The 72,089-nt window shown below is 49.5% G+C and overlaps 1 protein-coding gene across 1 annotated transcript; it reads left to right on the top strand.

Moving 5' to 3' along the window:
* Positions 1-36,282: 36,282 nt before the first annotated feature.
* On the top strand, positions 36,283-50,102 carry ndufaf1 (NADH:ubiquinone oxidoreductase complex assembly factor 1). The gene is made up of 4 exons (XM_086003814.1): positions 36,283-36,786; positions 38,010-38,195; positions 41,380-41,454; positions 49,729-50,102. The coding sequence occupies exons 1-4, from the start codon at positions 36,298-36,300 to the stop codon at positions 49,867-49,869; spliced, it is 891 nt and encodes a 296-aa protein (XP_085859940.1). The 5' UTR covers positions 36,283-36,297; the 3' UTR covers positions 49,870-50,102.
* Positions 50,103-72,089: the final 21,987 nt, after the last annotated feature.

Genomic DNA, 72,089 nt, shown 5'->3' with positions numbered 1-72,089 from the left:
ACTCTTGGGTCTTTCAGTTTCATCCTTGGTCGTTCCCACCGTTCATGGAGTACGACTGTTGCCCATTTTTTCCTTCCTAGGTGCAGCACTTTATATGTGTCTGCATTAAATTCCATTTGCCATTGCTCAGCCCACATAAATATTTTGTCCAATACATTCTGTCATTTCTCAGGTTCCTCTTCTCATAGGAACATAAGAATAAGAGTAGGCCATTGAGCCCCTCGAGCCTGTTCTGCCATTCAATGAGATCATGGCTGATCTGTGACCTAACTCCATATACCCGCCTTTGGCCCATATCCCTTAATACCTTTTTACATAGGATTACATAAGATATACGGCACAGAAACAGGCCATTCGGCCGAACCAGTCCATGCCGGCATTTATGCTCCACTCGAGCCTCTTCCCGTCTTTCCTCATCTAACTCTATCAGCATAACCCTCTATTCCCTTCTCCCTCAAATGCTTATCTTTGGTTAACAAAGAGCTATCAATCTCCGATTAAAAATTACCAATTGATCTAGCATCAATTGCCATTTGCAGAAGAGGGTTCCAAACTTCTACCACCCTTTGTGTGTAGAAGTGTTTCCTAATTGCACTCCCGAAAGGTCTGGCTCTCATTTTTAGACTATGCCCCCTAGTCCTAGAATCCCCAACCAGCAGAAATAGTTTATCTCTATTTACCCTATCTGTTCCCCTTAATATCTTGAAAACTTCGATCAGATCACTCCTTAACCTTCTAAATTCAAGGGAATACAAACCTAATTTGTGTAATCTCTCCTCGTAACTTAACCCTTGGAGTCCGGGTATCATTCTGGTAAACCTACGCTGCACTCCCTCCAAGGCCAATATATCATAGAAACATAGAAAAATAGGAGCAGGAGTAGGCTATTCGGCCCTTCGAGCCTGCTCCGCCATTCAATATGATCATGGCTGATCCACTATCTCAATACCATATTCCCGCTCTCTCCCCATACCCCTTGATGCCTTTTGTGTCTAGAAATCTAACTAGCTCCTTCTTAAATATATTCAGTGACTTGGCCTCCACAGCCTTCTGTGGTAGAGAATTCCACAGGTTCACCACCCTCTGAAGAAATTTCTCCTCATCTCAGTCCTAAATGTCCTACCCCATATCCTGAGACTGTGACCCCTCGTTCTAGACCCCCCAGCCAGGGGAAACATCTTCCCTGCATCCAGTCTGTCTAGCCCTGTCAGAATTTTATACATTTCAATGAGATCACCTCTCATTCTTCTAAACTCTAGTGAATACAGTCCTGCTATCCCAGGAATCAGTCTGGTGAACCTTTGCTGCACTCCCTCTATGGCAAGTATATCCTTTCTTAGGTAAGACCAAAACTGCACACAGGTCTCACCAAGGCCCTGTATAACTGTAGTAAGACATCCTTGTTCCTGTACTCAGATCCTCTTGCAATTAAAGCCAACATACCATTTGCCTTCTTAACTGCTTGCTGCACCTGCATGTTTGCTTTCAGTGACTGATGTACAAGGACACCCAGGTCCCCCTGTACATCAACATTTCCCAATCTATCACCATTTAAATAATATTCTGCCTTTCTGTTTTTCTATCGAAGTGGATAACTTCACATTTATCCACATTATACTGAATCTGCCATGTATTTGCCCACTCACTCAACTTGTCTAAATCACCTTGAAGCCTCTTTGCATCCTCCTCACAACCCCACCTAGCTTCGTGTCATCAGCAAACTTGGAAATATTACATTTGGTTCCCTCACCCAAATCATTGATATATATTGTGAATAGCTGGGGCCCAAGCACTGATCCCTGCGGGTACCCCACTAGTCCCCGCCTGTCACCCCGAAAAAGACCCATTTATTCCTACTCTGTTTCCTGTCTGTTAACAAATTTTCAATCCATGCCAGTATATTACCCCTAATCCCATGTGCTTTAATTTTGCACACTAACCTCTTATGTGGGACTTTATCAAAGGCCTTCTGAAAATCCAAATACACCACATCCACTGGCTCTCCCTTATCTATTCAGTTACATCCTCAAAAAACTCCAGTAGGTTTGTCAAACACTATTTCCCTTTCATAAATCCATGTTGATTTTGTCTAATCCCGTTGATATTTTCTAAGTGTCCTGTTATCACATCCTTTATAATAGACTCTAGCATTTTCCCTACTACTGATGTTAGGCTAACCGGTCTGTAGTTCCCTGTTTTCTCTCTCCTTTTTTAAATAGTGGGGTTACATTTGCCACCTTCCAATCTGCAGGAACTGTTCCATAATCTATAGAATTTTGGAAGATGACAACCAATGCATCCACTATTTCCATGGCTACCTCTTTTAGTACTCTGGGATGCAGATTATCAGGCCCTGGGGATTTATCGGCTTTCAGCCCCATTAATTTCTCCAGCACTATTTTTTTACTAATACTAATTTCCTTTAATTCCTCCTTCTTACTAGACCCTTGGTTTCTGGGAAGTTATTTGTGTCCTCTTCCGTGAAGACAGAACCAAAGTATTTGTTTAATTGCTCTGCCATTTCCTTGTTCCCCATTATAAATTCTCCCGTTTCTGACTGTAAGGGATCTACATTCATCTTCACGAATCTTTTTCTTTTTACATACTTGTAGAAGCTTTTGCAATCCGCTTTTATGTTCCTTGCAAGTTTACTCTCATACTCTATTTTTCCCCTCTTAATCAATCTCTTGGTCCTTTTTTGCTGAACTCTAAACTGCTCCCAATCCTCAGGCTTGCTACTTTTTCTGGCAACTTTATATGACTCCTCTTTGGATCGAATACTATCCTTAATTTCTTTTATTAGCCATGGTTGGGCCACTTTTCCTTTTGTGTTTTTGCGCCAGAAAGGAATGTATATCCTTCCTAAGGTGTGGTGCCCAGAACTGCTCACAGTGCTCCAGGTGTGGTCTAACCAGGGTTTCGTATAGCTGGAGCATAACTTCTACTCCCTTGTATTCTAGTCCTCTAGATATAAAGCTCAGCTCAGCATCCCATTAGCCTTTTTGATTATTTTCTGTACCTGTTCATGACATTTTAATGATCTATGTACCTGGAACCCTCCCCCCCCCCCCCCCCAAGTCTCTTTGGACCTCCACTGTTTTTAGCTTTTCACCATTTAGAAAGTACCCTGTTCTATCCTTATTAGGACCTCACATTTGCCTACATTGAAATCCATTTGCCACAGTTTTACCCATTCACTTAATCTGTCGATATCCCTTTGTAATTTTATGCTTTCATCTACACTGCCTACAATGCTGCCGATCTTTGTGTCACCAGCAAATTTGGATATATGACTTTCTATACCATCATCTAAGTCGTTAATAAATACTGTGAATAATTGAGGTCCCAGCATAGATCCATGCAGGACGCCACTAGTCACATCCTGCCAATTTGAGTACCTACCCATTATCCCTACTGCCTGTCTCTTGCCGCTCAACCAATTTCCTAACCAGGCTAATAGTTTGCTCTCAATTCTGTGATCCCTTGGCACTAGTTCAAAGAAGAGCAGGGGAGTTATCCCCGGTGTCCTGGCCAATATTTATCCCTCAATCAACATCACTAAAAACAGATTATCTGATCATTATCACATTGCTGTTTGTGAGAGCTTGCTGTGCGCAAATTGGCTGCCACATTTCCTACATTACAACAATGACTACACTTCAAAAGTACCTCATTGGCTGTAAAGCACTTTGGGACGTCTGGTGGTTGTGAAAAGCGCTATATAAATGCAAGTCTTTCTTTCTCAGTTCTGTGGGCTTTTACCTTAGTTAAGCATCTCTTATGTGGGACTTTATCAAATACCTTCTGAAAGTCCATATAAATAACATCCATAGACATTCCCCTGTCCACTACTTTAGTCATCTCCTCAAAAACTTCAATCAGGTTTGTCAGGCATGACCTACCTTTCACAAATCCATGCTGGCTCTCTCTGATCAAATGAAAATTTTCGAGGTGTACAGTCACCCTATCCTTAATTATAGACTCTAGCAATTTCCCGACAACAGATGTTAGGCTAACTGGTCTATAATTCCCTGGTTTCCCCTCTCTCGCCATTCTTAAATAGCTGAGTGAAATGCACAATTTTCCAATCTAAAGGAATGATTCCTGAATCGAGAGAACTTTGGAAGATTATAGTTAGGGAATCTGCAATGTGTTCACCTACTTCATTTTAAACCCTGGGATGGAAACCATCTGGTCCTGGGGATTTGTCACTCTTGTTGAGAGTTAGCCAATTAGTAGCTTTTCTCCAGTCTTTCAAATAATCAGGATTGACTGCAATATATGGTGGGTATATTGTGTTTAATCAGAATTTAAGACGGAATATAACATGCTAGTTATACGGCAAAAACATATGACCGTGACAAGCAGCTGGTACCGGTCCCAATCGGACAGACTGCTGGCGTGCGTGAACAGTTCTCTGGCTTCCGGCCTCTCTCTCTCTCTGGCCTTTGAGTTGGTGAGCGTGGGATCACTCTCAAGAGAGCGTTCGACCAGCCCAACTTCTGTCTGGCTCTCCCCTCCACCGTCTGTGTGGACAAGCACTCAGGGTGTCACTTTTATTCTCTTTTTAGGGGTGGGCCTGAGGCCAAGTTATTGACAAGACCATTTAACCTATAGAGGTTCCTCTAAAACTTCATTAACCAATGACAGCTCAAGTTCTTTGTCTTGGTTCTTGGATGAAAGCCCTCCCCAAAAGGGGGTCTCATTACCTCATTCAATTTGCCTTATTGTTTAATCTTTCTGAAGGTTCTTCCTTTGGAATTCGTGTCTTATCTCTCTTGTCCCTAGTTTGAAGTCGGACATGCCATTCTTGGCCATCAGATGTTCGTAACTGCTTGTTATCAGTTATTTAGGTTCATGCTGTTCATACAGTTTTAGCTATGCAAAACTAACTCTTTCAGTATCAGACTATTGTACCATGGAATGAATCATTAAATTACCAAAGATATCTTCTAGTCTATTCTCATACACCGGTTAACTTACGCATTTTAAAGCAGTTTTGTTAAACAAAGTCAGCATTAGCATTATAATATGGTTATTAGCAGTAATGGAAGAACTATAATGTTGGGCCTTGGTTGGTCAAATTAGAGAAACATAAACAAGGTTGAAATCCTAACTTGAAAACAAGATTATTTGTGACCGTCACACTGCAGAATGCTGTAACATCCGCAGGGAACCAAAACACAGGCAGATTCTACACATCTATCTAATTATTCTAAGACTAGTCTGAGAGACTTTCTGTCTCTAGTTCTAATACAATCAGGTAAATACAGCATTGCTCACATCACAGTTCTATCTGCAAAACTATATACATTTTGAATATCCCTGATTTCTAACACTCTTTAGAGCCATTATTTTCTTCATTACTGTTATTTTACTTACATTAATTTTATGGAGTCCCTGTCCCTGATTCAGTATTAATTTCCTTTTGATTTCTGGCATGCTATCCTCTTCGACTGTAAATACTTGATGGGCCTTCAATAACCACAAAACTAGAAGTTATAGACTTAAACAAGTTGGCTTTTAATCACTAAGATCAGAGCTAACATCTCAACACGCCGACTGGTTCACAGGAATGAGTCATACAGATCCTGGGATCTTTATGTAAGAGAAGTCAGGGGCGGAGCCAAGAGCCAAGACCTGGAACCTCCCAGGTTAGTCGGGAAAGAGGAAGTGAAACTATACACAGTGGGGGAGGGTAATATACATGAGTGCAAAACGAATACAGGATCAAGACAAACAGATTTCATTACATTCACCCCTTCTATAGATTTAGTCCATCGGGGTGATATTTCTTAAAAGTTGGTATAAGTGAGTCTGTCAGGAGGTTTTGCAGTTCTCAGTGATCGGCGCAAAGCCGGTTGGGGTGCCTCTAGGGGAGTGGATTCTGGTTCCTCCGCTGTCCGGGCCTCCGCAGTGTCTTCCAGGTTATCTGCAGTGTCCTCCAGGTTAAAGTTGGGTATTGATACCTCTGGGCGTCCTGTCTCTTTGTAGTGTAGGTCTTCATCGGGTAGTCTCCCATCGTTCTCTCCGCTCCCCGAGGGAGCGAGGTCTTTTATGGAAACAGTGTCCTCTCGCCCGTCAGAGTATTCGATATAGGCGTACTGAGGGTTTGCATGGAGGAGCTGTACCTTTTCCACAAGGGGGTCCGTTTTATGGCCTCTCACGTGCTTCCGCAATAGTACTGTCCCCGGAGACGTCAGCCACGCGGGGGAAAACGAACATCTTTTCGTGAGGGGTAGCGTTAGTGGCAGTACATAACAGAGACCTTATGGAGTGGAGCACGTCTGGGAGGACTTCCTGCCAGCGGGAGGTCGGAAGGCCTTTTGACTTTAAGGCTAACATGACAGCCTTCCAAACAGTAGCATTCTCCCTTTCCACTTGCCCATTACCCCGGGGGTTGTAGCTAGTGGTTCTGCTAGTGGCTATCCCCTTCGAAAGCAAGAACTGGCGCAGCTCGTCACTCATGAATGACGTCCCCCTATCGCTGTGTATGTAGTTCGGCATGCCAAACATGCAGAATAGATTACAGAGACACTTGATGACCGTGGCACTGCTCATGTCTGGGCAGGGAATGGTGAAGGGGAAGCGGGAATATTCATCGATGATATTGAGGAAGTATACGTTACGGTCGGCAGAGGGAAGGGGTCCCTTAGGCGCTCGAATGGCCGTGTGGCTTTGATAAGGTGTGCACGGTCAGGCCTGTAGAAACGAGGCTTGCATTCCGCACAGATGCGGCAGGCTCTGGTCATTGCCCTGACCTCCTTGATGGAGTGGGGCAGATTGCGGGACTTTATAAAATGGTATAGTCGGGTGACCCCTGGGTGACAGAGGTCGTTGTGGAGACCCTGTAATTTGTCCGTATGAATGCTGGCACACATTCCCCGCGATAGGGCGTCTGGGGGTTCATTAAGGGCTCCCGGCCTGTACATAATATCATAGTCGAACGTGGATAGTTCGATCCTCCACCTGAGTATTTTGTCATTCTTGATTTTCCCCTTTTGTTTGTTATTAAACATGAAAGCCACCGACCGCTGGTCGGTGAGCAGGGTGAAACGTTTGCCGGCTAGGTAGTGTCTCCAGTGCCGCACTGCCTCCACTATAGCCTGTGCCTCCTTCTCGACAGAAGAGTGCCTGATTTCAGGTCCCTGAAGGGTTCGGGAGAAGAAGGCCACAGGTCTCCCAGCCTGATTGAGGGTCGCAGCTAAGGCAAAGTCTGACGCATCGCTTTCGACTTGAAAGGGAATGCATTCGTCCACTGCACACACTGCAGCCCTTTCAATGTCCTGTTTAATACTGGTGAAAGCCTCCCGAGCTTCAGCTGATAGTGGGAAGGACGTCGATTTAATGAGGGGTCGGGTCTTATCAGAGTAATTGGGCACCCATTGGGCATAATACGAAAAAAATCCCAGGCACCTTTTTAAAGCTTTGGGATTGTGTGGCAGGGGCAGTTCCTTTAGGGGGCGTAATCGGTCAGGGTCCGGTCCAATTACCCCATCTTCCACCACACAGCCGAGGATACAGAGACGGGTTGTGTTGAAGACACATTTGTCTTCGTTGTAGGTTAGATTCAGCTTTAGGGCAGTTTTTAAAAATCTCGCAAGATTTAGATCGTGGTCTTGCTGGTTGTGCCCGCAGATAGTGACATTGTCCAGATAGGGGTAGGTAGCTTGTAGTTTATTCTCGTCAACCATGCGGTCCATCTCACGTTGGAAGACCGAGACCCCATTTGTTACCCCGAAGGGCACTCTGAGAAAATGGTAGAGGCGCCCGTTCGCCTCGAAGGCGGTGTATGGGCGGTCCTCCGTTCTAATGGGGAGCTGGTGATACGCGGATTTGAGGTCGATAGTCGAGAAGACTCGGTATTGCGCAATCTGGTTGACCATTTCTGATATGCGGGGTAAAGGGTAGGCGTCCAGCTGGGTATAAATATTAACAGTCTGGCTGTAGTCAATTACCATCCGTTTCTTTTTGCTATTTTTAACTATGACTACTTGGGCACGCCACGGGCTGGTACTGCATTCAATAATGCCTTCCCGCAGGAGTCTGTCCACTTTCACCTTGATAAAGTGTCTGTCTTCCAGACTGTACCGTCTACTTTTGGTCGCTATGGGCCTACAGTTCGGAGCGAGATTAGCGAATAAAGAGGGCGGGCTGATTTTTAAGGTTGATAGGCCACAGACTGTGAGTGGCGGCTGGGACCCGCCATATGCTAGCGTGACACTTTCGTGGTGGCACTGGAAGTCCAGGCCCAAGATTACATTAACACAGAGTTCTGGCATCACGAGGAGTTTAAAATCCTTGTAGTCCGTGCCTTTTACAGTCAGTGTTACCACACAGTAGCCCAAAATGTCCGAAGTGTGGGGCTTAGCAGCCATAGCAATTCTGCTCCGTGTAGGGGTTACCGTTAATGAGTGCTGCCGTACCAGGCTAGGGTGGATAAAACTCTCGGTACTCCCACGGTCAATTAAACATTTCGTTAAATTCCCGTTTACCTGTATGTCCATCATGGATTTTGTCAACGGGTGTGGCCTGGATTGATCCACCGTGATCGAAGCCACTGTTGGGCCCTGGGCGGCCGTTGAGTCGGGAAAAGATGGCAGATCCCAAGATGGCGGTCCGCACAGCACGCACGAGGCGGTGACGGAGTTGGAAATCGGATTCCCCCTGCAGACTTTGCTAAAATGCCCCTTTTTCTTACATTTGAAGCATGTAGCGTCCTTCGCTGGGCATCGTTGTCTGGGGTGCTTGGCCTGGCCGCAGAAGTAGCATTTCGGGCCTCGAGACATTGCCGCTGTAGTAGGACTCCTGGGTGAACTTCTGTGTGGGGACTCCGGCGGCGTAGAGCTGGTCTGAGACCTGGATGGGGAAGATGGCTGATTCCAAGATGGCGGCCCCCTCGGCGCGCACGAGGCGGTGAGGGCCGCATGACCGGAAGAATAAGAGTCAGAGTTTCTCTGGGCCACGTCCAGCGATCGCGCAGTGGCCACTGCCTTTTTTAAGTCCAGGACCTCCTTCTCCAGCAGTCTCTGCCGGATATAATTCAATTTGAGGCCCGTGATGAAGGAATTGCAGACCAATTCATCAGAGTACGCGTTGGCCGTCACGGCCTTGCAGTTACAGTCCCGGAGCAGGTCCTTTAGGCCCTGTAAGAAATCGTCCATTGATTCCTCTGGTCGCTGCCTGCGTGTAGCCAGCAGATGTCTGGCGTACACTTCGTTTGCCGGCCTCTGGTATTGGGCCTTCAGGATAGTGATGGCCTCCGTGTAAGAGGTGGCGTCCCGGATGAACGAATAAATCCGATGACTTACGCGAGTAGTCAGTAGACTCAGTTTATCTACCTCGCTAGCGGATGAGGCCCCCGCGAAGAGTTCGAAGCATTTGAGCCAGTGTCCAAATTGATTTGATGCTTCAGCAGAATGTGGATCCAAGTCCAGACGCTCTGGTTTTAGGAGTCGATCCATCCTAGTATTCTTCAGTGATTAAAATTGATGGGCCTTCAATAACCACAAAACTAGAAGTTATAGACTTAAACAAGTTGGCTTTTAATCACTAAGATCAGAGCTAACATCTCAACACGCCGACTGGTTCACAGGAATGAGTCATACAGATCCTGGGATCTTTATGTAAGAGAAGTCAGGGGCGGAGCCAAGAGCCAAGACCTGGAACCTCCCAGGTTAGTCGGGAAAGAGGAAGTGAAACTATACACAGTGGGGGAGGGTAATATACATGAGTGCAAAACGAATACAGGATCAAGACAAACAGATTTCATTACAATACTGATGCTAAATAATTACTTAACATGTCCGCCATTTCCTTATTATCATTGATAATATTACCGCTTTCAGTTTTTAAGGGGCCACCATTGCTCCTTGTTGTGTTTTGAGTTTTGCTTCAATTAAGTTTGTCCCAGTTTCCGGGTGTTACCTGAAGGGGGTGCTGGGGGGCTCAGTTTTACTTTGTCTTTCACTTTCAGTTTCGGGTTCTGCCATGCAGATAATGTGCTGTAATGTCCACCCATTTACTCAGTAAATAGTAAAAGGTACATTCTGTCTCCTCTATTCATTACTGTTCGGCCAAGATGCAATACTGGCGACGAGGCGGCTGTTGAACTCTCTAGAAGGACGGAGATAGACATGCGAACCTACAGCCGTGATATTGGAAATTGCGACGAGCGGGCCACTCAGCTAGCAACATCAACGGCATTTTGATAGTTGGCTAGCTGCGACCTAGACGGCGGACAGAGTATTGTGCGGGCCAGGCAACTACCGTGAGTGTAGCTACCGTAACTCTGGCCGGAGGAGAAAAAGAATTTTTTAAAAAAGAAAAAAGTCCGTGGATCTTAAAGGAACAGTGCACATTAAAACTATGACGACCTTGGGACGTATTGAAGAGTTCTCTGGGGATAAGGACAGTTCATGGGAGGAATACGCAGAAAGACTAGGGTGTTTCTTTGAGGCCAATAATATTGACAGAGAAGAAGCGCTCAGTGTTGCTAAGTGTATGCGGAGCTGCTACTTACTCCGTCCTGCGTTCATTGGTGGCTCCTTGTAAACCTAGTGAGGTGGATTATGCTGATTTGATTGAGAAGCTGCAGAAACATTTTAACCCAAAACCCTCAGAGATTGTGCAGCGTTTCCATTTTCACAATTGTAAACAACAGCCTGGACAATCTATTTCAAGTTACATTGCTGAGTTGAGGAAACGCTCATTACATTGTAATTTTGGTGACCAGTTAGACAATATGCTCCGTGATCGGATTGTGTGTGGAGTGCTGGACTCGGCACTGCAGAGACAGCTGTTAGCGGAGAAGGCCCTGACGTTCCGGCTGGCCGAGGAGAAGGCTTTAGCAGCAGAGGCTGCATCGATGAACACACGTATGCTCCGTACAGAGGCAGCACCATCTCAGGCCGCTGAGGAGGTGCACAAGACCACACACGCAGCTGCTGCTGCGAGAGACATGGAGGCAACTAAAGAGACAGGAAGAAAATGTTTCCGCTGTGGGGCTCTCCATGGTTCCACTACATGCAAATTTGTGTCAGCGGTATGTCATTTCTGTAAGAAAAGAGGACACATAGCTCGTGTCTGCATGAAGAAAGCTCAGGCTGCTGCAGCAGAGCCAACACAAGCATCGCAGACACACACCCTGACACTGGAGGACAACGATGAGTACACAGTGTATACCACGGAAGCTGAGCAGCTACCCCACAGACGGTGAGGATACACGGCAAATGTGATCATGAATGGGGCACCACTCTGCATGGAGGTGGATTCAGGCTCAGCGTGTTCGTTGATAAGTGAAGAGACTTACAATAGGCTGTGGCCAAGTGAACCCCCGGCGATGGCTCAGGTCAGTGGCGTGCTACGGCAGTGGTCCCAAGCACAACTCCAGGTGCTGGGTATGATTCATGTGGAAGTTAAGTATCAGGCAGTCAAGGACACACTTCCACTTTATGTGGTGGTAGGGCAGGGCACAAGCCTGCTGGGCAGAGATTGGTTTGAGCCCCTCGGCATTGAAGTGACAGGAGTACACACGGTACAGTGACAGCCCATAATGCCTATGTTGGAGAACTATGAAGAGGTTTTTGGTGAGTTCAGGGCCTGTCGGGGACCGCCAGTCTCAATCGAAGTGGACCCAGGGGTAGCGCCTAAGTTCTTCAAGGCGCGACCAATTCCTTTTGCGTTGCGCAAGAAGGTGGATGAGGCCCTGGATAAGCTGGTGAACCAAGGGGTTCTCTTGCCAGTGAAGAACTCCCGTTGGGCCACCCCTGTCGTGCCCATTGCAAAGAAGGATGGGGGCCTGCGAATCTGTGGAGATTACAGATGTACGGTTAATACTGCTGTGTTACCAGATGTGTATCCCTTACCAACAGTTACAGAGCTGTTTTCAACACTGGCTGGAGGCACTCTGTTCACCAAGCTGGATCTCAAGCAAGCATACCAGCAACTGGTCCTGGATGAAGAGTCAGCCGAGCTGTTGACAATCAACACCCACAGAGGACTTTTCCGAGCCACAAGGCTGCAGTTTGGGGTGTCTATGGCTGTGGCAATCTTTCAGAGGTTCATGGACACTCTGTTGGCTGGTGTTCCGGGAGTTCAGCCTTACTTGGATGACATACTGATTACAGGCAAGACACAGGAAGCCCATGATGAGCGGCTGCAGGAAGTACTACGCCGGCTGGCTGAGGTAGGACTACGCCTTCAGAAGGAGAAATGTGTGTTCGCTGCCAATGGGGTGGCGTTCTTGGGATTCCGAGTGGACAAAGACGGTGTGCATCTGACTACGGAGAAGGTGGAGGCTATCAGGAGCGCTCCCACCCCAAAGAACAAGACCGAACTGCAGGCATTCCTCGGACTGTTAAACTTCTACAGTTGTTTTCTCAAGGGCAAAGCCACAATCTTAGAGCCACTGCACAGGCTGTTAGACCAAGCAACAGTGTGGAACTGGACCTCAGCTCATGAAACAGCCTACAGACAGGCAAAGGAACTGCTACAAGCAGATAAGGTTCTGGCACACTATGATGAAAACAAGCCATTGGTGTTGGTGTGTGATGCCTCACCATACGGGCTGGGAGCTCTGTTGGGTCATACAGAGCCAGATGGCCGGGAAGCGCCTATCAGTTTTGCCTCAAGAACACTCTCAACAACAGAACGTAATTACGCCCAGATTGACAAGGAGGCCCTAGCCATCATATTTGGGGTAAAGAAGTTCAGCCAGTACCTGTTAGGGAGACAGTTCGTCATCTACACAGACCACAAGCCACTCTTGGGGCTCCTGCATCACTCAAAGCCCATGCCCCAGATCATATCACCGCGTATGCTTCGGTGGAGTCTGATGTTGGGGGCCTACAGTTATGAACTTTGCTACAGGCCTGGGAAGATGCTGGCTAATGCTGATGCTCTGAGTCGCTTGCCTTTGAACCGGCCGATGGCTGAGACGCCACCACCCCTGGAGGTGCTGCTACTGGAGGAGGTTCCGGAGGCCCCACTCCATGCCCAGCGGATTGGCAGCCTCACACAGAAAGATCCAGTCTTATCACGGGTGCTACGCTGGCTGCTGCATGGCTGGCCCTCCGAGGTCCAGGAGGAGCATTTCAAGCCCTTCATTCAGAGGTGCCATGAAATGTCTGCACACAAGAACTGCGTGCTCTGGGGAAGCCGTGTGGTGGTTCCTGCCGCCGCAAGAGAGGAGGTGCTGAAAATGCTGCATGACTCACGCCCTGGGATTGTGCACATGAAGGCGTTGGCGAGAAGCTACGTCTGGTGGCCGGGGTTGGACCGAGACGTGGAGGAGGTGGTAAAGAGCTGTGAGACATGTCAGCTGACTCGCCATAGCCCATCTAAGGCTCCCCTTCACCCCTGGGAGTGGACCACTCGTAAATGGTCAAGACTCCACATTGACTTTGCAGGGCCATTTCAGGGGAAGGTCTTTTTGATAGTGGTGGATTCTCATTCGAAATGGCTATCATGGGCTCCATGACATCCAGTGCAGTGATCAACGCATTGCGTTTGCTGTTTGCCACACATGGGGTCCCCGACGTGCTGGTTTCGGACAATGGAGCAGCCTTCACGTCAGCGGAGTTCAAGGCTTTTGCAGGCAGAAATTGGATCCGCCACGTGACCACAGCGCCCTATCACCCCTCCTCTAACGGGCAGGCAGAGAGGATGGTGCAAACCACAAAAGAGGCACTGGTGAGGATATCGGTGGGGGACTGGCAAACCAGATTGGCCAGGTTCCTGTTATCACAGCATACCACACCAAACTCAACAACGGTGAAGAGTCCTGCCAAGATGCTGATGGGTCGCCGGCTGGCGACTGCACTGGACCGGCTACACCCGGACTATAGGGATGAGATGCACACAAAGCAAGAAGAGCTGGCTAAGAAGCACCAGGGCACCGCCAGGCAGTTCGAGCCGTCAGAGACTGTGTTTGCCCGTTGCTATGCAGGAGGAGACAAATGGATGCCTGCCGTGGTGGAGCAGGCCACGGGTCCCCTGTCGTACAGCGTCCGTACAGCTGATGGCCAGCTACACAGATGCCACGTAGACCAGCTACGGGGTCGTACTCCGGTGAGAGTAACAGAGACGTCACAGGCTAGGCCATTGTCTCTGCCACCTCTGCCAGGCAGTGACGGCCTGCTTCCTGCAACAACGACGGAAGCCACATTGACAGAAGGTGTCACGGAGTCATCAGCCACGGAGGAAGGTTTTCCTGCGGCTAGCAGTGGCACCCCGACTATGCCTGTCCAGCGGCGCTCAAGTCGGGTTAGATTCCGTCCCAGACGCCTGGAGGACTAAGGGGTTTTACCTGGGGGAAACGAGTGTTGTGTTTTGAGTTTTGCTTCAATTAAGTTTGTCCCAGTTCCCGGGTGTTACCTGAAGGGGGTGCTGGGGGGCTCGGTTTTACTTTTTTTTCAGTTTCGGGTTCTGCCATGCAGACAATGTGCTGTAATGTCCACCCATTTACTCAGTAAATAGTAAAAGGTACATTTCGTCTCCTCTATTCATTACTGTTCGGTCAAGATGCAATACTACTGACCACCCTTTTTTTCCTAATATAATTGTAAAAATGCTTTGTGTTGATTTTGATATCCCTTGCCAGTTTCTTTTCATACTCCCTTTTTGTATCTCCCTCTAACATAGAAACATAGAAGATAGGAGCAGGAGTAGGCCATTCGGCCCCTTGAGCCTGCTCCGCCATTCAATGCGATCATGGCTGATCATCCAATTTCAGTACCCGGTCCCTGCTTTCTCCCCAAACCCCTTGATCCCTTTAGCCTTAAGAAATATAACTCCTTCTTGAATATATTTAATGAACTGGCCTCCACCGCCTCCTGTGGTAGAGAGTTCCACAGGTTCACCACTCTCTGGGTGAAGAAATTCCTCCTCATTTCTGTCCTAAATGGCCCACCCTTTATCCTTAGACTGTGTCCCCTGGTTCTGGACTCCCCGACCATCGGGAACATCCTTCCTGCATCTAGTCTGTCCAGTCCTGTCAGAATTTTATAAGTTTCAATGAGATCACCTCTCATTCTTCTAAACTCCAGCGAGTACAAGCCCAATCGACCCAATCTCTCCTCATACATCATTCCTGCCATCCCAGGTATCAGCCTGGTGAATCTTCGCTGAACTCCTTCCATGGCAAGCACATCCTTCCTCAGATAAGGCGACCAAAACTGCACACAATACTCAAGGTGTGGTCTCACCAAGGCCCTGTACAACTGCAGCAAGACATCCTTGTTCCTGTACTCAAACCCTCTCGCTACGAAGGCCAACATACCATTTGCCTTCTTAACCGCCTGCTGCACCTGCATGCTTACCTTCAGCGACTGGTGCACAAGGACACCCAGGTCTCGTTGCACTTCCCCTTCTCCCAATCTATTGCCATTTAGATAATAATCTGCCTTCCTGTTTTTGCCACCAAAGTGGATAACCTCACATTTATCCACGTTATATTGCGTCTGCCATGTTTCTGCCCAATCACCCAACATGTCCAAATCATCCTGTAGTTTCCCGACATCCTCCTCACAGCACACACGCTTTGTGTCGTCTGCAAATTTGGAGATATTACATCTAGTTCTCTTGTCTAGATTATTAATATAATTATTGTGAATAGCTGGGGTCCAAGGACCGATCCCTGCGGTACCCCACTAGTCACTGCCTGCCACTCGGAAAAGGACCCGTTTATTCCAACTCTTTGCTTTCTGTCTGCCAACCAGTTCTCTATCCAAGTCAATACCTTGCCCCCAATCCCATGTGCCTTAACTTTACACGCTAATCTCTTATGCGGGACCTTATCGAAGGCCTTCTGAAAGTCCAAATACACCACATCCACTGGTTCTCCCTTATCTATTTTACCAGTTACATCTTCTCTCTGTTTTGTGACCCTTTGCTGTTCTTTGTATCTTTCCCATTCGCCAGGAGCTGTGCTATTTTTTGCATTTTTGTATGCTTTTCCTTTTAGCTTTACGCTGTCCCTCGCCTCTTTAGATGTCCATGGCTGCTTTTTTGGCAAGTAGAGCTCTTGCCCCCAGGGGTATAACTGGTTCTGTATCATCTTGAATTCTTTTTTGAACATCTCCCGCTGATCTTCTGTCATTTTACCCATTAACAGGTTTGCCCAGTTTATTGTTGACAGTCTCTGTCTCATCCCGTTGAAGTCGGCCTTACCCAAATCTAGAATCTTAGTAGCTGTTTCGCGTTTCCCCCTTTCAAATGTTACGTTGAACTCGGTCATGTTGTGATCACTATTGGATAAATGTTCACGCACAGTTAGGCTGTTAACTAAATCTGGTTCATGACTCATTACTAAATCTAATATGGCTTGCCCCCTTGTTGCCTCTAGGACATATTGTTGCAGAAAACTATCCCGGACACACTCAACAAATTCACTACCTTTCTGACAGTCTGCTTATCCCAATCTATATGAAAGTTAAAATCCCCCATTAAACCCACTCTGCCTTTACTACACGCTTGTCTAATCTCTGCATTTATACAATCTAGCACTTCACAGGTACTATCAGGGGGCCTATACACAACTTCCACTACAGTCTTAAATCCATTTCTATTTCTTAATTCTACCCATAAAGTCACACACTACGACCACCCCCCCCGCCCGCATGCTACGAACGCTCCCGCCCGCACAGTACGGCCCCCACCCTGCCCACTCAGTACGGCCCCCCCCGCCCGCACAGTATGCTTCCTCCCCGCCCGTACAGTACGACCCCCCTCAATCCCCCCATCCACCACACCGCCCCCAACCACCACATCCCTCCCCAACCACCACCCCCCCAAACCACCACACCCCCCCATCCACCACACCTCCCCAACCACCACATCCCCCCCAACCACCACCACCCCCCCATCCACCACACCTCCCCAACCACCACCCCTCCCAAACCACCACACCCCCCCATCCACCACACCTCCCCAACCACCACATCCCCCCCAACCACCACCACCCCCGCAAACCACCACAACCCCCCCAAACCACCACCACCCCCCCAAACCACCACACCCCCCCAACCACCACCCCCCCAACCACCACCCCCCCAAACCACCACACACCCCAAACCACCACACCCCCCCATCCACCACACCTCCCCAACAACCACATCCCCCCAACCACCACCCTCCCAAACCACCACCCCCCAAACCACCACACCCCCCAAACCACCACACCCCCCCATCCACCACACCTCCCCAAAAACCACATCCCCCCAACCACCACCCTCCCAAACCACCACACCCCCCAAACCACCACAACCCCCCCAAACCACCACACCCCCCCATCCACCACACCTCCCCAACAACCACATCCCCCCAACCACCACCCCCCCAACCACCACCACCCCACCAAACCACCACCCCCCCAAACCACCACAACCCCCAACCACCACAACCCCCCCATCCACCACACCCCCCATCCACCACATCCCCCCCAAACCACCACAACCCCCCCAAACCACCACAACCCCCCATCCACCACACCTCCCCAACCACCACCCCCCCAAATCACCACAACCCCCCCAAACCACCACATCCCCCCCAACCACCACCCCCCCAAACCACCACAACCCCCCCAAACCACCATAACCCCCCCATCCACCACACCTCCCCAACCACCACATCCCCCCCAACCACCACCCCCCCAAACCACCACACCCCCCCATCCACCACACCTCCCCAACAACCACATCCCCCCAACCACCACCACCCCACCAAACCACCACCCCCCCAAACCACCACAACCCCCCCAAACCACCACACCCCCCCATCCACCACACCTCCCCAAACACCACCCCCCCAACCACCACCCCCCCAACCACCACCCCCCCAAACCACCACACCCCCCCATCCACCACACCTCCCCAACAACCACATCCCCCCCAACCACCCCCCATAAACCACCACCCCCCCAAACCACCACAACCCCCCCATCCACCACACCTCCCCAACCACCACCCCCCCAAACCACCACCCCCCCAAACCACCACACCCCCCCAACCACCACCCCCCCAAACCACCACACCCCCCCAACCACCACCCCCCCAACCACCACACCCCCCCAACCACCAGCCCCCCATCCACCCCCCCCCAACCACCACCCCCCCAACCACCACCCCCCAAACCACCACCCCCCCCCAACCACCACCCCCCCAACCACCACCCCCCCAAACCACCACACCCCCCCAACCACCACATCCCCCCCATCCACCACACCTCCCCAACCACCACCCCCCCCCAACCACCACACCCCCCCAACCACCACCCCCCCAAACCACCACACCCCCCCAACCACCACATCCCCCCCATCCACCACACCCCCCCATCCACCACCCCCCCAACCACCACATCCCCCCCAACCACCACCCCCCCAAACCACCACACCTCCTCAACCACCACCACCCCCCCAACCACCACCCCCCCAAACCACCACACCCCCCCATCCACCACACCTCCCCAACCACCACATCCCCCCCAACCACCACCCCCCCAAACCACCGCACCCCCCCATCCACCACCCCCCCCAAACCACCACCCCCCATCCACCACACCTCCCCAACAACCACATCCCCCCAAACCACCACACCTCCCCAACCACCACATCCCCCCAACCACCACATCCCCCCCAACCACCACCGCCCCCAACCACCACCCCCCCCAAACCACCACAACCCCCCCATCCACCACACCTCCCCAACCACCACCGCCCCCAACCACCACCCCCCCAAACCACCACAACCCCCCCATCCACCACACCTCCCCAACCACCACCCCCCCAAACCACCACACCACCCCATCCACCACACCTCCCCAACCACCACATCCCCCCCAACCACCACCCCCCCAAACCACCACACCCCCCCATACCACCACACCCCCCCATCCACCACACCTCCCCCAACCACCACATCCCTCCCCAACCACCACCACCCCAACCACCACACCTCTCCCAACCACATCCCCCCCAACCACCACCCCCCCAAACCACCACACACCCCCATCCACCACACCTCCCTAAAAACCACATCCCCCCCAACCACCACCCCCCCAAACCACCACAACCCCCCCATCCACCACACCTCCCCAACAACCACATCCCCCCCAACCACCATCACCCCCCAACCACCACCCCCCCCATCCACCACACCTCCCCAACAACCACAACCCCCCACAACCACCACCCCCCCAAACCACCACACCCCCCTGCAATCACCACATCCCCCCACAACCACCACCCCCCCAAACCACCACACACCCCCATCCACACCTCCCCAACCACCACATCCCCCCCAACCACCACATCCCCCCCCAACCACCACCCCCCCAAACCACCACAACCCCCCATCCACCACAACCCCCCCATCCACCACACCTCCCACAACCACCACATCCCCCCACAACCACCACACCCCCCTGCAATCACCACATCCCCCCACAACCACCACCCCCCCAAACCACCACACCTCCCCAACCACCACCCCCCCAAACCACCACAACCCCCCCATCCACCACACCTCCCCAACCACCACATCCCCCCCAACCACCACCCCCCCCAAACCACCACAACCCCCCCATCCACCACACCTCCCCCAACCACCACCCCCCAACCACAACCCCCCCCCAACCACAACCCCCCCCAACCACAACCCCTCCCAACCACAACCCCCCCATCCACCACACCTCCCCCAACCAACCACAACCCCCCATCCAACCACCACCCCCCCAAACCACCACAACCCCCCCATCCACCACACCTCCCCAACCACCACATCCCCCCCCAACCACCACCCCCCCCAAACCACCACAACCCCCCCATCCACCACACCTCCCCCAACCACCACCCCCCCAACCACAACCCCCCCCCAACCACAACCCCCCCCAACCACAACCCCCCCAACCACAACCCCCCCATCCACCACACCTCCCCCAACCAACCACAACCCCCCATCCAACCACCACCCCCCCAAACCACCACAACCCCCCCATCCACCACAACCCCCCCATCCACCACACCCCCCCCATCCACCACACCCCCCCATCCACCACACCCCCCCATCCACCACACCCCCCCATCCACCACACCCCCCCCATCCACCACACCCCCCCATCCACCACCCCCCCCATCCACCACACCCCCCCCAACCAACCACAACACCCCCATCCACCACACCGCCCCCAACCACCACATCCCTCCCCAACCACCACCCCCCCAAACCACCAACCCCCCATCCACCACATCCCCCCCAACCACCACCCCCCCAAACCACCACACCCCCCATCCACCACACCTCCCCCAACCAACCACAACCCCCCCATCCACCACACCTCCCCAACCACATCCCCCCCCAACCACCACCCCCCCAAACCACCACACCCCCAAACCACCACACCCCCCTGCAATCACCACAGCCCCCACACACACACCACACCCCCTGCCCAACCACCACACACACCCCGCACACCACACCACCACAGCCCTCCCACCCACACCCCCTCCCAACCCCCACCCCCTCCCACCCCCATCCCCTCCCACACCACCCCCCCACCACACCACACACCCCTACCACACCCAGCCCCCCCACACCCCCACCACACCCAGCCCACCCACCACACCACCCACCGCCTCCCCCTTCCACCCCCCACTCCCTCCCACACCACCCCCCCACCACACCACACCCCCCACACCACACAAGCACACCCAGCCCACCACACCACACCCTCCCACTACCACCCCCCACCACACCACACCCTCCCACTACCACCCCCCACCACACCACCCCCACCCCCCCACCACAACCCCCAACCACCACCCCCCCACCACACACACCCCCATACACCCCCCACCACCACACACCCACCCAACTACCACAACCCCCCCAAACACCCCCACCCCACAGCCCCCCATACACCCCGCCACCAACCACCACACCCCCCCAACCACCACCCCCCCCCCACACACCCCGCCACCAACCATCACACCCCCCCCCCCACACCACCACACAGGGGGAAGGGGTAGGTCGTTGTCCATATCTGTACCAACAACATAGGTAGAAAGAGGGATGAGGTCCTGCAGGCAGAGTTTAGGGAGTTAGGAGGGAGATTGAAAAGCAGGACCTCAAAGGTAGTCATCTCCAGATTACTCCCAGTGCCACGTGCTAGTGAGTACAGGAATAGGAGGATAGAGCAGATGAATGCGTGGCTAAAGAGTTGGTGCAGGAGGGAGGGCTTTAGTTTCCTGGATCACTGGGTCTGCTTCTGGGGAAGGTAGGACCTGTACAAGTCGGACGGATTGCACCTGAACCGGAACGAGACCAACATCCTTGCGGGGAGGTTTGCTAGTACTGTTGGGGGGGGGGTTTAAATTAACTTGGCAGGGGGATGGGATACGGAGTGGAGCTATAGTAGCGGGTGATGCACAGCCAAATATAGAGGAAAAAACAAGTCAGCCTGGAAGGCAGAGCAAATATGTAACGGCACAAGGGAGTATGGCAAGGCTGGATGGCATTTATTTTAATTCAAGGAACATAAGAACATAAGAAGTAGGAGCTGGAGTAGGCCATACGGCCCCTCGGGCCTGCTCCGCCATTCAATAGGATCATGGCTGATCCGAACCTAGACTCACTTCCACTTCCCTGCCCGCTCCCCGTAACCCCTAATTCCCTTATCAGCTAGGAAACTGTCTATCTCTGTTTTAAATTTATTTAATGTCGCAGCTTCCACAGCTCTCTGAGGTAGCAAATTCCATAGATTTACTACCCTCTGAGTGAAGAAGTTTCTCCTCATCTCAGTTTTGAAATGGCAGCCCCTTATTCTAAGATTATGCCCCCTAGTTCTGGTCTCACCCATCAGTGGAAACATCCTCCCCGCATCCACCCGATCAAGCCCCCTCACAATCTGATAAGTTTCGATAAGATTGCCTCTCATTCTTCTGAATTCCAATGAGTAGAGGCCCAACCTACTCAACCTTTCCTCATACATCAACCCCCTCATCTCCAGAATCAACCAAGTGAACCTTCTCTGAACTGCCTCGAGAGCAAGTATATCTTTTCTTAAATATGGAAACCAAAACTGTACGCAATATTCCAGGTGTGGCCTCACCAGTACCTTGTGAGTAAGGCAGATGAATTGAAGGTGTTGATGAACACATGGGAGTATGATATTGTTGCTATCACAGAGACATGGTTGAGGGAGGGGCAGGACTGGCAGCTCAATATTCCGGGGTATAGAATCTTCAGGCGAGACAGAGGGGTGTGTAAAGAGGAGGGGGTGTCGCAATATTAATCAAGGAGTCAATTACTGCTGTAAGGAGGGATGATATCTTAGCAGGTTCCTCTAATGAGGCCATATGGGTAGAACTTAAAAACAAAAAGGGGGCAAGCACTTTGCTGGGAGTGTACTATAGGCCCCCAGTCAGGGGGAGATAGAGGAACAGATATGTAGGCAAATCTCAGAGAAGTGTAGAAATAATAGGGTAATAATAGTAGGGGATTTCAACTTTCCCAATATTTCAGAGTGTGAAAGGCTTAGAGGGTGCGGAATTCTTAAAGTGTATCCAGGAGAGCTTTTTGAGCCAGCATGTAGAAAGTCCTACAAGAGAGGGGGTGGTACTGGACCTAATTCTAGGGAGTGGCAGATGTGTCAGTAGGAGAGCATTTTGGTGACAGTGACCATAATTCAGTGAGATTTAAGGTAGTCATGGAAAAGGACAAAGATGGACCGGAAATAAAGGTTCTAAATTGGGGGAAGGCCGATTTTAATATGATAAGACAGGATCTGGCCAAAGTGGACTGGGATCAGCTACTTGTAGAAAAATCCACATCAGTGCAGTGGGAGTCTTTCAGAAAGAAAATAGAGAGAGTACAATGGCAACATGTTCCCGTAAAGGTCAAGGGTGGGACCAACAAACCCAAGGAATGCTGGATGTCAAGGGATATACAAGAATGGATCAAGAAAAAAAGGGAGGCTTTTGGCAGATACAAAGGACTAAAAACAGTGGAAGCCCCAGAGGAGTATAGAAAGTGCAGGGGGGTACTTAAAAAAGAAATTAGGAGAGCGAAGAGGGGCCATGAAATAACACTGGCGGGCAAAATAAAGGAATATCCCAAGGTGTTTTATAAGTATATTAAGGGCAAGAGGATAACCAGGGAAAGAGTAGGGCCCATTAGGGACCAAAGTGGCAATCTGTGTGTAGAGCCGGAAGATGTAGGTGAGGTTTTAAATGAATATTTTGCATCTGTGTTCACTATGGAGAAGGACGATGTAGGCATAGAAATCAGGCAGGGGGATTGTGATATACTTGAACAAATTAGTATTGAGAGGGAGGAGGTACTAGCGGTTTTAGCGGGCTTAAAAGTGGATAAATCCCCAGGCCCTGACGAGATGTATCCCAGGCTGGTGTGTGAGGCAAGGGAGGAGATTGCAGGGGCTGACACAAATTTTCAGAATCTCTCTGGCCACAGGGGAGATGCCAGAGGACTGGAGGACAGCTAACGTAGTACCATTATTCAAGAAGGGTAGTAGGGATAAACCAGGGAATTACAGGCCAGTGAGCCTATCATCAGTGGTAGGGAAATTATTGGAAACATTCCTGAGGGACAGAATTAGTCTCCATTTGGAGAGGCAAGGATTAATCAAGGATAGTCAACATGGCTTTGTCAGGGGGAGATCATGTCTGACCAATTTGATTGAATTTTTTGAGGGGATGACTAAGTGTGTGGATGAGGGTAGTGCAGTTGATGTAGTCTACATGGACTTCAGTAATGCTTTTGACAAAGTACCACATGGGAGACTGGTCAAGAAGGTAAGAGCCCATGGGATCCAGGGCAATTTGGCACATTGGATCCAAAATTGGCTTAGTGGCAGGAGGCAGAGGATGATGGTCGAAGGTTGTTTTTGTGACTAGAAGCCTGTGTCCAGTGGTGTACCGCAGGGGTCGGTGCTGGGTCCTTTGCTGTTCATAGTGTACATTAATGATTTAGATATGAATGTAGGAGATATGATCAGTAAGTTTGCAGATGACATGAAAATTGGTGGAGTGGTAAATAGCGAGGAGGGAAGCCTCAGGCTACAAAATGATATAGACGGGTTGGTTAGATGGGCAGAAAAGTGGAAAATGGAATTTAACCCTGAAAAGTGTGAGGTGATGCATTTTGGGAGGACTAACAAGGCAATGTGTTAAGTCTGTGTGTTATGGTGAGAATTACTACACAGACCACAAGAGTAAATTCAACAGGTCTTTACTGGTTGGAGGTCGGACTATACTGAATACAATATTATTACACTGTGCTTATATACCGGTGTGGTCACCACCGGTATTACGTATACAGCAGCCAAAGAAAGTAGTACCTTTCTTAAGGTGGACCAGGCTTAAGTTCTCTTAAGGTGGAACAGGTTACATACACCACAATCCTCCCTTTTTAGCTTAACAGTCATATCCCCAAATAAACATAACATATATACATATATAACTTCAGGTATAACAGTTCAAAGGTTCAGTCTCTCAGGAGGCTTTCTGATTCGGCTTGGATAATGCCTTTCAGTGGTCTCTGATTCTTGTTGTTGAGGTGCCTCCTCTAGTTGGTTGCCAATGTATTGGGTGTCATCATCATCAAATACATTCTCGGCCGAGGTAGATGCTTCAGGTTCATGAACGTCTTCCACAGCTGTCTCTGTCACAACCATGGGTTCGACCCTTGCTCTCGACTCTACCAGTTGATCCGCATGACGCCTTATCACATTATGACCAATATCTACGGTGTACATCAGAGGTCCTTGTCTGGCCCGGATTGTTCCGGACTGCCATTTGTCGTTTCCATAGCCCCTTGCCATCACTGGTTGTCCTACGTCGAAAGTTCGAGTGGTCTTGCTGTTAATATGCCGAAACTGTTTGTTTTCCACTTCCCTCCGCACATTTGGTTTTAACAAGTCCAACTTGGACCGCAACCTCCTGTTATAAAACATCATAGCAGGACTTTGGTTAGTCACGGCATGATCGGCGTTTCTATATGACATCAGGAACTTATCGACCTTGTGTTGCAGCGGAATCTGATCATCATTCATGGCCTTAATAGCCTTTTTGAATGTCTGGACAAATCTTTCAGCCAACCCGTTTGTCGCCGGATGATATGGGGCAGAGGTATAATGTTTAACTCCATCCTTCTTTAAGAATTGTTGGAATTCTTCCGATACAAACTGTGGTCCGTTGTCCGAACAGATCTGTTCTGGCAATCCGTTCCTTGCGAATATTGTTCTTAACACCGCAATTGTCTTTTCTGAAGTAGTGGTATTCATCTTGATGACTTCTGGCCATTTGGAATGTGCGTCCACCGCAATTAGGAACATGGAGTCCATGAATGGACCAGCAAAGTCAATGTGTATGCGTTGCCATGGGGCTGAAGGCCATTCCCATGGGTGTAGCGGTGCTATCGGAGGTGCATTTTGCACTTTTTGACACCCAGCGCAGCTTTTCGTTAACTCCTCAATCTGTTGGTCAATACCCGGCCACCATACGTAAGCCCTAGCAAGACTTTTCATTTTAACTCCCCCCAGATGACCTTCATGTAGTTCTTTTAAAACTCTTTCCCTTAACTTGGGAGGAATAATCACTCTTGTCCCGTACATCAAAGTACCATGGCAGACGGACAGCTGGTCTCGTCTTGCCGAGAATGCCGGTAACAGAGGATCACCCCGTGTTGGCCATCCTTTCACTGTCACCTCGTAGACTCTGGACAGTGTCGGGTCGTTCCTGGTTTCTCTTTCAATACTTGCGTTGGTGACAGGTAAACACTCGATAATGGTCGAATGAAATAACTCAACAGGGTCAACTTCCGTCGTGTCTTCATCTTCAGGCAGTGGCAGGCGCGACAGGCCATCAGCATTGCCATGCTGTTTCGTACCTTTGAATTCTATCTGATATTGATGTGCCCCTAAGAAAAGAAACCATCTCTGGAGACGCTGTGCTGTCATCACCGAAACACCCTTCTTAGGGTTAAAAATGGACACCATTGGTTGATGGTCCGTCAGAAGTGTGAATTTTTGGCCCTGTAGGTAATGATTAAACTTCTTCACTCCCCATACAAGGCTAAGGGCCTCCCTATCGATCTGCGCATAGTTGCGCTCAGCGGAGGTCAATGATCTGGATGCAAACGCGACTGGCCTTTCCGTGCCATTTGGCAATTTATGTGAGAGTACTGCCCCAATACCATATGGAGAAGCATCACAAGCCAACCGAATAGGCAGTGTCGGGTTGAAGTGAGCCAACACTTCCTCTGAGGTGATCAATTCTTTGCTTTTGCGAAATGCCTTCTTACAGTTTTCGCCCCAGTCCCATGGTACCCCTTTCTGTAAAAGAGCGTTCAACGGATGCAGCACCGTGGATAGATTTGGCAGAAATTTATGGTAGTAGTTAATTAATCCTAGAAACGACCTCAACTGAGAGACATTCTCCAGAGCGGGAGCCTTTACAACTGCCGCTATCTTGTCAGGAGACTTATGAAGCCCCTCCCGGTCAATGACATGACCACAGTACGAGATCCGCTTCTGGAAGAACTCACATTTCTGCTGATTTACCCTAAGTCCATACTCTTTCAGTCTGTTGAGCACCAGTTCCAAGTTAGCGAGATGCTGTTCATCACCATCACCTGTGATCAGAATGTCGTCCAGGTAACATTGTGTGCCTGGAATTCCCTGTAATACCTGCTCCATGGCCCTCTGCCAAATTGCTGGAGCCGATGCCACACCAAAAACCAGCCTATTGTACCGGTACAACCCTCGATGCGTGTTGATTGTGAGGTATTGGCGTGACTCTTCTTCAACCTCCATCTGCAAGTACGCCTGCGCCAGGTCTATCTTGGTGAAGTGTTTCCCGCCAGACAGTGAAGCGAAAATATCCTCAATCCGTGGAAGCGGATACTGCACCGTGTGAAGCACCGGATTAACGGTGATCTTGAAATCTCCACAGATGCGAACCTTCCCTGGATCTCCTGGCTTATTGTTCGCAGGACGTTTCATAACGGGAACAATGGGCGTAGCCCACTCACTCCAATCTACTTTAGACAGTACCCCTGAACGTTCTAGTGCTTCCAGCTCCGCTTCAACCGCAGGTCGTATTGCATAGGGTACTGGTCTGGCTTTAAAAAATTTTGGTTGTGCATGTTCATCAATCTTAATGTTTGCCATAATTCCTCTCAGTGTTCCCAGTCCCGGCTGGACACCTCTTTAGCCTCATCCAATATTCTGGACAATCGTTTAGGTTTGACAGCTGTTTCCCCGGAATCTACCGTTAGTGCTTTCAAGGAGTGCCAGTCCATATTCATTTTCCTAATCCACTCCCGTCCTAGTAGTGGTGGACCTCCTTCAGGTAGCACATATAAGTCCATTACTTGGCTTCCTTCGCCCTTGTGGACCACGTCTACCTCTATTTTTCCGATGGGGTACACTCTTTGCCCCGTGTACGTTTTCAATATAATCTCCGTATCCTGTAAGGGAATATGTTGGAATAACCTTCTGTAATCTTTCTTATTCATGACCGTCAATGCCGATCCAGTGTCCAATTCCATTTTTACTTGGACTCCTGCTATCTTAAGAGTGACCCAAATTGTCTGGAGGTCTGTATCCTTACCAACGTTGTGTATTCTTAAGCTATCCAGTTCATTACTGCTAGCGTCTGAATCTGACTTCTGTTCAGTCAAACTGTTCTTTGTCACCTTGTGTACCTTTGCATATTTTCCTTGCGGTGACTTTTTATTGCTGGTCTTCTTTCCTGACCGGCATACTTTAGCTATGTGGCCAAACCTGCCACACGTTCTGCATTCTTGGTTTTTAAACCAACACTGGTTCTGATCGTGCGTTGTCTTTCCACAACGATAACATTTGACAGAACTCAAACCCAATTTGTTTGTACCGAGTTCCGGTGGCCGTAGCTGCATTACTGCCGTGCCTCTCGCTGCGGCCTCGTGTGCTGCTGCCATAGTGACCGCCTTCTCGAGAGACAGCTCATTCTCCTCGAGCAGTCGCCTTTGTGTATCCTGTTTAAATAAACCACACACAAATCTATCTCGAAGTGCCTCTGTCAGTCCCGTTCCAAACTGACAATATTTTGCTAGCTTACGTAATTCCATCAAATATTCAGCATTGCTTTCATTTTGCCGCTGTCTTCTATCGTAAAATTTAAATCGTTCCGCTAGCATCAGCTAAGATGATTTTTTAGGACAGTAACAATCTGTTCGAACGTCTTATCCGCCGGTTCATCTGGTGATAACAGGTGTTTCAATTGCCCGTATGTCTTCGCACCCATTAAGTTTAGTAATGTTAGTGCTTTATCTGTCTCAGGAATTTTATTTGCCTTACAATAGTTTTGTATGCGTTCTACATACATAGCCCAGTCTTCTATATCACTGTCGAAGGCATTAATGTTCCCATGTTTAGGCATCGTAGCAATTTATCGTATTTTTAATGTTATCTAAGATGGCGGCTTCCCGCTCTTGCCGTCGTCCTCCGCCCACAAAATGGCGGTTTTCCCGCGCTTGGCGGTCTTCACCCGTCCCCCAACGCTGTCTCCGCTTCACCGCGGCTCTCGCGCCTTCAGTTTCCCCAGACGCTGTGCCTTTAGCCCGAGTGCGGCCCTTATCTCCGGTCGCGATCGATGTCCTGCGCTGCGCCTCTCGCTCGAAAGCGGCCCGGCCCTTATCTCTGGTCGCGATCGACCTCACCGCCCTTATTTCTCCGTCTTCCCAGCCCCGTCTGTACAGCCAACGCGGTTGACTTTCTGTCGCGTCGCTGCCCGGCTTACCCACCACGAGGTAGTAGAAGAAGCTGACAGTCGCTGATGGAGGCTTCGAGGTCAGGATGTCTTCTGCACTCCGGTTGCTCGATGCCTGCCGCTCGACGTGTCTTCCCGTAGGTGATGAGGTTGGAAACCTCTCTTCGACGTCCTGTCTGTGGACGAAGTCGCCGTGGAAATTACTGCAGCAGGGTAAGAAACGGACTCGTCGCCACTGTTAAGTCTGTGTGTTATGGTGAGAATTACTACACAGACCACAAGAGTAAATTCAACAGGTCTTTACTGGTTGGAGGTCGGACTATACTGAATACAATATTATTACACTGTGCTTATATACCGGTGTGGTCACCACCGGTATTACGTATACAGCAGCCAAAGAAAGTAGTACCTTTCTTAAGGTGGACCAGGCTTAAGTTCTCTTAAGGTGGAACAGGTTACATACACCACACAATGGAATACACAATGAATGGTAGGACCCTAGGAAGGACAGAGTATCAGAGGGACCTTGGTGTGCATGTACATAGATCCCTGAAGGCAGCAGGACAGGTAGATAAGGTGATTAAAAAGGCATATGGGATACTGCAGGGCATTCTGGAGGGGGAGGGTGAACAGCCAGTGGTCGTGGTCCACATTGGTACCAACGACATAGGTAAAAAGAGGGATGAGGTCCTGCATCAAGAATTTAGGGAGCTAGGTAACAGATTAAAGAGCAGGACCTCAAAGGTTGTAATCTCTGGATTACTCCCAGTGCCACGTTCCAGTAAGTATAGGAATGGGAGGATAGAGCAGATGAATGCGTGGCTAAAGAGTTGGTGTAGGGGGGAGGGTTTTACTTTCCTGGATCACTGGGCCTGCTTCTGGGAAAGGTGGGACTTGTACAAGTCGGACGGGTTGCACCTGAACCAGAGCGGGACAAATATCCTTGCGGGGAGGTTTGCTAGCACTGTTGGGGGGGGTTTAAACTAACTTGGCAGGGGGATGGGATACAGAGGGGAGCTGAAATAGGGGGGGATGTGCTGCCAATTATAGAGAAAAAAACAAGTCAGCTTGGTAGACAGGGCAAATATATAAGGGCAAGGCTGGATGGCATCTATTTTAATGCAAGGAGTCTTGCAAATAAGGTGGATGAACTGAAGGTGTTGATAAACACATGGGAGTATGATATTGTTGCTATCACGGAGACATGGTTGAGGGAAGGGCAAGATTGGCAGCTCAATATTCCGGGGTACAGAATCTTCAGGCGAGACAGAGGGGGAGGTATAAGAGGAGGGGGTGTCGCAATATTAATTAAGGAGTCAATTACTGCAGTAAGGAGGGATGATATATTAGCAGGGTCCTCTAATGAGGCCACATGGGTGGAGCTTAAAAACAAAAAGGGGGCAAGCACTTTGCTGGGAGTGTACTATAGGCCTCCAAACAGTCAGGGGGAGATAGAGGAACAGATATGTAGGCAAATCTCAGAGAAATGTGCAAATAATAGGGTAATAATAATGGGGGATTTCAACTTCCCCAATATTAACTGGGATAGTCAGAGTGTGAAAGGCTCAGAGGGTGTAGAATTCTTAAAGTGCATCCAGGAGAGCTTTTTGAGCCAGCATGTAGAAAGTCCTACAAGAGAGGGGGCGGTACTGGACCTAATTCTAGGGAATGTGGCCGGCCAAGTGGAAAAAGTGCTAGTAGGTGAGCACTTTGGTGATAGTGACCATAATATGGTAAGATTTAAGGTGGTCATGGAAAAGGACAGGGATGGGCCGGAAATAAAGGTTCTAAATTGGGGGAAGGCCGATTTTAATAGGATAAGGCAGGATCTGGCCAAAATGGACTGGGATCAGCTACTTGTAGGAAAATACGCATCGGAGCAATGGGAGGCTTTCAGAAGGGAGATTGAGATCATACAATGGCAACATGTTCCCGTAAAGGTCAAGGGTGGTTCCAAAAACCACAGGGAACCTTGGATGTCAGGGGATATACGAGAATGGATTAGGAAAAAAAGGAGGGCTTTTGGTAGATACAAAAGGCTAAAGACGGAGGAAGCCCTAGAGGAGTACAAAAAGTGCAGGGGGATACTTAAAAAAGAAATTAGGAGATCAAGGAGGGGCCATGAAATAACACTGGCGAGCAAAATAAAGGAAAATCCGAAGATGTTTTATAAGTATATTAAGGGTAAGAGGATAACTAGGGAAAAAATAGGGCCCATTAGGGACAAAAGTGGCAATCTGTGTGTGGAGCCGGAAGATGTAGGAGGGGTTCTAAATGAATTTTTTGCATCTGTTTTCACTATGGAGAAGGACGATGTAGACATAGAAATAGGGCGGGGGGACTGTGATATGCTCGAACATATTAACATCGAGAGGGAGGAGGTATTGGCGGTTTTAGCTGGCCTAAAAATGGATAAATCCCCAGGCCCGGATGAAATGTATCCCAGGCTGCTGTGTGAGGCAAAGGAGGAGATTGCGGGGGCTCTAACACATATATTCAGGACCTCTCTGGCCACAGGGGATGTGCCAGAGGACTGGAGAACCGCTAATGTAGTACCATTATTCAAGAAGGGTAGTAGGGAAAAACCAGGGAACTACAGGCCAGTGAGCCTAACATCAGTGGTAGGAAAATTATTGGAAAAAATCCTGAGGGACAAAATTTGTCTCCACTTGGAGAGGCAAGGATTAATCAGGGATAGTCAACATGGCTTTGTCAAGGGAAGATCATGTCTGACTAATTTGATTGAATTTTTTGAGGGGGTGACTAGGTGTGTGGATGAGGGTAACGCAGTGGATGTGGTATACATGGATTTCAGTAAGGCCTTCGATAAAGTCCCGCACAGGAGACTGGTCAAGAAGGTAAGAGCCCATGGAATCCAGGGTGCCTTGGCACATTGGATACAAAACCGGCTTAGTGGCAGAAGGCAGAGGGTGATGGTCGAAGGTTGTTTTTGTGACTGGAAGCCTGTGGCCAGTGGGGTACCACAGGGATCGGTGCTGGGTCCCTTGCTGTTTGTGGTCTACATTAATGACTTGGATATGAATGTAAAAGGTATGATCAGTAAGTTCGCGGATGATACAAAAATTGGTAGGGTGGTAAATAGCGAGGAGGGTAGCCTCAGTCTGCAGGACGATATAGATGGGTTGGTCAGATGGGCGGAACAGTGGCAAATGGAATTTAACCCGGAAAAGTGCGAGGTGATGCACTTTGGGGGGACTAACAAGGCAAAGGAATACACAATGAATGGAAAGACCCTAGGCAAGACGGAGGGTCAGAGGGATCTGGGTGTGCAAGTACACAGATCCCTGAAGGCGGCGGAACAGGTGGATAAGGTGGTAAAAAAGGCATATGGGATACTTGCCTTCATTAGCCGAGGCATTGAATATAAGAGCAAGGAGGTTATGATGGAGCTGTATAAAACACTGGTTAGGCCACAGCTGGAATACTGTGTGCAGTTCTGGTCGCCACACTACAGGAAGGATGTGATCGCGTTAGAGAGGGTGCAGAGGAGGTTCACCAGGATGTTACCAGGGCTGGAGCGCTTCGGCTATGAAGAGACTGGGCAGATTGGGTTTGTTTTCCTTGGAGCAGAGGAGGCTGAGGGGGGACATGATTGAGGTGTACAAAATTATGAGGGGCATAGATAGGATGGATGCTGAGGAGCTTTTTCCCTTAGTAGAGGGGTCAATAACTAGGGGGCATAGATTCAAGGTAAAGGGCGGGAGGTTTAGAGGGGATTTGAGAAAGAACTTTTTCACCCAGAGGGTGGTTGGAGTCTGGAACTCACTGCCTGAAAGGGTTGTGGAGGCAGAAACCCTCACAACATTTAAGAAGCATTTGGATGTGCACTTGAAATGCCATAGCATACAAGGCTACGGGCCAAATGCTGGAATATGGGATTAGATTAGGCAGGGCTTGATGGCCGGCGCGGACACGATGGGCCGAAGGGCCTCTATCCGTGCTGTATTACTCTATGACTCTATGACTTGCCTTCATTAGCCGAGGCATAGGATATAAGAGCAGGGAGGTTATGATGGAGCTGTACAAAACGCTAGTTAGGCCACAGCTGGAATTCTGTGTGCAGTTCTGGTCGCCACACTATAGGAGGAATGCGATTGCATTGGAGAGGGTGCAGAGGAGATTCGCCAGGATGTCACCTGGGCTGGAGCGCTTCAGCTATGAAGAGAGCCTGGACAGGCTGGGGTTGTTTTCCTTAGAGCAGAGAAGGCTGAGGGGGGACCTGATTGAGGTGTACAAAATTATGAGGGACATAGATAGGGTAGATAGAAAGGCGCAATTCACACTTCATCTAGAGCCATCCTTTGTTCCTTAACCTGTCCCATTACCACCTCCTCTTGCCTTGAATATCTCTTAATCTCTCCTGCTTTCTATCCTATCACTGACCTTCCCTTTTGTTCTTTCATCCCCTCCCCCTTTTCCCAGCCCCTAAACCTGCTTTCCATTTCCTGCTTTTTTCCAGTTCTGATGAAAGGTCATCGATCTGAAACGTTAACTCTGTTTCTCTCTCCACAGATGCTGCCTGGCCTGCTGAGTTTTTCCAGTGTTTTCTGTTGTTATTTCGGATTTCCAGCATCCGCAGTATTTTGCTATTGTATTAGTGTTTGGTTTGCTGCCACCTCTCTTCTAGGAATGCCCACCTTGAAGAAGTTCTGCTCTTCTCTTTGACAGGATTTCCGTTTGTCTCTTCAACCTTGTTCATCTTATTGCTTTCAGTTTCCCTTCTCGTGTTTGATCAGGTATCTGCCAAGACTCGGTTTCACAGCCACATCTCTTTCCTCAGCAACTGTCTCCGGTTCCGACTTATTCCACGTGGATTCCAACTAAACTTCCACCCTTCGTTTTTCGGAGTCACCTAGGATTACAAATAACTCCAAGATATTCATCGTTCCTCGAACTACTGCTCGCGCCGCATCTTGAGATCCACGCTCAACGCCATGCGGCGCCACATGAACACTCTCGACCTCTCTCTTCAGCAGCACCGGCGCACTCTATCTCAAAGCTGTCCGGGTCCACAGTTCCATTTCATCCTTCGACTCATCCGACGCTTCAACAAAAACTTTTTTTCTTCCTTTCTGATGTCAAGGATCGCAAGCTTCATCAACTCTTGAACACCAATGCCCCTCCGGAACCTTCTTCCCCTTCACTTTCCTCTGACCCCCCCTTCTCCCAATCTCACCCCCTGCCGCGTCTTCACTATCCCTTCTGACCTTCCCCTCTCTGACCCGGAACGATCAGTCCTCAGCAAAGGCCTGAGCTTCATCCCCTTATGCCCCCACCTCAATGAATTTCGAGCTCGGCACGATGCTGAGCTCTTTTTCCGCCGCCTATGCCTCCGTGCCCACTTCTTTGGCCAGGAGTCTTCCCCTCGCACAACTGACCCTTTCTCCCGCTTTCAGAATTCCCGTTCTACCTGGACCCCTCCCTCTGGCCTCTTACCCTCTCTAGATCTTTTCATCGCTAACTGCCGCCGTGACATCGGCCGTCTCCATTTCTCTGCTCCCCTCATTCACTCCAATGTACCTCCCTCTGAACTTGCAGCACTCCATTCTCTCAGATCCAACCCCGACATTGTCATTAAACCTGCTGACAAGGGTGGTGCTGTTGTTGTTTGGCGAACCGACCTCTACCCAGCGGAAGCTGAACGCCAACTCTCCGACACCTCCTCCTACCTCCACCTGGACCATGACCCCACTACCGAACATCAAGCCACCGTTTCCAAGACTGTCACTGACCTCATCTCCTCTGGAGATCTTCCCCCCACGGCCGCCAACCTCATAGTTCCCCAACCCCACACAGCCCGCTTCTACCTCCTTCCCAAGATCCACAAATGGGACTGACCTGGTAGACCCATTGTTTCAGCCTGTTCTTGCCCCACGGAACTTATCTCTTCCTATCTCGACTCTCTTTTTTCTCCCCTTGTCCAGTCTCTTCCGACGCCCTCCGCCACTTTAACAGTTTCCAGTTTCCTGGCCCCAACCGCCTCCTTTTCACTATGGACGTACAATCCCTTTACACCTCCATCCCCCACCAGGATGGCCTGAGGGCGCTCCGCTTCTTCCTTGAACAGAGGCCCAACCAGTCCCCATCCACCACCACCCTCCTCCGCCTGGCTGAACTTGTTCTCACATTGAACAACTACTCCTTTGACTCCACTCATATCCTCCAAATCAAAGGTGTTGCTATGGGTACCCGCATGGGTCCTAGCTATGCCTGCCTTTTCGTGGGATATGTGGAACATTCTTTGTTCCAGTCCTACTCGGGTCCACTCCCTCACTTCTTTTTCCGGTACATTGATGACTGTATCGGTGCCGTTTCCTGCTCTCGCCCTGAACTAGAAAATTTCATTCACTTTGCTTCCAATTTCCACCCTTCCCTCACCTTCACATGGTTCATCTCCGACTCTTCCCTTCCCTTCGTCGACTTCTCCGTCTCCATCTCTGGGGATAGGTTATTGACAAACATTCACTACAAGCCCACTGACTCCCACAGCTACCTGGACTACATTTCCTCCCACCCCGCCTCCTGTAAGGACTCTATTCCATTCTCCCAGTTTCTCCGTCTCCGCCGCATCTGCTCCGACGATGCCATCTTCCATACCAGTGCTTCCGACATGCCTTCCTTTTTCCTCAACCGAGGATTCCCCTCTACTGAGGTTGACACGGCCCTCGACCGTGTCCGTTCTATCTCCCGCACTTCTGCCCTCACCCCTGCCCTGCCCCTCCCTCCCGGAACCACGATAGAGTTCCCCTTGTCCTCACCTTTCGCCCCACCAGCCTCCACATTCAACGGATCATCCTCTGCCATTTCCGCCACCTCCAGCATGATCCCACCACCAAACGCATCTTCCCCTCACCTCACCTTTCAGCGTTTCGTAGGGACCGCTCCATCCGCGACACTAGTCCACTCCTCTATCACCCCTTTCCCTTCGCCCGGCACCTTCCATTGCAAGCGCAGGAGATGCAACACATGCCCTTATACCTCCCCCCTTCCCACTGTCCAGGGACCCAAACACCCCTTCCAGGTGAAACAGCGATTTACTTGTACTTCTTGCAATTTAGTATACTGTATTCGCTGCTCACGATGTGGTCTCCTCTACACTGGGGAGACCAAACGCAGATTGGGTGACCGCTTTGTGGAACACCTCCGTTCAGTCCGTAAGAGGAACCCTGAGCTTCCGGTCGCCTGTCATTTCAATTCACCGCTCCATTCCCACTCAGACCTCACCGTCCTTGGCCTCTTGTATTGTTCCACAGAAAGTCAGCGTAAACTCGAGGAACAGCACCTCACCTTCTGATTAGGCACTTTACAGTCCTCTGTTAGGGGTAGGAGGAATATTGGGGGGATATTGGGGAGTTTGATTGGGGATTAGGGGGGAGTGGGGGGATTAAGGGGGAGTGGGGGGATTATGGAGAGTGGGGATTATGGGGGAGAGTGGAGATTATGGTGGCCATGGGCAGCCAATTCCCGGGTCGGTTCCCTTTAATTCAGAGGCGCCGCCCTCCTCCGTTGTCATGGAAACCATTAAGATGGCGGGCCGGGTCAAGTTATTGAACCGGCCGGGCCGCGGGTGCCTGATCCCCCGGCCCGGTAGGGAGACAGGCCGCGACCGTGGGTACCGCCGGCCCGGAGCTCCGGTCGACAAGGCGCCGCCCTGGAAGCGGTTGACGTGGGACTGGCGGCAGGGCTTGGAGAGTGTGAGCCGGCACTGGGCTCTCCTGAGGGAGGAGGCGCTGGAGCGGCTGCGGGGCCCCGAGGGCTGCCCCCTCCGCCAGCACCTCCTGGAGCAGAGCCGCGTCCTCTGGCAGTTCCAGGGCGCCGACAGCCTGCGGCTCTGGGCCGTGTCCAGCGACCAGGAGATCGGGGGCCGCACCCGGGCCCGACTCGCCCTCGGCGGCAACGGGCAGACGGCGCTGTTTTCCGGCCACCTCCGCACCGAGCTGCCCCGGGACGGGGAGACCCGCTACAGCGGCTACTGCAGCCTGAGGTCCCGGCCGCTCAAGGTCAGAGTCAACGCCCCTCACCGGGTGTCTGTCTGTCTGTCTTCCCCCCCCCTCCCCTTTCCCTCCCCGGGTGTCTGCCTGTCCCCTATCTCCGCCCTCCCCCGGGTGCCTGCCTGTCCCCTGTCTCCCCCCGGGTGCCTGCCTGTCCCCTGTCTTTCCCCCCCCCCCCCCGGGTGCCCGTCCCCTGTCTCTCTTTCCCCCCCCCTCCCCCGGGTGCCCGTCCCCTGTCTCTCCCCCCCCCTCCCCCGGGTGCCCGTCCCCTGTCTCTCCCCCCCCCCCCCTCCCCCGGGTGCCCGTCCCCTGTCTCTCCCCCCCCCCCCCCCCCCCTCCCCCCTCCCCCGGGTGCCCGTCCCCCGTCTTCCCCCCCCCCTCCCCCGGGTGCCCGTCCCCCGTCTTTCCCCCCCCTCCCCCGGGTGCCCGTTCCCCCCCTCCCCCGGGTGCCCGTCCCCCGGGTGCCCGTCCCCTGTCTCTCCCCCCCCCCCCCCCCCCCCCCTCCCCCCTCCCCCGGGTGCCCGTCCCCCGTCTTCCCCCCCCCTCCCCCGGGTGCCCGTCCCCCGTCTTTCCCCCCCCTCCCCCGGGTGCCCGTTCCCCCCTCCCCCGGGTGCCCGTCCCCCGGGTGCCCGTCCCCCGTCTTCCCCCCTCCCCCGGGTGCCCGTCCCCCGTCTTCCCCCCTCCCCCGGGTGCCCGTCCCCCGTCTTCCCCCCCTCCCCCGGGTGCCCGTCCCCCGTCTTCCCCCCTCCCCCGGGTGCCCGTCCCCCGTCTTCCCCCCTCCCCCGGGTGCCCGTCCCCCGTCTTCCCCCCTCCCCCGGGTGCCCGTCCCCCGTCTTCCCCCCTCCCCCGGGTGCCCGTCCCCCGTCTTCCCCCCTCCCCCGGGTGCCCGTCCCCCGTCTTCCCCCCTCCCCCGGGTGCCCGTCTCTCTCTCTCTTCCCCCCCCCCCCCCTCCCCCGGGTGCCTGTCCCCTGTCCCCCCCTCCCCCGGGTGCCTGTCCCCTGTCCCCCCCCCTCCCCCGGGTGCCTGTCCCCTGTCCCCCCCTCCCCCGGGTGCTTGTCATTAGACTAGCGTGCTGCAGGCTGTAACCAAATGTCCCAGTGCAGTTTAACCTTTCCATTGAAGCATACGTGGTAGTGCCATGGGTGCAGAAGGCAGTGTAGCCAATGCCATTTGTGTACAAGCGCCCTGAGCTGTACCTCCTGTCACACAGCTTCATTCTCTCCCTGCTGCAGGGTGCCTTCGACCTCAAGAAGCACCACGACTTGTCGAACTTCAACACGCTGCATCTGCGCGTTCGAGGGGATGGCCGGCCTTGGATGGTCAACGTCGGCAGCGAGATGTACTTCACCCATCAGAAGGACGACCTCTACAATTACTTCCTGTTCACCCGGGGAGGTCCCTATTGGCAGGATGTGAAGGTAGGACATGCTTTCACCCTGGCTTTCTTCCATCTTCACCTGAAGGTTCTGATTTATACCCATGGGTGCAGGACCCTAGTGGAATCTCAACCATGTGTTAGCTGTGGGTCAGTGGGTAGCTCTCTCCCCTCCGAGTCAGGTCGTGGGTTCAACTCCCACTCCAGAGACTTGAGCTCATAATCTAGGCTGACACTGGTGCAGTACTGAGGGAGACACCTCCTGGGATGTGAGGAGGGGCAGGGGTTAGAATGATAGAATCTTAAAGAACAGAAGGAGGCCAAACGGTCTGTCGTGCCTGTACCAGCTCTTTGAAAGAATTGTCCAGTTTAGACCCACACCTTAGCTTTTTCCCCCTTTAACACCGCAAATTAGTTCTCTTCAAATACATGTCCAGTTGTCTTTTTGAAAATTCCTATGGAATTTGATTCCACCACCCTTTTGGGTAATGTGTTCCAGATCTTAACAACCCCCGGTGAAAAAAATTCTTCTCATTTCGTCTCTTTTTTTGCTAGTTATTTTAAATCTATGACCTCTGGTTACCAACCCACTTGCCAGAGGAAACTGTTTTTCCTTACTTACCCTATCAAAACCCTTCAGAATTTTGAACACCTCCATTAGGTCTCCCCTTAACCTTTTCTGCACTGAGGAAAACAATCCCAGCTTCTCCTGTTTCTCCACATAACTGAAGTCCCTCATCCTTGGTATCATCTGGTAAGCCTCCTCTGTACTCTCCCAAGACCTTGACATCCTTTCTAAAGTGTGCTGGCCAGAATTAGCCACAATAGCTGGGGCCTAATCAGTGATACATAGAAACATAGAAGATAGGAGCAGGAGTAGGCCATTTGGCCCCTTGAGCCTGTTCTGCCATTTAATGAGATTATGGCTGATCATCCAAACTCGGTACCCTGTCCCTGCCTTCTCCCTAGATCCCTTGATCCCTTTAGCCTTAAGAAATATATCTAACTCCCTCTTGAATATATTCAATGAATTGGCCTCAACTGCCTTCTGTGATAGAGAATTCCAAAGGTTCACCACTCTCTGGGTGAAGAAATTCCTCCTCATCTCAGCCCTAAATGGCTTACCCCTTATCCTTAGACTGTGACCCCTGGTTCTGGACACCCCTGGTTCTGGACTCCCCCGCCATTGGGAACATCCTTCCTGCATCTAGTTTGTCTAGTCCTGTTAGAATTTTATAAGTTTCAATGAGATCCCCTCTCATTCTTCTAAACTCCAGCGAGTATAAGCCCAATCGACCCAATCTCTCCTCATACGTCATTCCGGCCATCCCAGGTATCAATCTGGTGAATCTTCGCTGCACTCCCTCCATGGCAAGAACATCCTTCCTCAGATAAGGTGACCAAAACTGCACACAATACTCAAGATGTGGTCTCACCAAGGCCCTGTACAACTGCAGCAAGACATCCTTGTTCCTGTACTCGAACCCTCTCGCTACGAAGGCCAACATACCATTTGCCGCCTTAAACGCCTGCTGCACCTGTATGCTTACCTTCAGCAACTGGTGCACAAGGACACCCAGGTCTCGTTGTACTTCCCCTTCTCCCAATCTATTGCCGTTCAGATAATAATCTGCCTTCCTGTTTTTGCCACCAAAGTGGATAACCTCGCATTTATCCACATTATATTGCATCTGCCATGCTTCTGCCCAATCACCCAACCTGTCCAAATCATACTGGAGTTTCTCGGCATTCTCCTCACAGCACACACGCCCGCCCAGCTTTGTGTCGTCTACAAACTTGGAGATATTACATCTAGTTCCCTCGTCTAGACCATTAATATATATTGTGAATAGCTGGGGTCCTAGGACCGATCCCTGCGGTACCCCACTAGTCACTGCCTGCCACTCGGAAAAAGACCCGTTTATTCCAACTCTTTGCTTCCTGTCTGCCGACCAGTTCTCTATCCAAGTCAGTACCTTGCCCCAATCCCATGTGCCTTAACTTTACACGTTAATCTCTTATACGGGACCTTATCGAAAGCCTTCTGAAAGTCCGAATACACCACATCCACTGGTTCTCCCTTATCTATTCTACCAGTTACATCCTCAAAAATTCCAGTAGATTAGTCAAGCACGATTTACCTTTTGTAAATCCATGTTGACTTTGTCCGATCCTGTCACTGTTTTCCAAGTGCTCTGCTATTACTTTTTTTTAGAATGGACTCTAGCATTTTCCCCACTACTGATGTCAGGCTTACTGGTCTATAATTCCCCGTTTTCTCTCTGCCACCTTTTTTGAACAGTGGGGTAACATTAGCTACCCTCCAATCCATGGGAACTGTTCCAGAGTCTACAGAATTTTGGAAGATGACCCGCAATGCAACTACTATTTCTAGGGCCACTTCCTTAAGTACCCTAGAATGTAGATTATCAGGCCCTGGGGATTTATCGGCCTTCAATCCCGTCAATTTCCCTCACACCATTGTGTAAAGGTTTAGCATGACTTCCTTGGCTTTGTAAATGGGGCCATTGAATACAAAAACAAGTATCCCATACGCTTTCCTAACCACCTTCTCAACTTGCCCAACCACCTTCAAGGATTTGTGAATATGCACCCCCAGGTCCCTCTGTTCTTGCACCCCCCTCAAAATAGTACCATTTAAATTACACTGCCTCTCCATGTTGTTCCTCCCAAAGTGCATCATTTCACACTTGCCCCCATTAAATTACATCTCCCATGTGTCAGTCCATTTCACCAGTCTGTCTGTCCTCCTGAAGTCTGCTGCTATCATGCTCACTATTTACTCGGTTGCCAAGTTTTGTATCATCCGCAAACTTCAAAATTAGTTATTTATATATAACACGACGGGCAATGGTCCTAATACCGAGCCCTGGCGGTACATCTGCATACTTCCCTCCAGTCAGAAAAACATCCGTTCACCACTACTCTCTGCCTCCTGTGTCTGTTACCAAATACTGACCCAAGTTACCACCATCCCATTAATACGATGTGCTTCTATTTTACAAATAAAAATAAGGCGGGAGTGGGGTGGGGGAGGCGGGTGCCCCCGTGCCCGGGGTGGATGAGCCATGAATGATCTGAGTCTGCCCTGGTGTTTTTGTACCAGGGCTGTATGTCGGAGAATCTCTCGGCCTCTACCTGCTCTCACTTTACCCGAAGGCCAAAGGAAACCTTTTAAGTCTCTGATTCTTGTGCTTCTTTCCCAGATTCCGTTCTCCAAGTTCTTTCTGTCCAGTCGGGGTCGAGTCCAGGATAACCAGCATCCATTGTGGTTGGACAAGGTAGGAGACCTTCACTGCACTGCATGACTGGCTGGAGTGTTTTAACAGAGCCCCGTTCTGCTCAGACACTGGTGTTCTGTCACTGGTGGTATCTCGGCCACGTGGGACGAGCACAGGGTGATGCTTTTTCTCATGGGTTCTAGCACATGTTCACAGGATGCAGGGCTGGCTGTGAAATCAACAAGGTCCCCCGTTTGCCCCCCCCCCCCCTCCTGTCCTGGAAGTGCCCACTCGGTTTTTTAGATCTCACTCGTTCTTCATGTTTGAGCTGAAACAATGAGTGTCAGCAGGATATTTCAGTGCGGAGAGCATCACGACCCATCTTGCCCTCGCCCAGCAACATGTGTCCACTCTCCAGCAGGAGCCACTGGACAGCCGTGAGGAGCAGGATCCCTGGCTGTGTTTTTTTCCCTCTGTAACTAGGGCACTGAGACCTATTGTCTCTCGCAGTGCCACTGTGGCTGATCCCAGCTAGCTCCGCACAGAACAGATTATCAAACCTGGGACCTCTGTGGTCCTGATGAGATGTCTCATAATTTCTGAATACTGTGGAAGCTTATTAACGCAGTACTGTCTCCACTGCTTGGTGCGGGTGCATTTGTGCAAATGCAATTTGCCTGCTATATGCTATGGCCGGTATAACGTTTGACAGACTTTAAGGTGAGCTCCCAAAATAATGTCAGTGCCACCACGTTTAGCAAGTGTTGGGAGTATTGTGAAGCTGTATGGGCCAGTGACGCGTGTCAGCAACTTTCACTCAAAAGCCGCTGGTCAGTTTCAAAGTCCCTGAACCACTGCCACCTTGTTTGTGAATGTCTCAGAAATTAACATTTACTAATCAATGTAGGAAATATAACTGCTGAGGACCGTCTCGAATTCTCCAAGGAAGCTACTCAACTAGATTCCTTTTTTAACAATGTATATGAAACCCGTGCTGCAGGGCAAACGGCAGTGGGCGTGTAAGTGATCATTTTCAGGAGTGCTGACTTATCTCTGATAAAAACATAATTGACCGAGCATCAATTGTCATTTGCAGAACAGAGTTCCAAACTTTTACCACCCTTTGCGTGTAGAAGTGTTTCCTAACTTCACTCCTGAAAGGCCAGGCTGCCCCCTAGTCCTGGACTCCCCAACCAGCAGAAATAGTTTCTCTCTCTCTATCCTACCAATTCCCTTAATATCTTGAAAACTTCGATCAGATCACCCCTTAATCTTCTAAATTCCAGGGAATGCAACCCTAGTTTGTGCAATCTCTCCTCGTAATTTAACCTTTGGAGTCCGGGTATCATTCTGGTAAACCTATGCTGCACTCCCTCCAAGGCCAATATATCCTTCTGAAAGTATGGTGCCCAGAACTGCTCACAGTACTCCAGGTGTGGTCTAACTAGTGCTTTGTATAGCTTCAGGATAACTTCTAATCCCTTGTATTGTAGTCTTCTAGATATAAAGGCCAGCATTCCATTAGCCTTTTTGATTATTTTCTGTACCTGCCCGTGACATTTTAATGACTGGGACTCCACTGCTTCTAGCTTTGCACCATTTAGAAAGAACTCCGATCTATCCTTTTTAGATCCAAAGTGGATGACCTCACATTTGCCTGTATTGAAATCCATTTGCCACAGTTTTTCTCATTCACTTAATGTATCATTATTTCTGTAATTTTATGCTTTCATCTACACTGCCTGCAAAGCCACCTATCTTTGCGTCATTGGCAAACTTGGATATATGGCTCTCTATCCCATCATCTAAATCGTTAATAAATACAGTGAATAGTTGAGGCCCCAACACAGTTCCTGGTGGTCACATCCTGCCAATTAAGGTTAAAGTAGTGCGTACCTGAACCATACAAACCGAGAATCTCCCGGGATTCAATTCTCAATGTGCGCTGGGGTCTGATTAGACACGGCTACAATTAGCCTTATTAGGGACTGGGTTCCCACCCCGTGTTGATCCAGTGATAGGATTCCCAAACCTCCCAGAATGACCAGTAGATTCCCAGAATCGGGGGTTCCTCCCCCCCAAGCGGTGCCTCCAGCAGCCTGGGAGATTCAGCGATTTAAATTTCCCGCCGCAGTGCCTGCTCCCAGAGCCGCGACCGAGTAGATGAGGCTGGAGAATTGGGAATCGAGAGGGCTCGGGAATCGCAGGTTTCAGCATTTGTGGATTCTGAGTATTCAGTGGGGTCGGGGGCCAATGGGCCCTGAAATGGGAGGGACCCTCGGGTTTCCCCTCTTTCCCCGCACTCGGTTTCCCCTCTTCACCTGCTCTCTGGTGGCCTCCCGGTTCTTGGAACAACAAGCAAACGTACTCAACTACAGGTATTATAAGGTAGATGAAATAGCGTGAGCAGATGCCCAGGAATGCCTCCAACCAGAGTTGGCAACCCTATCCAGTGACCACCTGCAGCTCTGGGGACGCCGCTGAGGGGAGGATCCAGCTTGCCTGCAGTGCAATCCATAGTTGCCAATACTCGGACCAAGGCTGGAAATGTGCTCAATCCCAGCGGCATAAAATGTGCCCACATTAGTCAGCGGCGGGGTGCTTGCAAATTACATGCAAATGAGAGAAACGTGGCCTCCTCCATTTGCACAGTTGGAACGGTGGATGTTGGGGCCAACTGTCTGCGCCCCCCAGACCGACACAGCTCCCCGTAGGGCCAGGGAACCCAACCTCATAGTCATAACAGCACAGAAGGAGACCATTCAGCCCATCGAGTCCATGCCGGCTCTCTGTAGAGCAATCCAGTCAGTCCCATTCCCCTGCTCTATCCCCGTAGCCCTGCAAGTTTATTTCCCTCAAGTGCCTATCCAGTCTCCCCTTGAAAACATTGAGTGTCTCCGCTTCTACCACTTCCGTTGGCAGCGAGTTCCAGGTCCTCACCATTCGCTATGTAAATTTTTTTTCCCTCACGTCCCCCCTGTATCTCTTGCCCAAAACCTTAAATCTGTGTCCCCCAGTCCTTGTGCCATCAACTAGTGGGAACAGCCTTTCCCCGTTTAGCCTATCCAAACCAGTCATAATCTTGTACACCTCTATCAAATCACCCCTCAACCTCCTTTGCTCTAATGAAAACAAATCCAGCTTCTCCAACCTGTCCTTGTCGCTAAGATTCCCCCATCCCCGGAACCATTCTGCTAAATCTTCTCTGCACCCTCTCAAGAACCTTCACATCCTTCCTAAAGTGTGGTGACCAGGACTGGACGCAATACTCCAGTTGTGACCTAACCAGCGCTTTATAAAGATTCAGCATAACTTCTCTACTTTTGTACTTGATACCTCTATTTATGAAACCCAAGATCCCATATGCTTTGCTAACCACTCTCTCATTATGCCCTGCCACCTTCAGGGACCTATGCATATTACCTCCCAGGTCCCTCTGTCCCTGCACACTCCTTAAAACTATGCCATTAAGTGTATATTGCCGCTCCCTGTTCCTTCTGCCAAAATCCATCACCTCACACTTCTCTCTATTAAATTCCATCTGCCACTTGTCTGCCCAATCTGCTAGCCTTTCTATGTCCTGTTGCAGTCGATTGGTATCATCCTCACCGTTTGCCACACCCCCAAGTTTGGTGTCATTGGCAAATTTAGAAATTCTACTTTTGTATTCCAATATCCAGGTCATTTATATCAAAAAAAGCAGTGGCCCCAGCACTGACCCTTGGGGAACACCACTGTTTACCATCCTCCAGTATGAAAAACAGCCATTTACCACAACGTGCTGTTCTGTCCTTAAGCCAATTCTTTATCCAAGCTGCCACTGACTCACCTATTCCATGAGCCTCAATTTTGTTAACCAGCCTTCTATGTGGTACTTTTTCAAACACCTTCAGAAAGTCCATGTAGACAACATCCATTGCATTCCCTTCATCAATCCTCCCTGTTACTTCATCAAAAAATTCAATTAGATTAGTCAAACATGATCTGCCTTTTACAAATCCGTGTTGGCTCTCCTTAATTAGCTTAAACCTCTCCAAGTGCCCATTAATGTTTTCCTTTTTTATTGTTTCTAAAACTTTACCCACCACTGATGTTAAACTGACTGGTCTGTAGATACTAGGATTGTCCTTACACCCTTTCTTGAACAATGGTGTCATATTTGCCACTTTCCAATCCTCGGGCACCTCCCCCCGCATCTAGGGAAGATTGGAAAATTATGGCAAGCCCTTCCGCTATCTCCTCCCCCAATTCCCTTAGCAATCTGGGATGCAAGCCATCTGGACCAGGCGACTTGTCCACTCTAAGCATACCCAGCCTTTCTAGAACATCCTGTCTATCAATTTTCACCCCTTCCATTGCTTCTACCTTTTCCACTGCAACCGATATTTTTGTGAGCATCCACCTCCTTAGTAAACACCGATACAAAGTACTCATTGAGTATTCTAGCCTTGCCCTGCGCCTCTAAGCATATATCACCACCTTTGTCGCTAATAGTGTAAGGGGGGCATCTATTAACTGGTTTAAGGTAATTCACCTGGTCAGGCAGCCTTGCTGCTACACTGTAAACCAATTTCCAATAAACCAATTTTAAAACAGCGGTTTCGAATCGCTACCCCACCTTCCAGTTCTGACTGCAGGACTTATAATTAATGATATTAAAACAGACACGTGGTTTGGATGAGAGAAAAATCAAGTTTTATTAACTAAAAGAAACTATAATCAAATATCAAACTATACCACACGAACACAGTAATTACAGTAAAATTGCTTAAATGGGGGAATGCAGATGGTAAAAACGAGGGGTAAGTGACTACAATGTTGATTAAACAATCTTAACAATATCCCCTTAATTACCATCCCCCAAACTCCTTACTGGGTTGCTTTGCTGAGGAGTCAGAAACTCTGCTCACCTGTGGTCCAGCGAAGTGAGAGAGAGAGAGGCTCACCTGTGGTCCAGTGAAGTGAGAGAGGGAGAGAGGCTCACCTGTGGTCCCAGGAAGTAAAGAGAGCGATAGCTTCTCAGGAGCTATCTTATATACCTGGTGAGGCCCGCCCCCCCGGCCTGCTGTTTGCCTGTCTGGAAGATTCGCGCCCAAAAAGTTCCAATTCACAAGAGAAAAGCTGTGATTGGCTAACTCAAAGTGGTTGGACTGGGTGAGTGTGTCTGCACTGTGGGGCCGAAATGTTCCCGCCCACATCCGGAGTCCACCTGGGCTAAAACAAAAGGGAAATTCAACTGCTCTATTGTCCAGAATGCTAGGTGATTTAAACCCATTCAGTTCTTAAACGGTTGCAGATCAAAAGTCCATTTCAGGGTTTCAGTCTCTCATTGTCTGTGAGGGAGCTCTGAATGGCTGTGTAAACAGAAGCAGTTTCAAATGGATTGTCCTGCGGTCAGTTCTCAAGTGGGCAATTGCTTAAGTCAATGAACAACTTCAAGTGCTGAGAGGGAACCTCCCTTTGATTGGCAGGTCTGACTCAGCCACTGCTAGATCCTCCCACTTTATACACAGACATCCTTGCTGCGAGCTGCTTGTCCTTTTGCCGTGCTTTCTCTGGCCATTTAAAAACCTTTTATGATTACCCAATCTCCAGGGAACGATTTTATTAATAAAGCACTGTCTTAAGGTATGTGAATATTTTCCAGAGCTCCTTGACTCCTGTGTTGTCCACGTTCTTTCCATCTCAGAGCAGTTTTTTGGGGTTCTCGGCACATTTTAAAACACTGTGGACCAGTCACATCACCCAATTCTTCGTCCACGATGTGGACCAATATTTTCAATCTTCAGGGAAATAGGGGAAATTTTGCAACCCCTGCAATAGGTCCCGCCCTGCCTCTTACTACCCGCTTACTGTTTACATGCTGGTGGTAGATTTTTGTGTTCCCTTTTATTTCATCTGCCATTCTACTCTCATATTCCCTCATTGCCAATCTTATTTTTATCTTCGTTTCCCCTCTCAACTTATTGTATTTGGTCTGGTTCTCCCTTGAAGAATTCACCTGACATGCATCATACACCCACTTTTTTTGTTTCATCATCTTCTCTATCTCCCTCGTCATCCAAGGAGCCCTTGCTTTGGTTCCCTTACCCTTCCCTCTTGTTGGAATGTACCTAGCCTGTACTTGGAACATCTCCTCCTTAAAGATCATCCATTGTTCTGTTACAGTTTTTCCTGTCAGTCTTTGGGTCCATTTTACCCTGGCTAGATCCTTTCGCATCCCATTGTTAGCCCTATTCCAGTTTAGAAGTTCCACTCTAGATTGTTCCTTGCTCCTCTCCATTTCTAATCTAAATCTTATGATACGATGATCACTCATACCCAAGTGTTCTCCCACAGACACTTGGTCGACCTGGCCCACCTCATTCCACAGCACCAGATCCAGCAATGTCTCCTTCCTAGTTGGGCCAAGAACATACTGGTCAAGGAAATTCCCCTGAACACATTTCAGAAATTCCTCCCCCTCCTTTCCCTTTACCCTAGCATTATCCCAATCGATATTTGGATAATTAAAGTCCCCCAGTATCACCACTCTATAGCTCTTGCATATCTCTGCGATTTCCCTGCAGATTTGCTCCTCTACCTCCCTCTCACTATTTGGAAGCCTATAGAATACCCCCCATAGTGTGATCATTCCCTTTTTGCTCCTCAACTCTAACCAAATGGATTCTGTCCTTGTCCCTTCAAGAACATCCTCCCTTTCCAACACTACAGTGTGTTCCTTAATCAGCACTGCCACACCACCTCCCTTTTTTCCTTTCTTATCTTTTCTGAGCACCTTGTACCCTTGAATAATGAGTGCCCAGTCCTCATTGTTTTTAAGCCACATTTCCGTTATTGCCACACCAAGTTGCCACATGGCTAATTGTGCTTGTAGCTCACCAACCTTATTCACCACACTTTGTGCGCTTACATACATGCGCTCTAAACCCATTTTTGAATTTTTCGTAGTCTTTCTTAGTCTGCTCCTATGGTACTACTTCCGCCTCTAGTTCTACTTTCTTCTCTAGTAATATCCAACACACTCACTCTTTTATGCACCTTATTCCTCTTTTGTACTCCTATATGCTGGTGCCCATCCCCCTGCCAAGCTAGTTTAAATCCTCCCCAACAGCACTAGCAAACCTCCCCGTGAGAATATTGGTCCCAGCTCTGTTGAGGTGTAACCTTTCCAGCTTGTACAGGTCCCACCTTCCCCAGAAATGGTCCCAATGCCTCAAGAATCTAAAGCCCTCCCTGCTGCACCATCTCTCCAGCCAGGCATTCATCTGCTCTATCCTCCTACTCCTGTACTCACTAGCACGTGGCACCAGGAGTAATCTGGCGTTTACTACCTTTGAGGCCCTGCTTTTTAATCTCTTTCCTAGTCTCTCAACTCTGCCTGCAGGACCTCATCCCTCTTTCTGCCTATGCCGCTAGCACTGATATGGACAATGACCTCCCCCCTCAGAGTGTCCTGCAGTCGCTCAGTGACATCCTTGACCCTGGCACCAGGGAGGCAACATACCATCCTGGAGTCACGTCTGCGGCTGCAGAAACGCCTGTCTGCTCCCCTAACTATCAAATCCCCTACCACTATTGCTCTTCCACTCTTCTTTCCCCCCCCCCCCCCCCCCCCAGGTGCAGCTGAGCCACCCGTGGTGCCGTGGACTTGACTCTGGCTGCACTCCCCAGCGGAACCATCGTCCCCACCAGTACTCAGTACAGAATACTGGTTGGAGAGTGAGATGCACTCTGGGGACTCCTGCCCTACTTGCCTGGTGGTCCTCTTCTGTCTGGCATTCACCCATTCCCTATCTGCCTGCATACTCTTAAGCTGCGGGGTGACCACCTCCAGAAACGTGCTATTCACGTAACTGTCGGCCTCATGGATGCACCGCTCTTTACAGCGCCACTGCTCCTGCTCCTCTCGCACTCTTTACAACGCCGCTGCATCCCAGGATCATCATTCAAATGATCCTGGGGTGGGAACAGTGGGGCTGCCAGGGGCTGGGGTTCCTCTGAGGTGGAAGTCCTGCCCCGTTGGAGATTCCCCCGCCCCCAATCATAAAGTCTGAGCATCACCGTGCAGGCTCATGTGGAGAGTGGGCACTTGTGTGGGGTACAGGGAATGGCACTAACTGCTGGTGGAACTGTATTGCAGAACAAAAAAAACCCTTGGAAGAGAAACCTGAGCTGCTTTGGCCGCCTGTGGGCTTCAGGCTCTGTTAAGTAGCAAGTATCTGTGGTTACTGAGCTTAGGGGTGTACCCAGAGGGGTTACTGATCCTGGGGATAAGAAAGCAGAGTGTACAGGACCTTGGACACGTCCCTGAAATATTTTGGTTTGCTACAGATCAGCACGATTGGCTTCACACTGGGTGACAAAGTGGATGGGCCATTCCAGCTGGAAATTGACTTCATTGCTGTGTGCAACGACCGAGCTCACACCGAGGAATTCGCCTACGAGAAATACAAGAGGAACCCAGAGGTATAAGCGTGATTCACAGGGTTGTGTAACCTTAGCCAGACACACTCCGGCTGTGCGCAGGAGTGCTTGCACATGTTTAACAAAGATCGTCTCTGGTGGACTGCCTGACTGTGTGCTTCCTCAGCCCATTTGAGGAGAGCAGTGATTGAGTCTGCACACACGAGCAACTGTAACATCTCACCTGGACCTTGGAGCGGTGAATGTATGCAGAGAACTTGTAATAAAGCCTATCTTTGTAATCATTGTCCTACGCTCTCTTACACAAGAGCCTGGCATTCTCTGGGAGCCTGCTCCTGCTCCTGGCATGAGCTGGTGTAGCACTGGCATTCGTTCATGGGTACGCTGGTAGAGTGGTGATTGTCGTGGACTAGCAGACCCAAGGTATGAGTTGCCAAATTAAATTTCATGAATCTGGTAAATTGTGGGCTGAATTTAACCTCCTGTAAGTGTGTGACTGGAGCATAAGAACCGAAGAATGTAGTAAGAACATATGAACATGGAGCAGAAGTAGGCCATATGGCCCCTCTAGCCTGTTCCACCATTCAACAAGATCATGGCTGATCTTCGACCACAACTATTCCCGACCCCTTATCCTGAGACTATGCCCCCCAGTTCTAGACTCTCCAGCCAGGGGAAACAACCTCTCAGCATCTACTCTGTCAATCTCCCTCAGAGTCTTGTATGTTTCAATGGGATCACCTCTCATTCTTCTAAACTCCAGAGAGTATAGGCTCAATCTCTCATAGGACAGCCCTCTCATCCCAGGAATCAATCTAGTGAGCCTTTGTTGCACCGCCTCTAAGGCAAGTCTTTCCTTCCTCGGATAAGGAGACCAAAACTGTGCACAAGTATGGTCTCGCCAAAGCCCTGTACAATTGTAGCAAGACCTCCTTACTCTTGTACTCCAACCCCCTTGCAATAAAGGCCAACATGCCATTTGCTTTCCTAAGTATGCTAACACTGTGTTTCCTGTATGTGGACACCATAATCTCTCTGAACACCACCATTCTTACCATTTAAAAATTATTCTGTTTTTCTATTCTTCCTACCAAAGTGAATAACCTCACATTTCCCCACATTATACTCCATTTGCCACCTTATTGCCCACTCACTTAACCTGCCTATATCCCTTTGCTGGCTCTTTGCGTCCTCCTCACAGCTTACTTTCCTACCTAGCTTTGTATCGTCGGCAAACTTGGATACATTACACTCAATCCCTTCATCAATATAGATTGTAAATAGCTGAGGCCCAAGCACTAATCCTTGCGGCACCCCACTAGTTATAGCCTGCCAACCAGAAAATGACCAGTTTATGCCTAGTCTCTGTTTTCTATCCATGCTAATGTATTACCCCAACCCCATGAGTCCGTATCTTGCGTAACAACCTTTTATGTGGCACCTTATCAAATGCCTTTTGGAAATCCGAATAGATTACATCCACTGATTCCCCTTTATTTACCCTGCTAGATACATCCTCAAAAAACTCTGATAAATTTGTTAAACACGATTTCCCTTTCATAAAACCATGTTGACTCTGCCTAATCATATTATAATTTTCTAAATTCTCTCACCACTTCTTTAATAATGGATTCCAGCATTTTCCCAACAACTGATGTCCGGCTAACTGGTCTGTAGTTCCCTGTTTTCTCTTTTCCCTCTTTTGAATAGTGGGGTTACATTTGCTATCTTCCAATCCGCTGGGAAGTTCTAGAATCTAGGGAATTTTGGAACATCACAACACCAATGCATCCACTATCTCTGCAGCCACCTCTTTTAGAACCCTTTTTAGCTTTCAGTCCCATTAGGTTCTCGTACTTTTTCTTTACTGATCTTAATTACTTTAAGTTCCTCACTTTCATTAGCCCCTTGGTTCCCCACTATTTTTGGTATACTGTTTGTGTCTTCTACTGTGAAGACCGATACAAAATATTTGTTTGAAGTCTCTGCCATTTCCTTATTCCCCTTTAAAATTTCTCCTCCTCAGCCTCAACGCTTACTTTTGCTACTCTCTTCCTTTTTATGTACTTGTAGAAGCTCTTACAATTTTAAAAATATTTCTTGCTAGTTTACTCTCTTTTCTCCCTGTTTAATCTTTTTGGTCCTCCTTTGCTGGTTTCTAAAGCTCTCCCAATCCTCAGGCTTACTGCTATTCTTCGCAACCTTATAAGCCACTTCTTTTAATCTAATACTATCCTTAATTTCTTTAGTTAGCCACGGATGGATCACTTTTCCTGTGTAGTTTTTATTTCTCAATGGAATGTATATTCGCTGAGAATTTTGGAATATTTCTTTAAATATTTGCCACTGCTTATCTACCGTCATACCTTTTAATCCAATATAGAAACATAGAAACATAGGAGCAGGAGTAGGCCATTCGGCCCCTCGAGCCTGCCCCGCCATTCAATGCGATCATGGCTAATCATCCAAATTCAGTACCCTGTCCCTACTTTCTCCCCATATCTCTTGATCCCCTTAGCCTTAAGAAATATATCTAACTCCTTCTTGAATATATTTAATGAATTGGCCTCAACTGTCTTCTGTGGTAGAGAATTCCACAGGTTCGCCACTCTCTGGGTGAAGAAATTCTTCCTCATCTCAGTCCTAAATGGCATACCCTTTATCCTTAGACTGTGACCTCTGGTTCTGGACTCCCCTGCCATTGGGAACATCCTTCCTGCATCTAGTCTGTCTAGTCCTGTTAGAATTTTATAAGTTTCAATGAGATCCCCTCTCATTCTTCTAAACTCTAGCGAACATAAGCCTAATCGACCCAATCTCTCTTCATACGTCATTCCTGCCATCCCAGGCATCAGTCTGGTGAATCTTCGCTGCACTCCCTCCATGGCAAGAACATCCTTCCTCAGATAAGGTGACCAAAACTGCACACAATACTCATGGTGTGGTCTTGTCAAGGCCCTGTACAACTGCAGCAAGACACCCTGCTCCTGTACTTGAATCCTCTCACTATGAAGGCCGACATACCATTTGCCTTCTTAACCGCCTGCTGCACCTGCATGCTTACCTTCAGCGACTGGTGCACAAGGACACCCAGGTCTCGTTGCACTTCCCCTTTTCCCAATCTATTGCCGTTCAGATAATCTGCCTTCCTGTTTTTGCCACCAAAGTGGATAACCTCGCATTTATCCACATTATACTGCATCTGCCCAATCGCCCAACCTGTCCAAATCGTACTGGAGTTTCTCTGCATCCTCCTCACAGCACACACGTCCACCCAGCTTTGTGTCGTCTGCAAACTTGGAGATATTACATCTAGTTCCCTCGTCTAGATCATTAATATATATTGTGAATGACTGGGGTCCTAGCACCGATCCCTGCGGTACCCCACTCGTCACTGCCTTCCACTCGGAAAAAGACCTGTTTATTCCAACTCTTTGCTTCCTGTCTGCCAACCAGTTTTCTATCCAAGTCAGTACCTTACCCCCAATCCCCTGTGCTTTAACTTTACACGCTAGTCTCTTATGCGGGACCTTATCGAAAGCCTTCTGAAAGTCCGAATACACCACATCCACTGGTTCTCCTTTATCTATTCTACCAGTTACATCCTCAAAAAATTCCAGTAGATTAGTCAAGCACGATTTACCTTTTGTAAATCCATGTTGACTTTGTCCGATCCTGTCACTGTTTTCCAAGTGCTCTGCTATTACATCTTTTATAATGGACTCTAGCATTTTCCCCACTACTGATGTCAGGCTTGTCGGTCTATAATTCCCCGTTTTTTCTCCACCACCTTTTTTAAATAGTGGGGTTACATTAGCTACCCTCCAATCCATGGGAACTGTTCCAGAGTCTATAGAATTTTGGAAGATGACCAGCAATGCATCTACTATTTCTAGGGCCACTTCCTTAAGTACCCTAGGATGTAGATTATCAGGCCCTGTGGATTTATTGGCCTTCAGTCCTGTCAATTTCCCTAACACGGCAGCACGGTGGCATAGCGGTTAGCACTGTTGCCTCACAGCGCCAGGGACCCGGGTTCGAATCCGGCCTCGGGCGACTGTCTGTGTGGAGTTTGCACATTCTCCCCGTGTTTGCGTGGGTTTCCTCCGGGTGCTCCGGTTTCCTCCCACAGTCCAAAGATGTGCGGGTTAGGTTGATTGGCTATGATAAATTGACCCTTAGTGTTAGGGGGATTAAATACGTGGGGTTACGGGGATAGGGTGGGACATGTGGGAGACTCGGCGGCGAGGTATAAAAGCGGCAGCGAGGCCAGGAGAGACCTAACAAACTCCAGTCTGCGAGCTCGGTAGTTGCAGGGAGGTAAAAAGTAATCGGGGTGTGACGTCACCAGGGAGCAGGTAAGTGATTGGTTGGTGAGTATTTCTCTCTTTTCATTACAAGCTTGAATTCTGTGGTGTTAAATTTCTAGGGGCTCTGTTGTGGTGAGGACAGTTGGTAAATAAAGCGCCCTAGAGTATACCTGTAACTGGGGTATTGAATAAATTTTTAGATTAATTAAAGGAGTAAGTCATGGCAGGAGAGCTCAGACCCGTGTTCTGCTCCTCCTGCTCTATGTGGGAAATCAGGGACGCTGCCAGTGTCCCTGGCGACCATGTGTGCGGGAAATGCATCCAGCTGCAGCTACTTGTAGACCGCATTGTGGCGCTCGAGCTGCGGGTGGATGAATTTTGGAGCATACGCGATGCTGAGAGGCTCGTGGATAGCACGTTTAGCGAGTTGTTCACGCCTCAGGGTAGGGCAGCACAGGGGGTGACCATCAGGCGGAGCAACAAAGGCAGGCAGGTAGTGCAGGGAATCCCTGCGGACATCCCCCTTTCAAACAAGTATACCGCTTTGGATACTGTTGAGGGGGATGACTCACCAGGGGAAGGCAGCAGCAGCCAACTTCCTGGCACTGGCGGTGCTCCTGCTGCCCAGGAAGGGGGGAAAAAGAGTGGGAGAGCAATAGTGGTAGGGGATTCTATAGTAAGGGGAACAGATAGGCGTTTCTGTGGCCGTAGACGTGAATCCAGGATGGTTTGTTGCCTCCCTGGTGCCAGGGTCAAGGATGTCACGGAGCGGCTGCAGGGCATTCTGGAGGGGGAGGGTGAACAGCCAGTGGTCGTGGTCCACATTGGTACCAACGACATAGGTAAAAAGAGGGATGAGGTCCTGCAGCAAGAATTTAGGGAGCTAGGTGAAGGATTAAAGAGCAGGACCTCAAGGGTTGTAATCTCTGGATTACTCCCGGTGCCACGTGCTAGTAAGTATAGAAATAGGAAGATAGAACAGATGAATGCGTGGCTAAAGGGATGGTGCAGGGGGGAGGGCTTTAGTTTCCTGGATCACTGGGTCTGCTTCTGGGAAAGGTGGGACTTGTACAAGTCGGACGGTTTACACCTGAACCAGAGGGGAACCAATATCCTTGCGGGGAGGTTTGCTAGCACTGCTGGGGGGGGTTTAAACTAACTTGGCAGGGGGATGGGGTACAGAGTGGAGCTATAGTAGGGGGTGATTTACAGCCAAATACAGAGGGAAAAACAAGTCAGCTGGGAAGGCAAAGCAAATATGTGAAGGCAAAAGAGAATATGGCAGGGCTGGAAGGCATTTATTTTAATGCAAGGAGTCTTGCAAATAAGGTGGATGAACTGAAGTTGTTGTTGAACACATGGGAGTACGATATTGTTGCTATCACGGAGACATGGTTGAGGGAGGGTCAGGACTGGCAGCTCAATATTCCGGGGTATAGAATCTTCAGGCGAGACAGAGGGGGGTGTAAAAGGGGAGGGGGTGTTGCAATATTAATTAAGGAGTCAATTACTGCTGTAAGGAGGGATGATATATTAGCGGGTTCCTCTAATGAGGCCATATGGGTAGAACTTAAAAACAAAAAGGGGGCAAGCACTTTGCTGGGAGTGTACTATAGGCCCCCAAACAGTCAGGGGGAGATAGAGGAACAGATATGTAGGCAAATCTCAGAAAAGTGCGAAAATAATAGGGTAATAATAGTGGGGGATTTCAACTTCCCCAATATAAATTGGGATAGTCAGAGTGTGAAAGGCTTAGAGGGTGCAGAATTCTTAAAGTGCATCCAGGAGAGCTTTTTGAGCCAACATGTAGAAAGTCCTACAAGAGAGGGGGCGGTACTGGACCTAATTCTGGGGAATGTAGCCGGGCAAGTGGTGGAAGTGTCAGTAGGAGAGCATTTTGGCGACAGTGACCACAATTCGGTGAGATTTAAGGTGGTCATGGAAAAAGACAAAGACGGCCCGGAAATAAGGGTTCTAAATTGGGGGAAGGCCGATTTTAATATGATAAGGCAGGATCTGGCCAAATTGGACTGGGAGCAGCTACTTATAGGAAAATCCGCATCAAAACAGTGGGAGACTTTCAGAAGGGAAATAGAGAGAGTACAACGCCAACATGTTCCTGTAAAGGTCAAGGGTGGGACCAACAAGCAAAGGGAACCTTGGATGACAAGGGATATACAAAAATGCATTAGAAATAAAAGGGGGGCTTTTGGCAGTTACTAAAGACGGAAGAAGCCCTAGAGGAGTATAAAAAATGCAGGGGCATACTTAAAAAAGAAATTAGGAGGGCGAGGAGGGGCCATGAAATAACACTGGCGAGCAAAATAAAGGAAAATCCTAAGATGTTTTATAAGTATATTAAGGGCAAGAGGATAACCAGGGAAAGGGTAGGGCCCATTAGGGACCAAAGTGGCAATCTGTGTGTAGAGCCAGATGATGTAGGCGGGGTTTTAAATGAATTTTTTGCATCTGTGTTCACTATGGAGAAAGACGATGCAGACATAGAAATCGGGCAAGGGGGCTGTGACATACTTGAACATATTAGCATCGAGAGGGAGGAGGTGCTAGCGGTTTTAGCAGGCCAAAAAGTGGATAAATCCCCAGGCCCAGACGAGATGTATCCCAGGCTGCTGTGGGAGGCAAAGGAGGAGATTGCAGGGGCTCTGACACAAATTTTCAGAACCTCTCTGGCCACAGGGGATGTACCAGAGGACTGGAGAACAGCTAACGTAGTACCATTATTCAAGAAGGGTAGCAGGGATAAACCAGGGAATTACAGGCCAGTGAGCCTAACATCTGTGTTAGGGAAATTATTGGAAAAAATTCTGAGGGACAAAATTAGTCTCCACTTGGAGAGGCAAGGATTAATCGGGGATAGTCAGCATGGCTTTGTCAAGGGTAAATCATGTCTGACAAATCTGATTGAATTTTTCGAGGGGGTGACTAGGGGGGTGGATGAGGGAAATGCTGTGGATGTGGTTTACATGGACTTCAGTAAAGCTTTTGACAAAGTCCTGCATAGGAGACTGGTCAAGAAGGTAAGAGCCCATGGGATCCAGGGTGCCTTGGCGTGTTGGATCCTAAACTGGCTGAGTGGCAGGAGGCAGAGGGTGATGGTCGAAGGTTGCTTTTGTGACTGGAAGCCTGTGTCCAGTGGGGTACCTCAGGGATCGGTGCTGGGTCCCTTGTTGTTTGTGATCTACATAAATGATTTGGATGAGAATGTAAAAGGTATGATCAGTAAGTTCGCAGATGACACGAAAATTGGTGGGGTGGTAAATTGTGAGGAGGAAAGCCTCAGGCTACAGGACGATATAAACGGGTTGGTCAGATGGGCGGAAAAGTGGCAAATGGAATTTAACCCTGAAAAGTGCGAGGTGATGCATTTTGGACGGACAAATAAGGCAAGGGAATACACAATGAGTGGTAGGACCCTAGGAAGTACAGAGGGTCAGAGGGACCTTGGTGTACATGTACATAGATCCCTGAAGGCAGCGGAACAGGTAGATAAGGTGGTTAAAAAGGCATATGGGATACTTGCCTTCATTAGCCGAGGCATAGAATATAAGAGCAGGGAGGTTATGATGGAACTGTACAAAACGCTGGTGAGGCCACAGCTGGAGTACTGTGTGCAGTTTTCTGGTCGCCTCACTATAGGAAGGATGTGATTGCTTTGGAGAGGGTGCAGAGAAGATTCACCAGGATGTTACCTGGGATGGAGCGCCTCAGCTATGAAGAGAGGCTGGACAGGCTGGGGTTGTTTTCCTTGGAGCAAAGAAGGCTGAGGGGGGACCTGATTGAGGTGTACAAAATGATGAGGGGCATAGATAGGGTAGACAAAGAGGAACTTTTCCCCTTAGTAGGGGGGTCAATAACAAGGGGGCATAGATTCAGGGTAAGGGGCAGGAGATTTAGAGGGGATTTGAGGAGGAACTTTTTCACCCAGAGGGTGGTTGGAATGTGGAACTCAATGCCTGAAAGGGTGGTAGAGGCAGGAACCCTCACAACATTCAAGAAGCATTTGGATGAGCACTTGAAATGCCATTGCATACAAGGCTATGGACCAAATGCTGGAAAATGGGATTAGACTGGACAGGGATGGATGGGCGGCGCAGACACGATGGGCCGAAGGGCCTCTTTCTGTGCTGTAAAACTCTATGACTCTATGACTCTATGACTCTATGATGTGTTGGTGTTGGTGTAGGGGTTACGGGGATCGGGTGGGATATGTGTCGGTGCAGGCTCGATGGGCCGAAATGGCCTCTATCTGCACTGTTGGGTTTCTGTGATCTGTGACCACTTCCTTACAAATACTGATTTCATTCAGTTCCTCCCTCTCATTAGACCCTATGTTCCCTGACATCTCTGGGAGTTAATTTGTGTCCTCCTTTGTGAAGACGGAACCAAAGTATGTATTTAATTGGTCTGCCATGTCTTTGTTCCCCATTATAAATTCCCCTGATTCTGACTGCAAGGGACCTATGCTTGACTTTACCAATCTTTTTCTCTTCACATATCTATAGAAGCTTTTACAGTCAGTTTTTATGTTCCCTGCAAGCTTACACTCATACTCTATTTTCCCCCTCTTAATTAATCCCTTTGTCCTCCTTTGCTGAATCCTAAACTGCTCCCAATCCTCAGGTTTGTTTCTTTCTCTGGCCAATTTATATGTCCTCTCCTTGGATCTTATGCTAGACCTAATTTCCCTTGTTAGCCAATGTTGAGTCACCGTTTATTTTTATTTTTATGCCAAACTGGGATGAACAAATTCTGGAGTTCATCCATGCAATCATTAAATGTTTGCCATTGCCTATTCACCGTCAATCCTTTAAGTAACATTCTCCAATCCATCCTAGCCAACTCGTGCCTTATACCATCGTAGTTTCCTTTATTTAAATTCAGTACCCAAGTCTCTCCATCTTAATGAAGAATTCTATCATATTATGATCGGTCCTCCCCAATCTACTTTCCCAATCTACCTTAGCCAACTCGCCCCTCATAACTATGGAATTGTTTCAAGTTTAAGACTCTAGTTTCAGACTTAACTATTTCACTCAAGCCCAGTGGGAAATTCTATTATGATCATTCTTCCCCAGAGGATCCTTTACTATGAGATTACTAATTAACTATGTTTCATTTCACAATACAAGATCTAAAATAACCTGTACAACCCTCCGAGCATGGGAGGACGAAAAGAAAAATGAGTACGAACTTCAACTGTTGCCTTTTCGTACAACAACTTGCATTTATATATTGCCGTTAAAGTAGTCGATCGTCCCAAGGCACTTCACTGGAGTGTTATCAGCCAAAATTTGACTCGAGCCACATAGGAGATATTAGGATGGACTTGGTGAAAGAGGTATTAAAGGAGGAGAGAGAGAGGGGCAGAGTTGTTTAGGGAGGAAATTCCAGAGTTTAGGGTCTTGACAGCTGAAGGCATAGCCATCAGTGGCGGAGCGATTAAAGTCGGGGATGCACCAGGAGGCCAGAATTGGAGGAGCGCAGAGATCTCGGAGGGTTGTAGGGCTGGAGGAGGTTACAGAGATAGGGAGGGGTGAGGCCATGGAGGGATTTGAAAACAAGGTTGAGAATTTTAAAATCTAGGCGTTGCTAGACTGAAAGCCAATGTAAGTCAGCGGGGGTGAACAGGGCTTGGTGCGCGTTAGGATACGGGCAGCAGAGTTTTTGGATGAGCTTAAGGTGGAAGATGGGAGGCTGCACAGGAGAACGTTCCAACAACTCTGCTTGTTACTGATGCTTTTTACTCATGTAATTGACACAAACATCACATTACCAGTGACAATTTGCAGTATTTAAGGTTTAAAAAAAAAACCACAAGATAGATCCGAGAAATATCAGGAAAAAGTAAATAAAGAGAGAAAGGTAAGTAGAGAATACAGAGAAAAAGAAAGGAAAAATACAGTGGTGTAGCGTTTCGTGTGCATCGCCACTAAATAATCGAGTTCGACTTTGAACTATAAATAAGTTGTTTATTTACAGGAACAGGTTAAATACAACAGGTAAGGTAGCAGGTAAGATGGTTGACTAGGAGCACTGTGGTGTAGGTCTTTCCCCAGCAGGGACGCCACGAGGACTGAGTTCACAGTCCTGTGGAGAGCGTGATGATGTCATCGCGTTTGTGTTGTGACATCATCACGTTTGCGTTTCCCGCGCATAGGGTGTCACGTGACTTGCGTCGCTGGCCGTTGAGGCCGAAGGCGGGAGCGGGAGCTGGAGGCCAGGCTGAGCCGGTGCTTGCCGCGGGAGCAGAAGATCGCGTCGCTCCCGTCGGGTGGCCGAAGTCACGAGGCCGGGCTGTGCTGGCGGCCGTCCTGGAAGGCTGAGTCGGGCCGGCGGCCGCCGCACGTACGTCACGTGGTACGTGACGTGACGTCAGTGCGCTAGGGCGCGTCTTAAAGGGGCAACGACCCAAACAGGTAGGTTAAAGGGGCAACGGCTCAAACAGGTAGGTTAAAGGGGCAACGGCCCAAACCGGTAAGTTATACATACAGTAAGGTAAGTTAAAGGGAATTATGTATCTCAATGTAAGGGACAACCGGTGGTACTGCCACATAGGCCCCCCCAGAATTCGCTTTAACGAAAGTCCAAGGATGAGATGGTCTGACGAGCTGGTGGCCACGGTGGTCGTGCTGGCTCGACTTGGTAGGTGAGGTCTGAAGATGCTGCTCGTGAGCGGGTCCTTATGCGTGTCGTGGCGAATAAAGTGTATCCGTCAGGCGAAGGACCGTGGAGACGTGCGAAACAGCAGGCCTTGTCAGAGTGATGGGCAAGTCGGGCGGACGCGGGCGATGGCTCTGTTGATGTTGGAACAAGTCCTTGTTCTGACGAAATCTGCAGGAACGCCGATGGACGATCCAGAAGGACTTGACTGGCGAGGTAGGTGAACTCGCCGACAGGTGAGCGACACCTTCAGGAGGCTGGGACACGCGGAACGGTGTGTGCCATAGTGCTACGACAACACAACAGGGTGAAGAGTTGCTGCGTTGATCGGTGAAGCCAGCAACTTTTACGTGGCTGATCGCGGCTGCAGGATGCCCGTTGGACCCGTCCTCGATGTGTGCAGCGTCAGTAGAGGTTTGCGTTTGTTCAAGGAAAAACTGGAGAAAGGGCGGCAACGGTCCGGGTTGTTGTTGCTTTCAGGAGGGGTCAACTCTGCCTGGAGGGCGGCAACACTTGTAACTGTTGTCGATTTAGGAGAACAGAGCCGGGAGGGCGGCACGCTTTTTGTTCACGCCAAATCGTGTAGTAGGTAACACAACCAGCAGGCTGAAGGGCTGGTGCGTCGTCGGCGGAGAAGGATTCGTCGTTTTTCACGAGGGATAGGTCCTCGTGCACGAGGAGTGCGTCTTCGTGTTTCGTGGGGGTGAGTCCTCGTGGTATCCCCGCAGGGCGCACTCTGATTTTGTGGGCCCGAACATGCTGTACCCTGCGCTTGGAGCGATGTATACTTGCTGTTGCTTTGGACGTAGAGGCGGACGATCCGTGTGGCGGTAGGAAAGACTAGTACGGGGACCGTAAGCAAGTGCGTGGTCGGCGCCGCATCGATGTTCTCGTCGAACGGGGCTTCTACCTTTTATAAAGCACGAGGGAGACTGTGGCTCCCTGGATTGCGGTAGCGACAGCAAAACGGCTGGTGCTTCCATGGCATGCTTCTTTTGTGAAAATTGCTCACAAAAAAAAAAGCGGTGTCCGGTTGAGTTTTGTCCGTGTCAAACGGGATCTGCTCCAGACTGCGCTTAGCTTGCGAATACGTTCGCAAAGACGGGGTCGCCTTTGGAGGAATCGGTGTTAGGCGGTTGCTGTTCCGTGGTTGTTCGTCGGTTGTGCGTCGGTCGTCTTGTGGGAAGACGCAGTTCAGGCGCGCGTTGCTACCGTGAAAATCGTTCACGCATACTGGTTCACCAATTGTAGTGTTGGAATTGATGAGCTCCCGTACTCACGTCGTTGGGTCACCAATGTAGCGTTTCGTGTGCATCGCCACTAAATAATCGAGTTCGACTTCGACGAACTATAAAAATTGTTTATTTACAGGAACAGGTTAAATACAACAGGTAAGGTAGCAGGTAAGATGGCTGACTGTAGGAGCACCGTGGTGTAGGTCTTTCCCCAGCGGGGACGCCACGAGGACTGAGTTCGCAGTCCTGTGGAGAGCGTGATGACCTCATCGCGTTTGTGTTGTGACGTCATCACGTTCACGTTTCCTGTGCTTAGGGCGTCACGTGATGCGCGTCGTTACGTCGCAGGCCGTTGAGGCCGAAGTCGCGTGAATGGGAGCTGGAGGCTAGGCTGAGCCGGTGCTTGTTGCGGGAGCGGAAGATCGCGTCGCTCCCGTCGGCTGGCCGATGCGGCCGAAGTTGCGAGGCTGGGCTGTGCTGGTGGCCGTCCTGGAAGGCTGAGTCGGGCCGGCGGCCGCCGCACGTACGTCACGTGGTACGTGACGTTAGCGCGCTAGGGCGCGTCTTAAAGGGGCAACGGCCCAAACAGGTAGGTTAAAGGGGCAACGGCCCAACAGGTAAGTTATACATACAGTAAGGTAAGTTAAAGGGAATTATGTATATCTCAATGTAAGGGACAACCGGTGGTACCGCCACAGTGGCATGGGGGAGGAGCTTGCAGCGAAAAAAGGGCGATACTGGGAAAGGAAAGAGGAGAATGAGTGGAATAATGAGAGGAAAAAATAAAAGGAGATGGAGAAACTAGGGCGAACAGAAGTAAGGTGGATTCTTTAGGCCATTAAGGTGGCTGCGGGATTAACCCAGTGCTTCAACAAGAGCATACATTTTACAAGAGCATTTATCAACTCTCATTTCCATCAATCTGTGGCAGAAAATTTAATTAGAGCCAAAGGGTGAATCCAAGCAGGCTGCCCCACACTGCATACTATTTCTCACTACTTGTCCCCTCCAAGGTGAGATATAGATTGCTTTATGTCAGCGTTCTGCTCTTTAATATGCACCAAATGTTTCTGAGAAGTACTACTTTGTTCCAAGATGAATTTAAGGCTTAGTGAAAGTGGTATTGGGTGCATACAACCACCACCTTAAGTGCCCCTGTTTCATGGATCATGTTCACCCGAATTTCGGGTGCATTGTGGGTCTGCGCCAGCACCAGTATCTTATCTGCAATTTGAGTGACTTTGATCGGCGTAAAGTAAAACATTGGCTTGTGAACTAAGCAACTGGCCACGCCAAACTGAAAGGTGTCTGTGTGGTGGTAATGCAATACTTTCCCCGCTCTAGTCCTCCTCCCCCTCATTGATGCAGTCCCGAACATCTATTGTGGCTCTTCTAGAGAGCCCTTGAGTGGTTTAATCTGCATAGCATGCAGCATCCCTGTTCCTAAATGGTAACTCTTCAGGTAAGTCTTTACCCTTCTGAATTGCTGGACAGCAATTTATACCAACAGATCCTATTTTTGTAAACTTGATACCCAGGTTGAGAGACAGGCGTGCTCGAGTGTTGCTTTCAGAGGTAATTCCCGTGGGCCCCACCTTGAGGGCTTGGGAGTTGAAAAAGAACACTGAGCTAAAACTGAGCTATTGAAAGGCTGCTCCACCCTATGCCCGTGCTGTGAATAAGACACATGGATGTTCTTCTGGTAACAAGACTTGAGGATCCTACTTTAAAGGTTCTACAGTGGATTATAAAGGAGAGCAGTTGGTAAATAGCCATTCAAATTAAGCCCTGAAACTTAAAATTTAATAAGGCATAGTGGGGGTATAAATTGGCTAGCCCCTGAAAACAGGCGCGGGTATCGCAATGTGTAATTTACCCTGCGCCCAATGCTTCCCATGCAGGCAGCACGCCAACTTTGTATCTGTGTGGTGGTAATGCAATACTTCCCCGCTCCAGTCCTCCTCCCCATCATCAATGCAGTCTCTGGGAGGTTATTTGTGTCCTCCTTTGTGAAGACGGAACCAAAATATGTATTTAGTTGGTCTGCCATTTCTTTGCTCCCCATTATAAATTCCCCCGATTCTGACTGCAAGGGACCTACGCTTGACTTCACCAATCTTTTTCTCTTTACATATCTATAAAAGCTTTTACAGTCAGTTTTTATGTTCCCTGCAAGCTTACACTCATTCTATTTCCCCTTTCTTAATTAATCCCTTTGTCCTCCTTTGTTGAATCCTAAACTGCTCCCAATCCTTAGGATTATTGCTTTTTCTGGCCAATTTGTATGTCCTCTCCTTGGATCTTATGCTATCCCTAATTTCCCTTGTTAGCCATGGTTGAGTCACTTTTTTTGTTTTATTTTTATGCCAAACTGGGATGCACAACTTATGTAGTTCATCCATTCGGTCTTTGAATGTTTGCCATTGCCTATCCACCATCAACCCTTTGAGTGCAACTCACTCCTCAGACCATCGTAGTTTCCTTTACTTAAATTGAGGACCCTAGTTTCTGAGTCAACTACAGGTAGACTATCCTTTATCCGAAAACCTCGGGACCAGCCGAGTTTCGGATAAAGGAGAATTTTGGATTTCGGAAGGGGGGTCGGCGGGGGGTCGTGCGCACGACTTACGCTGACGCTCAGCTTAAGTCAGTCGGGGCCGGGGGGGTCGGCGGTTGTCGGGGCCGGCGGGGTCCGCGGGGGGGTCGGCGGTTGTCGGGGCCGGCGGGGTCCGCGGGGGGTCGTGCGCACGACTTACCCTTTATCCGAACTTCCGAAACCGGAACCCTCTAAAAACCGAAGGTTTTTTCGTTCGTACGCACGACTTACGCTGAACGAAAAAACCTTCGGTTTTTAGAGGGTTTCGGTTTTCGGAAGTCCGGATAAAGGGTAGCCTACCTGTACTTCATTCTCCATCTTAATGAAGAATTCGATCATATGATCGCTCCGACCCAAGGGGCCTCGTACAACAAGATTGCTAATTAATCCTTTCTCATTACATAATACCCAGTCTAAGATGGCATGATCTCTGGTTGGTTCCTCGACATATTGGTCCAGGAAACCATCTCGTAAACACTCCAGGAATTCCCCCTCCACAGTATTGTTACTAATTTGGTTAGCCCAATCTATATGTAGATTAAAGTCACCCATGATGACTGCTGTGCCCTTATTGCACGCTTCTTTAATTTCCCTTTTAATGCCATCCCCAACCTCCGCCTTACTGTTTGGAGGTCTATATACCACTCCCACTAATGTTTTTTTCCCCTTTAGTATTTCTCAATTCTACCCATACAGATTCCACCTCATGAGAGCTGATATCCTTCATTACAATTGTGTTAATCCCTTCTTTAACCAGTAATGCTACCCCTCCTCCCTTTCCTTTTTGCCTATCTTTCCTGAACATCGAATACCCCTGGATGTTGAGTTCCCAGTCTTGGCCGTCCTTGAGCCACGTTTCTGTAATCCCAACCAAATCATATTCGTTTACCTCTATTTGCGCAGCCAATTCATCCACCTTATTACAAATGCTTCTCGCATTAAGACACAAAGCCTTCAAGCTTGTTTTTTTAACGCTCTTAGACCTATTAGAATTATTATTTACTGTGGCCACATTTGATTTAAACCGTTGATTTCTCTGGCTGCCACTTTTGTTTTTCTCCTTCCTATCTTTTGCTTTTATCCTTGTTTCCCTTTCCTCTGTCTCCCTGCTCAGGTTCCCAACCCCCTTCCATTTTAGTTTAAACCCTCCCCCACAGCACTAGCAAACACTCCCCCTAGGACATTGGTTACAGCCCTGCCCAGGTGCAGACCGTCCAGTTTGAACTGGTCCCACCTCCCCCAGAACCGGTTCCAATGTCCCAGGAACTTGAATCCCTCCCCCTGACACCATTCCTCTAGCCACGTATTCATCTGAAGTATCCTTCTATTTCTACTCTGACTAGCACGTGGCACTGGTAGCAATCCTGAGATTACTACCTTTTGAGGTCCTGTTTTTTAATTTACCTCCTAACTCCCTATATTCCGCTTTTTATCTATATCGTTGGTGCCTATATGCACCACGACAACTGGCTGTTCACCCTCCCCTTCCAAGATGTTCTGCAGCTGCTCCGAGACATCCTTGACCCTTGCACCAGGGAGGCAACACACCATCCTGGAGTCTCGTTTGCAGCTGCAGAAACGCCTATCTATTCCCCTTACAATTGAATCCCCTATTACTATAGCTCTACCACTCTTTTTTTCCTCCCATTCTGTGCAGCAGAGCCACCCCTGGTGCCAGGAAGTTGGCTGCTGCTGCCTTTCTCTGATAAGCCATCCCCCCCGCCCCCCCCCCCCCCCCCAAACAGTACTCAAAGTGGTATATCTGTTGGAGCGGGGGATGGCCACAGGGGACCCCTGCACTACCTGCCTGCGCCTAGTACTCTGCCTGTTGGTCACCCGTTCCCTTTCTTCCTGTCCAACCTCTACCTGCGGTGTGTCCAAGGAAGTGTCCCTGAGTTTCCACATCTCGCAGGAGGAGCAGATCACGGGGCCGGGCTGTCCTGCCACGACTTACCCTTTAATTAATTGAGTTTAAATTAAATCAATCAATCCCACTAATTACACTACAGCTAAATAGTTTACCAACAGTCCCCACTACACCAGAGAGACCTTAGAAACTATAAAACAGAGTTAAAGTTTAAAAAAAAAGAGAAATACTCACCAACCAATCACTTACCTGCTTCCTGCTGACGTCACACTTGGATTACTTTTTACCTCTCTCCTGGAACCTGGATTGGTATGCCTCTGGTGGTCCCTCACAGGTCCGCTGCCTCTCCAGGCTCTGGGCCTCGCTGCCTCGGGCTGCTGTTTAAGTAGCTCCGCTGCCTCTCCAGTCTCGGGGCTCTGATGAAAGGGTGGAACTGAAAGAAATCAGTATTTGTAGGGAAATGGTGTTAGGAAAATGGATGGGACTGAAGGCCGATAAATCCCTAGGGCCTGATAATCTACATCCCAGGGTACTTAAGGAAGTGGCCCTAGAAATAGTAGATGCATTGCTGGTCATCTTCCAGAACTCGATAGACTCTGGAACAGTACCCATGGATTGGAGGGAGCTAATGTTACCCCACTATTCAAAAAAAGGTGGCAGAGAAAAAGCGGGGAATTATAGACCGGTAAGCCTGACATAGGTAGTGGGGAAAATGCTAGAGTCCATTATAAAAGATGTAATAGAGCACTTGGAAAGCAGTGACAGGATCGGACAAAGTCAACATGGATTTACAAAAGGTAAATCATGCTTGACTAATCTACTGGAATTTTTTGAGGATGTAACTGGTAAAATAGATAAGGGAGAACCAGTGGATGTGGTGTATTTGGACTTTCAGAAGGCTTTCGATAAGGTCCCGCATAAGAGATTAGCGTGCAAAATTAAGGCACATGGGATTGGGGGCAAGGTATTGACTTGGATAGAGAACTGGTTGGCGGACAGAAAGCAAAGAGTTGGAATAAACGGGTCGTTTTCCGAGTGGCAGGCAGTGACTAGTGGGGTACCGCAAGGATCGGTCCTAGGACCCCAGCTATTCACAATATATATTAATGATCTGGACGAGGGAATTGGATGTAATATCTCCAAATTTACAGACGACACAAAGCTGGGTGGGAGGGTATGCTGTGAGGAGGATGTCATGAAACTCCAGTACGATTTGGACAGGTTGGGTGATTGGGCAGAAACATGGCAAATGCACTATAATGTGGATAAATGTGAGGTTATCCACTTTGGTGGCAAAAACAGGAAGGCAGATTATTATTTGAATGGCAATAGATTGGGAGAAGGGGAAGTGCAAAGAGACCTGGGTGTTCTTGTGCACCAGTCGCTGAAGGTAAGCATGCAGGTGCAGCAGGCGGTTAAGAAGGCAAATGGAATGTTGGCCTTTGTAGCAAGAGGGTTCGAGTACAAGAACAAGGATGTCTTGCTGCAGTTGTACAGGGCCTTGGTGAGACCGCACCTTGAGTATTGTGTGCAGTTTTGGTCGCCTTACTTGAGGAAGGACGTTCTTGCCATGGAAGGAGTGCAGCGAAGATTCACCAGGCTGATACCTGGGATGGCAGGAATGACGTACGAGGAGAGATTGTGTCAATTGGGCTTATACTCACTGGAGTTTAGAAGATTGAGAGGGGATCTCATGGAAACCTATAAAATTCTGTCAGGTCTGGACAGACTAGATGCAGAAAGGATGTTTCTGATGGCCGGGGAGTCCAGAGCCAGGGGTCATAGTCTAAGGATAAGGGGTAAGCCATTTAGGACTGAAATGAGGAGGAATTTCTTCACCCAGAGTGGTGAACCTGTGGAATTCTCTGCCACAGAGGGCGGTGGAGGCCAGTTCATTAAATATATTCAAGAAAGAGTTGGATATATTTCTTGAGGCTAAAGGGATCAAGGGATATGGGGAGAAGGCAGGGACAGGGTACTGAATTTGGATGATCAGCCATGATCTCATTGAATGGCGGAGCAGGCTCGAAGGGCCGAATGGCCTACTCCTCCTATCTTCTTTGTGTTGCTGCAAATTTGCATGATAGCTGCATGCAGCTGGCTAAACGCGCTGCAGTGTGACTGCATGCCTCAGTGGGGGGCCCCCAAGTTTGTGCGAGGCGACTACCAATTAAAGCTAAGCCTGCATTAATTAAAGCCAGCCTTCATCTCAAAGGGAAGGTGCATTCTGGTTGGAGCAGGTGCTGGGAGTTGTGGTTGAAGAGAGTGTGAGCAAGAAGAACATGGAATTATGGAGCAACAGGGCAGAGAACATGCTCCAAGGTTCTCTGACACTGTTGTGGAAGCCTTGTTGGAGGAGGTGGACAGGAAGAGAGGGGTCCTCTGTCCACGGGTCAGGACGCCTTCCAGACAAATAGTGCGAAGGCAGTGGGAGCAGATAGCCGTGGCGGTCAATGCAAGAAGTCAATCCCCGAGGACATGGATACAGTGCTGCAAAAAGTTCAATGACCTCACATGATTGGTCAAGGTTAGTGAATTCATCTCCAAATGCCATATCCCACCCACTGCACCACTAGCCTCACTGCTCAATGCATCACACATCCATCACTCACCTACTAACAATCTCTATCAATCATGACTCGCACCTCACATTCATAGCTTCACCTCACCCTCACACATTTGGCACTGCTGCAAACCTCACACCCAAATCTCACAGCTTGCACACACTGCCAGCTATTTAACCATGACCGCCACATCACCTAAATAGATTGCACCACACTCACTGACACACTTCCCCCTCTTATAGGTCAAGTTGGTGCATAACCGGAGGCAGCAGGAGCTAACCGACGGGGAACGGGCACGACTGCATGTCCTGGCCCAGATGGAGAAGACCGTGGTCGCCATCATTGGAACAGCCGTCGCTGAGGCGGTGACGGTATCCTCGCACCTAATCCTACTTCCCCCTCACCCCACAATCTCTTCTGATTTACAAGCTGCAGATGGTGTAAGCATGCACCTCTTGCTTTCCCCTCCCTCCCCTCAGCATACCCTACACTTGTGCCTTTCTCCTTTTTAGATACCCAAGAACTGCAACCTGACCAGGCAGTGGTGGAGCAGCAAGAACTGGAAGAGCAGGAAGACCGTGATGATGAAGAAACACTGTCACTTGATTTCACACTCGCTGCCACCAGCTTAGATACTTGCGCTGCGTGAAATTTAGAGGCAGTGGTGAGTCACCAGGCATGAGTGGCCTGCAGCCAGGGCAGGGGGCAAGGTCCTGGGGGGTGAGTTTGCACACGAATTCTACTGCAAAGGACTCAGATGAGCATTTCAATGGGGCAGGCTACGGAAGAGGGCTGATGGATATGCACAATGAAATGCTTGGTGCATTGGCAGGCCTTCCAGAAAGCCTGCGTGCAATGTCAAGGAGCATGGAGGAGTGCAGCACCCACTTTGCACAGGGTTTTGCGCAGACCTTAGAGACTATCCTTTCTAGCGTGGAAGCGGTGGCCAACTTGTGGACCCAACCCTGATGTAATGCCTTATGGCCGATGACTCGGCTTCCATTGCAGCACAAACAGAAGCCACCCAACGTCTGGGTACTGCAGTGGAAGCTCAGACTTCTGTAAGGCAAGGCCAGCTTGCTGCCATGCAAACACAGATTGCTCTCATGCAAGCCCAGCTTCTTGCCACGCAAGCACAGACTGCTGCCATCATGGCTGCAGATACCAGTGTTCAAAGGAGCTTGCAGGGTGTCACAGCAGTCAGAGTCATAACGACATAGAAGGAGGCCATTCGGCCCATCGAGTCCATGCCGGCTCTCTGTAGAGCAATCCAGTCAGTCCCGTTCCCCCGCTCTATCCCCGTAGCCCTGTAAGTTTATTTCCCTCAAGTGCCTATCCAGTCTCTCCTTGAAAACATTGAGTGTTTCCGCTTCACCATTTCCGTCGCCAGCGAGTTCCAGGTCCTCACCATGCGCTGCGTAAAAAAGTTTTCCCTCACATCCCCCCTATATCTCTTGCCCAAAACCTTAAATCTGTGTCCCCTAGTCCTTGTACCAGTGGGAACAGCCTTTCCCCGTCTCGCCTATCCAAATCCGTCATAACCTTATACACCTCTATCAAATCACCCCTCAACCTCCTTTACTCTAATGAAAACAAATCCAGCTTCTCCAACCTGTCCTTGTAGCTAAGATCCCCCATCTCCAGAACCATTCTGGTAAATGTCCTCTGCACCCTCTCAAGGACCTTCACATCCTTCCTAAAGTGTGGTGACCAGTTGTGGCCTAACCAGCGCTTTATAAAGATTCAGCATAACTTCTCTACTTTTGTACTCAATATCTCTATTTATGAAGCCCAAGATCCCATATGCTTTGTTAACCACTCTCTCAATATGTCCTGCCACCTTCAGGGACCGATGCACATTAACTCCCAGGTCCCTTTGTCCCTGCACACTCTTTAAAACTGTGCCATTAAGTGTATATTGCCGCTCCCTATTCCTTCTGCCAAAATCCATCACCTCACACTTCTCTCTATTAAATTCCATCTGCCACTTGTCTGCCCATTCTGCTAGCCTTTCTATGCCCTGTTGCAGTTGATTGGTATCGTCCTCACTGTTTGCCACACCCCCAAGTTTGGTGTCATCGGCAAATTATCCAGGTCATATATATATATCTATCTCAAAAAAAGCAGTGGCCCCAGCACTGACCCTTGGGGAACACCACTGTCTACCATCCTCCAGTCTGAAAAACAGCCATTTACCACAACTTACTGTTTTCTGTCCTTAAGCCAATTCCTTATCCAAGCTGCCACTGACCCACCTATTTCATGAGCCTTAATTTGGTCCAGCAATGTGTCCTCCATCAGATTACTAGGATTGCTGAAGCACTGCCTCAGGGGAGTGGCAGTGGCTCTGAGGAGCACAAGCCTGCTGTCCTCTCAGGATGACAGCATTCATCCTCCCACCTCTGCCAGTCCACCAGTGCCCTTGCTGTTGCCAGTCAGTCAGCCAGCCTAGACTGCTGCCGCCCATGCTGAGATGGTGCAGTCCAAAGCTGGCCTTCTAGGTCCAGAGCTGCTCTCTGTCATCCTCCAAGGCCATCTGCAGTCTCCCCCACTGGAAGCCAGCACCTTCCACCAGCCATGCTGCAGCCACTGGGGTAGCACTGCATAGGAGCACTAGGACAGGCAAAGGCACATGGAAGACAGACACTAAGGGAATGCACATGGGTGATTAGTTGGCATACGTATGCAATATGGCATGGTTTGATTTATAAATTTGGTTTGGAAGGTTTATTTTCAGTTGGCTTTTATTGTAGCATTGTGCAATGCTCCATCTCACCCTCAGTAAGCTCCCCGCTGGAGTGGAGCTAATTTACAGAACAAACTGGAAACTGTTCAACCTCCGTTGCCTCCAGTCCAGATCCAAGGTTGTCCCATCCTCTGTCATCTAATTACAGTATGCAGATGACGCTTGCGTCTGCGCTCACTCGGAGGTCGAATTCCAAACCATCGTCAGCACCTTCACCGAAGCGTACGAGAGCATAGGCCTTACACTAAACATCCGTAAGACAAAGGTCC

The sequence above is a fragment of the Somniosus microcephalus genome, chromosome 12 (assembly GCF_052327205.1).
Source record: "Somniosus microcephalus isolate GS21.2 chromosome 12, FLI_Smic_1.0, whole genome shotgun sequence".
Classification (NCBI taxonomy): Eukaryota; Metazoa; Chordata; class Chondrichthyes; order Squaliformes; family Somniosidae; genus Somniosus; species Somniosus microcephalus.
The sequence above is the reverse complement of the archived record's forward strand: the minus strand, read 5'-3'. Positions and strand labels throughout refer to the sequence as shown.

Bases quoted from the DNA above. Each gene is read 5' to 3' on its own strand.
- ndufaf1 (XM_086003814.1), top strand. From the start codon at position 36,298: ATGGAAACCATTAAGATGGCGGGCCGGGTCAAGTTATTGAACCGGCCG. The intron at 38,196-41,379 runs GTAGGACATGCT...CTTCTTTCCCAG, and splicing joins CCTATTGGCAGGATGTGAAG to ATTCCGTTCTCCAAGTTCTT. The intron at 41,455-49,728 runs GTAGGAGACCTT...GGTTTGCTACAG, and splicing joins ATCCATTGTGGTTGGACAAG to ATCAGCACGATTGGCTTCAC.